Raw genomic sequence first — 54,158 nt, 5'->3', positions numbered from 1 at the left:
GATGCCAGTGTCTAGCCCGGTGGCGGCGGCGTCACTCTAGGGTGGGCCAGCAGGTCCTGTGGGGTGGGCGGAGACCGAGTCTCTGCTTCCCACCCCTGGCTCCCTCGGGCCCTCTGTCATCGTCTGTCCCCTCTGGGGTCTCAGGCCATGCGGGCGGGTAGAGGATGGGAACGCTGGTCCCCAGGAGGTGACTCTGGGGCTACCTGTGAATGCAAACACAGGGAGTGTCCGAGATGTGTCAGCTCGCCTCTCTGGCCTTGTCTGCTGTGCGTGCGTGTGTGTGTGTGCACGTGCACGTGCACGAGCACCCGTATTTTATTGTGCACACACTTCCACACTCATGGGTATGTGGGTGTCACTATTTTCCTGTCACCACATACATGTGAACACACCGGGGCGTGTGTCTGTGTTGCTGTGAATGTGACCAGACAGGCGTGTATGCACACGTGTGGGTGCCTTCACTTGGTGGCATGGGGGGACAGCCCTGTGAGTGTGTTCATATGTGTGCATCAATGTGAGCGGAGTTGTGACCACGTGTGCATGTGTGAGCGTGTGGGACCCTGGGCAGACATGTGGACCCATCTGTGTGTCGCCAGGCAGACCTGCCTGTTTCCCTGCGGCCCCCACCCCAGCATGACACCTGGAACTTGCTGAGCCGAGCCCTTTGTGCCGCCCAGGGGCTGGCTGCGGCTGTCCTTTGTGTGTGAAAACCCTCCAGCGCTTCCTCTGCGCCCACCTGCCTGGTGTGCCCTCACTCTGCTGCCACTCCGAGGAGGGGCCGCAAGCAAGCCATGGGTGCCTTCAGCTCTGGGCCCAGCGTGTTGGGAGGGCTCGGAGGGTGGCCCTTAACATTGGTGGGCTCCGAGGACATGCCTGCCCACACCTGGCCTAGCTCCAAGGCTGAGCACACCTGCCCCACCTGCTGACTGGCGCCTCCAGTCCACACCTTGCCCCTCTGTCCCTGATCAGAGCCTCCTGCCTGTGTCCTTTGACCTGAGCCCCTCACTGCTGCCCCTGCCCCCTGCCTCTGTCCTGCCAGGTGGAGCTGACCACCGTGGCCGCCCAGGCGGGCTCCCTGCTGCACAGCCTGGTGCTGCGGGCGCAGGAGCTGGTGCTGCAGCTGCACGCGCTGCAGCTGGACCGCCAGGAGTTTGTCTGCCTCAAGTTCCTCATCCTCTTCAGCCTCGGTGAGTGGGGGCAGCAAGGGGGGATGGAGGGGTGGGCGAGGCCGAGGGGCGGCTCTGCTGTGGCCGGAGTGGGCAAGATGGGGCCTCTGGGGCAAGGACCTGTCCCCTAGTGAATAAGGGTGTGAGGGCCCTGGGCCACAGCCTGGCTCTTAATATGGGGGCTGCTTCCCCTCTGGCCCCCACTTCTCTGTTTGGAAGCAGAGAGGGCCAAGATAGTGCCTAAGGCTGCCCTTCATGAGATGAGAATTTGGTATATTTCTGGCTGCCCACCCTAGAAATCACCCACGCCACCTGCAGAAAATGCCGCGTGAGTTTGGGACATTCTGTTCCCTAGCTCCCATCCTGTGTCCCCGTTTCCCCAATTCCCTGATCCAGAGCTTCCCGACTTCTGACTCTCCCTGTTTGGCGCGCAGACACCTTTGCCCACGCGTGTGCGCGCGCATGCATGCGTTCATTCCGCAGACGCGCGCTGGGCATCCGCACTGGGTGAGGCACGGGGGACAGTGGTGAACAACGCCCCAAACCCCTTCCCTGCGGAGCCGCCCTTCTCCAGGGGAGAGACAGTGGGCATGACGTGACTAGTGCCGCGCGCGGTCTGCTGGATGGCGACCGATCGGTGCTACGGAGGAGCTCGACACCCGCTCTGGGCTCTCATCAGCCGCAAACCCTCACCAGTGCCCTCCGCACCCCGCAGTGCTGTGGGCACAGCTCTGTTCCGTGCCAGTCTGGGAGAGACCCGCAGCCCAGGCGGTTAGGGCTGGGACAGAGAGATGGGTGTGGCTCAGGGAACCCAGCATGGGGAGCAAGAGCTCTGCCTCCAAGGCTTCCTAGAAGAGGAACACCTGAGCAGGGTCTCGGCGGATGAGTAGGAGTTCACTGGGTGGATGAATCTGAGTCCTCCATCCCCTGGGGAGGGGGCGGTTGGCATACAGCCACGGTCTGGCAGGGGCGTGTCTGCTGGAGAGTGGCCGGGTGGAGGGTGTCAGGGAAGCAGAGGGGAAGAAGGGCTTGATTATGAAAAGTAGAAGCCCAGTGCTCAGGTGGATTGGGGGTGTCTGTGGTGGCCACCAGGCTGGGTGCAGAACCGGCTGGTGGCTGGAGGGCTTATCTGCAGGGCTGCCTCAGGCTTCCTCTCAGGACACCAGCCAGGGCTCTGCAGGGGTTGGTAGGGGACAACCGCTGGGGTGAGGAGGGCGGAATCTTGGGCAGCCAGTTAGGAGCTGGGGCCTGAAATCCTCCCAGAAGCCTTAGGGGCCCAGGCCAGGCTGGCTCCTCCTGGGGAAGCTCCTTCCCCCTCTGCCTCCACCCCCTCCCAGCCTTGTCCGTGAGAGCGGCCAGCCCAGAACGCTGGCACAGGCCAGAGCCGCAGGTGCGTGTGTCTGGGTCCCTGTGGCTTGGGGTGTGGAGACTGCAGGAGGTACGTGTGTGTTTGTGTCTTTGTTTCCGTGTGTGTGTGTGACTTGTGTGGAAGACTGTGCGCTCTTACACGCTGGAGCTCTCTTGTGTGTCATGCACGGGAGGAGCCCGTGTGTGATGGGCAGCTGCGGGGCGGAGGGAACCTGAGGGGTCTGGAGGGGTGGGCGGCGGTGCTCAGAGGCACATGAGATTGGAGCGGGGCGTCTCTGGGGTTCCCGGTGGTTTGTGGGTGACACTTCTTGACCTGATGGGCAGGGTCTTAGAGAGGGTGGGCTGCCAGCCGCCAGGCCCCTTGCCCAAGGCTCTGTCTCCCCCAGACACCCCCTGAAGAGCGGTCGGCCCCCAGCCCCCCTTCCCGCCACAGCCCTGGGCGTTGGGACTGCCAGGCCCAGCCCGGCTCTGACCACACTCGGCCATAGGTCCAGGATCCCCCTTCCCCGGGGGCGAGGAAGACGGCAGAGCGGTGGCCGCCTCCATGCTGGCCTTTGCCCTGCTTCTCAGATGAGGCGGCTGAGGCTCGGGGGACCGGGAGAGACACAGCGCTAGGCTGGCACAGGCTGGGGGGCTGGGGGAGGGGTGGGAGTGTGCGAGTGCGAGTGCGTGTGTGCGTGCATGTGTGTGCTCCCGCACGCATGTGTCTGAGAGGCAGGGTGACACAGTGGCAAGGAAAGGGGACTAGATGGGGATGATGACCCAGCGTCTAAATCTGGCCCCTCTCTGGCTGTGTGCCCTTGACCAAATCACTCCCCTCTCTGAGCCGCTATTTCTATTTCCCCATCTGTAAAATGACCATCCTAATAACCCTAACTTGCTATAAGGATTTAATGAGAGAATTCCCCCAAACCGCTCAGCACTTGGCCTGACACCTCCGAAGTGTGTGTCCGTATTGTTTTCATCACAAGTTAATGAGCAAATGAACAAGTTAATGGACAAAGCAAGTGAATGCACCAGGCCACAGTGTCCATCCTTATCGCAGGCTGTGTGTCTGGCACAGAGACGTATCTTTGGGCACAGGGACACGGGTCTGGCTGAGCTGGTAGAGGAGCCCCCAGCCCAGCAGGTCAGAAGTCTAGTGAGGCTGGGCTTGCCGGGGGAGGAGGACGAGGAGGCTCTGGGACCTGGACCTGACTGTGCTGATGAAGAGCAGTGACAAAAGAGGCCAGTGGGCGCAGAGACCGTGGGTGGCAGGTGCCCAGTTGAGAGGGGAGCCTGAGCTCCCAATGTGATAGGGTTGTGCCACAGAGGAGAAACCAACTCCACCTGGGATATCAGGGAAGGCTTCTTGGAGGAAGGGTCTCTGAGCTGGGCCTTGCAGTATAAGTAGGAGTGTTCTGGGTGAAGCAAAAGCAAGTGACATTAAAGGTATTCCAGACTTAAAGGAACAGCTTGTGCCAAGTTATGGGGAATCTTGAAAGTTGGACGTGGCTGTAACAGGTGGGGAGCGGGGGGGAGGAGGAGGCTGGCAAGGTGGACAAGGGCTGTGCAAGGCCTTGAATGCCAGGCCACTTACCTTGAACTTTCCCTTGGGAAGGATTTTAAGCAGGGAGTAATATGATCAAATTTGCATTTCATCAAGGCCCTTCTAAGTGCCGCAGGGGAACAGGAGCCCTGCCTGAGGCCAGGCCGTGGCAGGGGTGGAACAGGCAGCCTGGAGCAGGGGGTTCCTCCAGGATCTCCCGAGCCTCCCCACAGAGCCGGGGCCTCCAGCAAACTGGGACCCAGAGGGGGCTGGCCACTTGCCTGGAGCCCTCCAGCTGGCGTGCGGGGTGTCACCTTTGGGGGCCGCTCCTCCCTGGGCCGGCAGCCGAACCGTGTGCTGTGCTCTGTGTCCCCCCCGCCCCCTCCGCGCCTCCTTCTCGCCTGCCTCTGCATGAGGGTGCCATTTGGCGTCTAAATGGGGAGGGCGCGGAGGCAGGTAAGGAGGTTTAATTAAAATTAGTGCCTCTCTCCTGGCAATCACGGTGTTTATGAAGATGGGCCCGGCTGGCATTGTTCTGCCGAGGACTTAATCGAAGCTTAATGGATTGACCTAACATTCGATTTCCTGACTTGCATTGAGGCAGCGGCGGCAGCATTCCCTTAAGCGTTTGCAATTTACCCACTGCTCCGTGCCAACAAAAGGCGGCCTGAATAGCAGCCCCACTCGAGGGGCCATTGTGCGCGGGGGCGCCTGCCTGAGTCACCGCTATTGGGACAACATTCTTTATGCCTCGCTGGAATGAAAGGATTATTCAAATATTCAATTAAACCGTGAAAAGGGGGCCTCTCTGAGAACCTGGAGGCCCCCGGCTCCTCCGCAGAGCTGGCAGGCCGCACTCCGAGGTGGGGGTGCCATCTCCCGCCCCCTCCCGCCTCCCGCCCTCAGCACTGCTGGGAGCTGAGCACACTTGGGGGCGCAGGCTTGTCTCCAATGTGCCCATCCTCAACCTGCGGGCGCTGGGGGCCCAGAGCTGGGCATACGGATGAGGTCCCGTTCTTGGCTACCCTGTGAGGCAGAGATTGATTTGCCCCCACTGTGCAGATGACAGGAAACTGAGACACAGAGAGGGGAAGTGACTTGCCCAAGGTCACCCAGCTGGCTGTAGAGCTGGGATGTGAACCCCTGACTCACAAAGGGGGCGTCTCCAGGTTTGCGTGACCTCCGCTCCCGTGTCTAATGGTGAAAGGGCATGATTTCTGTGGGATGTTGGCCATCACACCTGTCACCTCTTCGGAGACTGAGGGCGCGGGGAGGCTTGGAGAAGGGGAGTGACTTGCCCAAGATCTCAAGGTGAGGAAGAAGTTCAGGGCCCAGGGTAACCTCTCTGGGGTAAAGCTAGGACCCCAGGGTGGGGCTCTTGGATTGGACGGAATACAGTGTTATGTCCAATCCCCTAGGAACTGGTGGCCAAGCTGACCCGGCCCCAGCCCCAGGCAGGGGTACTCAGCCCTGCCTGCCCACAGCGCGAGGCTCGGGCTTTGCGGTCAGGGAGACCTTGTTTGAATGCGGGCTCTGGCATCTTTGTGTTTCTCAGGCACACCCTGACTCTGTGAGCCCTGGCGGTGTCTGTCTGCTTCCCCGCCTGTCCGGATGTCCATGGGGATTAGCGAAGCTGGGTGCAAGGGGCCTGGTGGGTGCCCAGGAAACTGGGCCCAGACCCTCGGACTGTGGCACTCGGGCTCATTTCATGACTGTGCTGCCCTCCCCCAGCCCTGTGGCTGCCCTCACAGGGGCACTAGGGGTCTCTAGTGCCTGAGAGCTGAGACCACAGTACCGCTTGGAGGGGGCTGTCCCTGAAACCTGTCCTTGTTCTGCACCCACCCCCTGCACTGTTGTCCCTGGCACCGTGTAGCTGGGAACAGTAAATCCTGGAAAAGCCGAGGCCCTGGTCCTCCCCAGGCCCCTCCCGTCCCTGCCCCGAAGGCAGCATCCTGGCCAGTCCTCCCCCGGCCCAGCTGTTTCTTCCAGGCCCCTCTACTGCTGTGTGGCCTTGAGCTGGTCCCTGTCCCTTTCTGGACCCTCAGCCTCCTCTTGTGAATTGTCAGAAGATGATATCGGGAGACTTGCCCAGGCCCAGAGGACAGGGACAGTGGGGAGGGAAGGCATATGGACGGAAGTGGGATGGGAAGAGGTTGGGATAGGGATGAGGCCAGTAGGCACCTGTTGCCCCTAGGAGCTCAGCTAGGTGGTGTGACTTCCCTGACCTTTGAGTATGTCTGGGGCAGGCCAGGCTGGGGAGCAAGACTGCTACGTCCAGTTGGGCAGGCTGCTCACTGCACCAGGGCACCCAGGCCAGGGGGCGGTGAGGGCTGAACTCCAGCTGTACCTCTGTGGACAAGCGGGAACTTCTACCTAGCTGGCACGAAGGTGCCTTATGGGCAAATGGTGATCCTGGGGAGGCAGGAAAGAATGGCCCAGGCTCACTACTGAAGGCAGGGGGAGGGGCCGGGGTGGGGGTGGAGGATGGAGGCCAGATCCTGCCAAGCGCCCCAGGCCCAGCTCCGGTTTCCCTAAATCCGACTCTGGACAACACAGGCCTCGGCAGGCGCGCTGGGGGCGGCCGGGGATCAGGGTTGCCAGGAGCGGGGAGCTCTCCCGGTGCGGCGGGTGTTAAGAGGGATTAGGGGGCTGGGGGCTGCACATGCTGGCTCTGGACGCCCCCGCAGCAGCAGGGCTGGGGTGATGGGGGCGGAGGGGAAGCGGAGGGATGGCCATTTTCTGGGCCTCTGGTCGCCATGTCCCAGGCAAGGCCGGGCTGGGTGCCTGCTCACCCCGACCCCCAGCCAGGGCACCACTGGGGAGGCCGCCCAGGAGCTGGAAGAGGCCTCAAGCCATAAGCAGGACTTGGATGACAAGAAACTGACCCAGGCTCCCCCCACCCGCCCCTGCCCTGCAAGGTGGGCACGGCAGGGCAGGGACGCATCCATGGGGCCATGGCTCCTGGATGGTGGCTGGCTGGGATTTGAACTTGGTCTGTCTCACTGCAGGGACATTTTGCTTGTTGTCTCGTCACTGGACCTCGTGTGGGGGGGACGCTTCAGTCTCAGTCACACGGGCCAAACCCCCGCCTCTCCCTCCACGGGAACCTTTCCTCCACGTTCAACACGCACCTTCGTTTGACCCTGTTCTTACATAACGTCTGCTTTGTCTACAAGCACTCTGAATTTATGTAAATGGCTTTGCCTTATAGATCTCACTCTGGGTCTTCCTTTCATGCTTTTTGTTTCCCACTCAGCCCCGTGCTCTTACAGATCACCCGTGTGCTCCGTGTTCTGCCATCTCCATCACGTGATCCTCGTGGTGCAGCCACCACAAGGCCTTCTAGATCACCCCCTCGCCACCATCAAAACAGACGGTCCCTGACCTAATGGTGGTTCCATTTAGGGTTTCTCGACTTAGCGACGGAGGGAAGGCCATGTGTGCTCGGTAGAAAGCGCACGTTGAGTACCCATACAATCATTTTGTTTTTCACCTTCAGGAAGCACTCAGAAACTTCCATGAGATATTCAATGCTTGTTTATAAAATAGACTGTGTTAGATGACTTTACCCAACTGTAGGCTAAGGCAAGTGTTCTGAGCACGTTTACGGTAGGTAGGCTAAGGCACGACGCTTGGTGGGCTCAGGTGTATCAAATGCACTTTTTTTTTTTTTTTTTGAGACAGAGTCTTGCTTGTTGCCCAGGCTAGAGTGAGTGCCGTGGCGTCAGCCTAGCTCACAGCAACCTCAAACTCTTGGGCTCAAGCAATCCTGCTGCCTCAGCCTCCCAAGTAGCTGGGACTACAGGCATGCGCCACCATGCCCGGCTAATTTTTTTTTTATATATATATATATTAGTTGGCCAATTAATTTCTTTCTATTTATAGTAGAGATGGGGTCTCGCTCTTGCTCAGGCTGGTTTCGAACTCCTGACCTCGAGCAATCCGCCCACCTCGGCCTCCCAGAGTGCTAGGATTACAGGCGTGAGCCACCACGCCCGGCCTAATTTTTTTTTTTTTTTTTTATTAAGAACTCTTCCTGTGTCATAATTTTTTTAATATATATATTAGTTGACCAATTAATTTCTTTCTATTTTTATATAGTAGAGAGGGGGTCTCGCTCTTGCTCAGGCTGGTTTCGAACTCCTGAGCTCGAGCAATCCGCCCACCTCAGCCTCCCAGAGAGCTAGGATTACAGGCGTGAGCCACCGCGCCCAGCTTCAAATGCACTTTTTTTTTTTTTTTTTTGAGACAGAGTCTCACTTTGTTGCCCAGGCTAGAGTGAGTGCCGTGGCGTCAGCCTAGCTCACAGCAACCTCAAACTCCTGGGCTCGAGCAATCCTTCTGCCTCAGCCTCCCGGGTAGCTGGGACTACAGGCATGCGCCACCATGCCCGGCTAATTTTTTTATATATATATCAGTTGGCCAATTAATTTCTTTCTATTTGTAGTAGAGACCGGGTCTCGCTCTTGCTCAGGCTGGTTTTGAACTCCTGACCTTGAGCAATCCGCCCGCCTCGGCCTCCCAAGAGCTAGGATTACAGGCGTGAGCCACAGCGCCCGGCCTTCAAATGCACTTTTGACTTACGATGTTCTCAGCTCACGACAGGTTTTTTGGGACGTGGCCCTGCGGTGAGCCCAGGAGCGTCTGCTTTGCTGCAGTGAACACCCACGTCCCCTCAGGGCCCCGCGGGCACCGGAGCCTCTCTGTTGGAGACCCAGAGGGTGTCCGTCGTTCTCTAGAATGGGGCCTCCGGTCCTCCTGCCTCACCTTGTGCGACAGGTGCCCCTCGTCAGTTGTGGTAGTGGCGACACGGGGAAAGTGGCAGGGTGGTAACGCTGATGGCGACAGCCTGGGGGCGAGGCATTGGTGATGTTGATGGCAGCATAGTTTTGACCATGGTGACGCGGATGGTGCTGGCCACGGTGAGAGCAGGGGCGATAATCAGCTCACCTGCTGAGCTTCTCACGTGCCAGACGCCTCTAGGCATTTTCCACGTATCAACTCCCAAAACTGTTATGACAGTCTTACAAAGTAGGTGCTATTCACAGATGGGGACATTGAGAGGTTAAATAACATGCCCAGGATACACCTGGCACGGCTGGTGATGGTCTTGGTGAATCTTGGTGCTCATCATGACCATTGCAATGATGACAATGGCAGTGATGATGGTGACAGGTGACCACGGTTGGGTGGCTGATGGTGGCAGTGTCCCACATTTGTGAAAACCACAGGGATATGGGTATTGGTGATTGGTGACGGTGGTGGTGTTTGTCCACCGTGGTGAGGACAGGGGCGATGGGGAGATTGTGGTTGCATGGTTGATGGTGGCAATGCCCATGTCTTCAATGGTCACAGGGAAAGTGGTGTTGGTGATGCTGGTGACAGTGTTAGCCTGACCCTGATGAGGATGGTGACCGAGGTGTTCCCTTTGCAGATGTGAAGTTCCTGAACAACCACAGCCTCGTGAAGGACGCTCAGGAGAAGGCCAATGCTGCCCTGCTCGATTACACCCTGTGCCACTACCCGCACTGCGGGGACAAGTTCCAGCAGCTGCTGCTGTGCCTGGTGGAGGTGCGGGCCCTGAGCATGCAGGCCAAGGAGTACCTGTACCACAAGCACCTGGGCAACGAGATGCCCCGAAACAACCTGCTCATCGAGATGCTGCAAGCCAAGCAGACTTGAGCCTGGGCCGGCTGGGGCAGGGCTGGGGCTGGTGGGGGGTGGGGCGCAGCCACCTGAGGCCCTCCAGACGGTTTATTTAATGATGCCAACCCAGGAGCCCCATCCTGTAGTTCCCTGCCCCCGAGCTCTGATGCTGTGTGTTTGGGAAGGTGGGTGAGACCAGGCAGGCCTGGCTGAGGTGAGGTGGCCCCTGCCAGCCACTGACACTTGCCTGCTACTCAGAGTGTCCCCCCAGGAGGTGGCTGCTGAGCACCCCCCCCCTCCCCCTGCTCCCAGCTGTCTGTCCTGGAGTCTGAAGCGTGGTCTGGGGAGGAGGTTCGGGATGCCCTGGTGGGCCTCGATGTCCCTTGGGTCAGAGATCATCCCTTCCCCCTCTCCTGAGGACAGACAGGGAGAAGCTGAGCGGTCGTCAACTGGGGGAGAAGAGAGGGTCCCCAGTGCTCCTCCATGGACACCAGGAGGGAAGCCCTCTGCTTTGTAAACCAGGGAAACCGAGTTTGCTAAATTGATCGGGGGCTGTTGGGGCCTAGAGGACACTGGGTGACTGGTCAGGACAGAAAGACCCCTCCCGAGCCCTTCGACCCCATCTGCCTTCTGCAGGGGGGACTTTGCTCCATTATCTGAAAGGAACTTTGGCACAGTCATCTTTCTGTCCTGCTCCCACCAGGGAGACGTTTGGCACATGCGAGCCCCACCGCGGTTGGCCAGCCCAGGCTGGTATTTATCTGCAAGGCTGTAGTCAAGAAGTTTTGTGGCTTTTTGGGTTTTTTTGTTTTGCCAAGACACTCTGTGAAAGATGTGTGTGATAGAGGGCACAGATCCGAGGACTGGGGCTGGGATTTGGGGATTAGCACCAAGCGCAGCCCTTGGTTTCTCCCCACTCTCATAGCAAGCACCCGAGGCGTGGTGCTGGGTCACCAGTTCTGAGCCCCCACCCAATCCAGACAGAGGTGTTGCCTGCCCTCCACCCCACTAGATGGACTGCAGGATGCGCCGGTGGGGGGCTCAGAGTCACTGTGGGTGAACTTGGGAGGGTGCGTGTGTCTCTAGGTCAGGGACAACGCTGATGGGCCCCTCACTCATGGCCCCATCCCATCGGGTCCCTTGCTGCAAATCCAGGAAGCTGGGCCTCAGCTCCCTGACCTCCTGCCCTGTGTCCTGAAAGACACTCTCCAGGGCCAGCTGGACGAGACTGGGCATCCCTGCCCCCTGCCGTCCACCACCCTGTCTCAGTCCCCACCTCTAACCCCGAAACGTGTGCCCCTGCCAAGACCAGAGACCCACAGTCCCAAAACGAGAAGTGCCCTTAAGAATCTCCCCAGCCCCCACAGCCCTGGAATAAATTTTGCAATTAGTTTCCAGCTATCTTTGCCTGTTCACGTTCTGGGGCCGAAGCAGAACCTCCTGGGGGGCTGCAGGGGGGGCTGTGGAGGGCACTGTCTGACCTGGAGAGAGGTGGGTGACCAGACGACCCGGTGACCAGACGACCTTTGGTTCAGAGCTCTGGGGAGGCGGGGTGAGCCGTGGGGGGATGCTGGGCGCCTTTGGGTCTTGGCTTCAGCTCTACCCTCCCTGGCCAGGCCAGCTCAGCCCCTCTCCTGGGCAGAGGAAAGCAGTCATTTAATGGGCACCTACTGTATGCTATCCCTCATCTCACTGTCCCCACAGTAGCCCCGTGAGGCAGGGCTTATAATTCGGAGCAGAAGGCACTGGCCAAGGGCCCCTCAGCCAGAAAACCTGGGTCCACCCGACGTCAGAGCACTGTCCCTTTCCTCTCTGCCCTGGCCTGCCACACACCCCCGCTTGGTGGCAGCAGTGAGCACGGCCAATGCCTGCACTCCGGGGCTTAGCCTGCCTGGTCCTGTCATCCCACCTGCTCTTGCAGCCACTTCTGCAGGTGGAAGCCCCAGATTACAGATGAGGAAACTGAGGCATGGAGGGGTGAAGTGGCTTGTCCAAGGTCACGGAGCTGAGAAGAGGACAGTCATTGTGTAAAGCTCCGTCATCCTGACCCACTTTGACCAACTTAACTAGTCAATCTCCAGGGGCACTCTGCTCCTTCCAATGCTTCTGTGCAAATTAGAAAAAGGCACCCCCTCTAGGGTGATGTAGCCCTAGGCACGTGGCTTGGCAGTGACATTTATGCAAAGAAAAAGGCATTCCTCGGCACCTGTAGAAATGAAGCAGGCACCCTAGTTTCTGCCTGGGGCAATGTCCAGTGAGTAGGAGGTGAGTATCTTAATCAAATTACAGTCTGAGGTGATACTTCATGGAACTGAGTCAGATAAGATGAAATGATTGACTGCACTCCTGGGGGACAGCAGAGGGGACAGGAAGGCTTCATAGCAGAAGTGTCATTCAAATTGGGTTTTGAAGGATGCCCAGGAGTTTACCAACTAAACAGGAGTTAAGAGCAGTCCAGGCAGAGGGAATAGTGTGAGCAGGATGGAAGAGTGTCAGCCAGTGGTGTTTGGGGACCTGGTTACTTGGCTGGAGAGTAAAGGGAGGGGGTGTAGAGAAGAAGGGTAAGGGGTGGGGGAGGGGAGACTGGAAAGGACCCCTTGGCCCCATCTATGGCTCCTCCCCCAGGCCTATGATTGCTCTGGGGGTAGACAGGAGCCCCCTGAAGGTGAGAGTAAAGTCAGAGGATGCAAAATGCAGGCGGTAGGGGGCCACCAAGTGTCCTGCCCACCTCCTTGCTACCCCTTCAGGCTCCAGCCCCAACCCCCCCCCCCTGCTCAGGAGTGACCCAGCTTGGCCCAGCCCTTCCTCCGCCTTCCCGGTGCAGGGCTGGGGCTCTGCCATTCCCCCCTCCCCCCGTGGAGTCATACTATCTTCTTTCCAGACCCTCCCCAGCCTGGCGCCTCCAAGGCCTTGAACATCACCTCCTCTGGGCACAGGCTCCGGCTCCCACAGCCTCGCACATCTGTCCCTGGCCACAGCTGACGGGTCCTGAGTGCCTACTGTATGCAGGCTCCACACGCAGCACTAACACACAGGCCTGCACTGACACCTCGAGTGGCCTGCCTCGGGGGCCCGATGTCCCCATGCTGCAGACGACAGACTGGGCTTCCAAAGGTAAACAGCCCCCACCCCCAGAGTGAGACACCCAGACCTGTGCTTGCGTGGGCGGGTCAAACACCCTGGGATAGATTTTGCCCCAGACCCAACCCAGGTGGGGTTCAGAATGGAAGCCACGAAGGCCACTGGGTGCTGGGGGGCCTCTCGGGTCTCTGCTGCTCCGCACGCAGCCCCGCCCTCCTCCTGGCCAGGCAGCTGTTGTGCCTGGTGCTCAGCTATGCCAGTTGTCTGGCCCCAGCAGGGTCTCAGCCAGGCCGGTGTCAGCAAGGTGTTAGCAGCCTCTACACCCCAAGCCCCAGCTCCTGGCCCCTCTTTTGCCTGCCCCCTGCCTTGAAGCCCAGCCTGGTCCCAGGCCTGGTGCCAAGCCTTAACACTATCCTGGCTGCTCCCCTTGCCCTAAAGCCCGTTCTGCCAAAGCAGAGACCAAGACCCACAGGATAACCTTGCCCAAGGCCACACAGTGGCTGCTGGCAGGGCCTGATCCCTCAGCCCGACTCAGCAGACCTCCTTTCTGCAGCTGCGGCTGCCCTGGTGCCTCCTCCCGGCAGTCTTCCTGGGTGGCTCCCACTCGCACTGCCACCTCCCTGACTGCTGTGCCACATGGCCAGGGAGACCCCAGGGCCTAGTCACCATCTCTGAGCCTCAGTGTCCTCCTCTGCACAACAAAGCCGAAGTGGCAGCTTTTCTCACTCCCTCTCTCCTGCCAGAGGGCCTGGCCTCCCCTCCCGCTCCCCAGACCACGATGACTCCCCACCGCAGGGACAGGCAGAGCCTCAACAATACCATTTATTGCCACAGACACCACAGGGCACATCAGAACCTCTGGGCAGGTGGAAGGAACAATCACAGACAGGAGTGCAGGGGACACAGCCGTGGGGCCTGAGGAGCAGCAGGGCTGGGCCCATGAGGGGGGCGAGGCTGAGGCCAGCGAGGGCAGGGGTGGTCCAGGCACTGCTGCACCCTCACTCAGGGGCTGCCGGCTGCACCTTTCATGGGTCTGGGGTTCTGGGCAGAAGGTTCTGGGTCTCGGGCAGAAGTCCCCAGGCTGGGCTGAGCGGGGCGGGGCTTGGAGAGACGGACCCCTGCACTCTGTCTAGAAACCTGGGAGGAAAGTGTGCCCTTTGGGCTTGGGTGGCAGAGAACAATGGTGAAGACCCCGAAAGCCGGGGAGGGGTGGGGGCTGAGGATGGGAAAGACCCTGAGCAGTCTTGCTTTCTGAGCCTCGGTTTCCCTCCTAAGAACACCTGCATGCCCGGGAGGGCTCCGCGGGATTTTAGGAGGGGCAGCGGCAGGCACCCTAAGGAGCACAGCTGGCAGACCCCACTCCCCCAACTTCTTGCTCAGGCCACCTGATTGGGGAGCGGTGACTAGAAGCAGGGTCAGGGTCTGGGGGCTGCACCAGGTTTGGGGGTCCAGAGGGTGGGGCCGAGGTGGAAGCGGCTCCGTTGCTACGGGCGGCCCTAGCAACGCACCCATTCAGCGGAGACAAAGGCGCTGTCACTGGAGCGCAGAGGCGCCGCCGCAGGCTCTTGTTCCCGCAGCCGCGACGCCGCGGGATGGGGGCGGGGCGGGCCGTGGGAGGCGGGCGGCTCAGGGCCCGGCAGCGCCCGCCGCGCCTACGCCCCTCGGCCTGCAGGGGGCGCGCCCGGCCCGTTTTGCAGAAGGGGAAGCGGCGCCTCGAAGGGACGGAGACACCAGCCTGAGGCAAGGGCCAGCTGGGAGGCTGGGGCCACACAGACCTCGGCTCAGACATGCCCACACCTACACCCACGGGACTGGCTGCGCCCGGGTCCCCCATCTGCGGGGCGGGCCTGACCCCGGCTCTGCCGCCGACCCTGGCTAGTTGCTGCTCCTGTCTGTGCCTCAGCCTCATCCAGCCACTGGGAGAGAACAGTGGGGCCTTTCCCCAGGTCCCTGGGTGAGAATCGGCAGGTGCCTGCCTGGGGTTTGCCCCGAGCCTGCCACAGTACCAGCTTGTACACGGGCCTCTTGCCCGGCGCTGGAAACAGGTGGTTTGAGGCTGGGGAGTGGGTTTAAGGTTGTGGGGACTCAGGCTCAGGGAGGCTGGCAGCAGTCAGGGTCCCCATGGCTCCCCTAGGGGACCTCAGTCCTCAGTCCTCTCCCTGAGCAGAGCCTAGAGTGTCCCCAGCTTGCCCGGCTGCCCACAGGCCACCCCACTATTGCAACCCCATCTGCTGTCCAGCTGGGGAAACTGAGGCTTGGAGGAAGGCACTTGTCCCTCACCGGGTCTGGAAGGTCTTTTGGATCACAGGGCATCAGGACAGAGGGCCTGAGAGGGAGGCTGGGCTTGGGGGCAGAGTGGTGGACAGAGAAAGGCAGGCTCCTCGTTCACTGCTCCTTACCCCGGGCAGCACCAGCTCAGAAAGGGGTTCCGCCAACAAGCCCCCTCACTATTCCCTATCTAGCCCCCTTCCAAGGCCCCCCGTGTGTTAATGGAGGGTTTCGGGCACCAGCGAGGGGTAGAGTTGGGGGAGGGAGGCTGGGTGTGGGCACTTTGCAAATCACTTCCATGCTGGTGCAGCGGGGCTGAGGGGCTGTCCAGGCCCAAAGGGGAGAGGGGAGCCCCCGGAGTTGGGAGCTATACCTGAAGCTTTGAACGCAGTCAGCTCCACAGCCTGAGGACAGAGGGGCCGTCAGGGGGCTGGGCGCCACTCCTGCTGCTCCCCCTTGCCCTGGGGGCCCTTGGCTACCAGGCGATGACTCCCTCCCTCCCTCCCTCTCTCCCTCCCTCCACGATGGCCTTGGCATTCAGGTTCTGCCAGCGTGCAGGGCCCTGCAGCCCCGGAACTAAGGACCGGATCCCAGGGAAGCCCCACTCCAGCCCTCCCCAAGTCCCTGCGGCTTCCCCAACCCTGGGGGCCACTCTGGCCCACTCTGGCCAGCCTCACCGGTCTCTCGGGTTCTGCGATGGGGGAGAAGGCCGTGGGGATTCTGGGGCCACGGGTCCCTGGCGGGGGCAAAACACTGCAGTTGGTGAACTTCTGGGAGACTGAGGCAGGAAGCCCTCTCTCTGCCTCTCCATCCTGGGAGCGGGCCCTCATGATCAAATGTCCTGAAAATCGGCTCACAGGTTTACCCCGCAGATGGGAGATGAGGAAACTGAGGCCTAGAGAGGGAAGGTGACTTGCCCAAGGCACGAGGGAGGTGAGCTGGAGCTACGGTTGGAACCCCTGGCCTGGCCTTGAAGCCATTCAACCCATGTCCTGCCTCAGGGCCCCAAACCCCATCGACTTGCCTGTCTCTGGGAGACCCCCGTATGGCCTGGGCACCAGGGACCCTGTTTCTTGGCAGTGGGAGGTAACAAGCCATTTCTAAGCCACTCCCCAAGACCCAAGGTTGCAGTTTCCTGAGCCTCAGTTTCCTTATCTTTCAGATGGGCTAATAGGACCTGCCCTTGTCCTCCTAGTTTTGCCTGAGACCTGGGGAAACTGAGGCACTGGACAGGGCTCGGACTAGAGGGTGATGAGGCCATACCTCTGAGAGCCATGTGTCTTCCAGCGGCAGGCGAGGCCACAGGGCTGCCCTGCGCCACCTCCCAGGGACCTGGGGGCCAAAGGCTGGCCGCCCGGCAGGTGGGGCTGCAGTGGGTCTGAAAGGACAGGGCACTGGTGCTCGCACACGCATCCACGGTGCCTGGGCCTCCCGCCCCACCGCCCCGCGAGCATCTCAGCCGCCTTCTTCTCAGTCATCCTCTGCAGGGCGCTCCGCACCTGGGGAACGACGGGGGTCAGGCCTGGGGGGCTGATGACCCCACTCCAGCCCAGGGCACCCCCTCCGGCAGCCAGCATGCCCAGACTCACCTCCCCATTGTAGGCTGCGTAGACCAGGAAGATGTACGGCCCCTGGAGACAGACCGCGTGGGTGGGCAGGTGCCACAGCCTGGGATGCCCCCCCCCCCACGGCTTGGCCTCCTGCCCTGCTTGGGGTCATGGCGCCGCCCCAGTGGTCGCCATGCCACAGCCTAGGTGAGTGCTGAGGAACACAAAGCTGCCCTCCTGCCCGCCTGGGAGGGGCCGCTGGGGCATCTCCAGGAGAGGGGACTAGGAGGGGCCTTGCCCCACCCAGCCCCATCCCTGCAGCTGCTCAGACCTCAAGTCTGCTCCTCCTGCAGCTCCCCAGGCCTGCCCCACCCGTACAGCCTCACGGGCCTGGGGGCTTGGGGATGGGAGGGGGGACACCTCCCTAAAGCTCCAAGGCCAGGTCAGGTCCTGGGACAGCAGACCCGTGAGTGCATTTTCACTGTGCCTCTAGCTGAGTGGCCTTCTCCTCCCTGAACCTCTGTCTCGTCATCTGGAAAGTGGGGATGAGGCCAGGACTTGCCTTCTGAGGGGGTGGGAGGGGCCAGGTGGGAAGGACCACACCTTGGGGAGTGAAGCCACCTCTGCCCCAGCCACTGTGCTACTGTGTCCACTGTGCTGGACCTGGAGGGGCCAGGTCCTTCCCACCAGGTCCTTCCCTCCAGGTCCAGCACAGTGGACACAGTAGCACAGTGGCTGGGGCAGAGGTGGCTTCGCTCCCCAAGGTGTGGGGACAAGAAGGCCTTGCCACTCACAAAGCACCTCACATTTGGGGTCTCGCTGGCCCCTCACAGCAGCTCCCTGGTGGGGGCTTTGTCCTCCCCATTTGATGGACAGGGACCCTGCAGCCCAGGGTGGGGACAGGGCAATGAGTCCCACGCTCCACTGTGACCCAGCGGGAGGTCCAGTGGCCCAGGACTTCCTCAGAGTCCTCCTGGGCAGCGCAAAAGGCAGCAGCTCCTGCCCTGAGGCTTGGACTGGACGACACAGGCTGGGGTCGTGGGAGACCCTGAGGCCTTCCAGACTCCCAGGCCTGAGGCTGGAGCCTCAGAGCCTGATCGTACCCCTCCTTGTCCCCCGGTGCCCAGGCACCAACTGAGATGACGCCACCATCAGCCTGAGACAGACTCAGAAGCCTCCCAGCGCCTGATACTCAAACTGTCCTCTTCCTGCAGCCTCCCCAGCCCGTCGCCTTTTACCCACTCCTCATCACAATGGCATCTTGCCAAACTCCAACCAGCTGCACCAGCACCTGCCCAGCACACTCCATGGCTCCTAAGCACCCCTGGGACAAAGTGTGACTGCACAGCAGCTCTGGGGCCCTGCACAATCTGGCCACACACCCGCTCCTGCCCCACTTCTCACCGGCCTTCCCACGTGTCTCCCGCTCTGATCCCACCAGCTGCCCTGGCTGGACACATCCTTGCCCTCTGCCCTGCAGCCATCAGGTGTTAGTGAGAATCCCCCCTCCGGAAGTGCCCACCCTGTCCGCCCATGAGTGGCTCCTCTGTCCCCACACTGCCTTGATGGTCCTTTGGCCTCTCAGCCTCGGTTGTACCACACTGTGCTCGTGTGGTTCTGATGTCTGCGTGTCCCTCAGGCTGACAGTGCCACAGGGGGACTCTGGGCTCCTGTGCACCGAGGTAGGCAGAGGGCCAGAGAGGGACCGGGCCGAGCTGGGAGGTGACACAGAGACAGCAGGTATGGCAGAAACAAGAGGAGAAGGGAAAGGCCAGGCCTGGGGAGAGCGACGCAGATAACAGGGCCCTGATCCCGAGAGGGTCACAGGACCAACAGAGGCGGGCCCAGGTCCCCCACCGTCAAGCCGCCCACCCTGAGGCCGCCTCGCCCTGCTGTCACTGGGAGGCCTCCCCAGGTGGGCCTGCGGGGAGGGTGACGGGAGGGAGCGAGAGGGGCCCCACTGCCGAGACGGAGAGGCAGAAATGGAAAGATGGGGTGTTGGGGAGACGGGGTGGGGCAGACGGAGGGGCCAGGAAGAGCCAGGTGGATCCGTGCCAGGAATAGCACCATGGCTGTAAGGGGAGAGGGGACAGTGATGGAGAGACAGCCCAAGAGACAGAAAGAATCTCCCAGATAAAATAAAGAGGAAGAGACAAAGGGCGAGCCACTGAGAGGAAAGAATGAGAGGGGAAGGGCGGGAGGCACAGCCGGTGGTGACGGTGGCACTGTCCCCATGTCCCCATGGCAGTGCCTCTGCCTGCCTGAGGGACACAAGCAGGGCGGGGCGCAGCAGGGACCTACCCTGCAATGTGGAGGGGCGCCTGGCAGGGGGCCGGAGGGGTCGCTGTGGTGACGAATGCCTGGCCCTGTCTGGGCTGCGGGGAGGGGACAGCCTCACTAGGTCACAGCTGAGGCTGAGCCTGTGTCAGGGGAGGGCGTGCAGCGCCCCAGCCCCCACCGCGCAGGCCCAGCAGGTCTCCGGAGGAGTCGTGCTTCCCTGGGAATGGCATTGCGCCCCAGGGCCCCTCTGTGGGCAGGACTGTCACCCTTCCTGGCAGGCCCCCTTGCTTTTCCTCTCTGTCTCCACACCGACCTGGCGAAGGTGGCTGAGTCCCCAGGGCTGGGGGAGACGAGCACACAGGCCAGGGCACCCCAGGACCCCGCAGCCAACACCCCTCCCCCTGCCTGCCTGTCCCCTCACTTAATCACTTCATTTCTTCATCTTGGCCATGGCTGCCTCCCCTTTCCAAGGGTGGCTCCATGGGAACAGGGCTTTTTTGCTCCCTGGTTTGCTGCTGTCTCCCGGTGCCTCAGCTCCTTCTCTGAGGAAAGATGGAGGGTCCCGTGGAGGGACGCTAGAGGGGTGTGCACCTGGCGGCTGGGCTTTGTCCAGCGGGGCCTGGCCTGCCCACTCTCCCAGCCCTGAGGGGCCCAGGCCGGGTCCCCCACCCCGGCCTCCCCCTCTTTCAGCACTCGGCCCCTTGGCTGCCACCGTCCATCCAGGTCTGGCCTCCCCACAGGTCTGTGAATCCCTTGAGGACAGAGGCCCAGCCGACCTCGTCTCTGTGGTTCCCGGACGCGCGGTGCCGAGGGGTCTCCGCAGTCCCCCGTCACTGCTCCAGCGGGCTCGGCCCCGGCTCCTCGCCAGACTGCTGTCCTCACTGACAAGCAGCTCACGCTGACCCCACGGCCGGCCACACACCCGGCGAGAAGAGGGCTGGTCCCCTGCACCCGCCTCTTGCGGGGGACTGAAGTGGCTCTGGCACAGCCTGGGGGCTGGAGTTGTAGCTGCTCCCTGAATGTCAGGGCCCAGGGAACCCAACGGTCCCTTTTCGGGGCCTCGGCTTCCTGAACTGCGCAGCGGCCACGCCGTCTTCCACCCTCACACTCAGAGCCCCTCCTCTTGGGAGAACGTCTGTCCCCGCTCCTGCTGAACGTCCCTCATGACGGAGAGCTCACCCCTGCTCAGTCCCCGACAAAGCAGCCACCCTCTGAGCTGCAGTGCGTGTTCGAGGACGGCCCAGCCAGCCCAGCCAGCCCAGGGCGTGCGGGTACCTGGCAGGCGTTGAGGCCCACGGCGGCATAGGCCCAGGCTGGGCCGTGGTGCACCAGGAGGCCGACCAGCCAGCTGAGGCCCAGGACAGGCAGCAGAACGAGCACGGGCTTCACCGTGGCCCTGTGGGAGGGCGGCGGGGCTCAGGGGCCGGGCGGCCTAGGGAGCTCCCCATGGGGCTCCAGGGAGCAGGCCTGGGAAGCACCCCGAGAGGGGCTGGAGCTGCAGACCAGGGACCACGGCCAGGCAGGACTTAGGTGTACCCAGAACCTTCTACTGGACTTTTTGTGCTCTTCTCAAAGACCCAGAGTTTTCATGAAGTAGGGGTGGTGGCACTGGGGAGAGGGGGTCCCAGTCCCAAACCTGGCTGGAAGGAATGGGATGGCAGCTGCCCAGAGGGAGGCTTGAGGCCTGGGCAGTGGGGCCAGGGGGCCTGGGGTCAGAAGGGCTCCTCCTCCCCCTTCCCCAAGGATCGCTGGGGTTCCCTGGCTTTTCAGGGACCCTCTGGCTTGGGCTGCCCTGCCCTGGGCGGAGGGCAGGTGGGGAAGAGGAGGGCCCGAGAGGAGGCAGGGCTGGGGGAGGAAGGCCAGCATAGGCCCCCTCTCTAGCAGGGCGTGGCCCTGGAGAGCGATAGGGGTCCCTAGAAGGCTCTGGGTCTTCAGCCTGAACCTGAGCTTCTGAGGATGGTGGCCTTGTCCCTACCAGACTGTCAGTGCCTTCTGTGGACAGTATGCCCCAGCACTGTGGCTGGCGGCCACACCGCCTCACACAGGCTCAGTGACCATCCCATGCACGACACACACGGCCACATGCTTACACACACAGACATGCACGAGCATGTGTAACACATGAGCAGGGACACACGGGCACACAAGTGCTCACTACAGCCTCAAGCACAGCCACACAGCCACATGCCTCGACACAGCCTCGCCGGCGAGGGCCGGGCTCCCGCGGGCCTCACCAGAGCTGCATCCTGACCTGCTGCTGCAGGCGGGGCCGCGGGCTCAGCATGCGGGCACGGCGGCGGGCGCTGGACACAGTGACCATCACCACGCGGGCCAGGATGCAGGTGTTGGCCTGGAGACCTGGTGTCAGCGGGCGAGAGGCATTCCCCCTCCCCACACGGCGCCACCCTCCAGGACCCCCAGCTCACAGTCAGCACGAAGAGCACGGGCCCCACAAAGGCCCAGATGGCGTCTGTGTGCACGTTGAGCCAGCAGTGTCCAGGGGCCACATAGTCACCGGGGAACGCGGCCAGGGTGATGGCCACAATGCTCACAGGCACGCCTGGGGAAGGGAGACGGGGCCTCGGCCGTGCAGCCCACCCTCTCCTCTCCAGGCCCCGCCCCCCGAGCTGCAGCCACAGCTGCCCCTTAGCGGAGCAGGGTTCGGTGGGCCTGTCACTGTGGGGGTGGCATCGGAGCCATGAGTAGTGTGGGGTGGGGAGAGCTGAGGCTAGACTGAAGGCCAGGGCTGGGCATCTATGGAGGGGGAGGGTGGCGACTGCTGGGGGTAGCTGGTCACGGACTGGGGGGACAGCACTGGAAGTGGGTGAGGTTGCTGGAGTGGAGCAGGGTTACGAGGAGCTGGGGGTGGGTAAAGTTAGAGGTCGACAGAACCGGGGAGATTGAGCTCGTGTTAGGGATGGGGACTGGGTGGTGCTGGGTGCTGGTGCTAGGTGCTGCTGGGTGCTGGCGTGCATGGAGAGGGGAGATGAGCACTGGGTAGTGTTGGGCATGGGGCAGTGTGAGATGGCAGCAGGGGCCTGTGCAGAGCACAGGTGGGGAGCAGGGGCCTCACCCCAGCCTATGGCGTAGTAGAGCCTCATCCTTGGACCAGGGCGCATGCTCACGGCCACCACCTTGCTCCACAGCAGTAGTCCCTCCACCAGCATCCAGGAGAACGCGACCAAAAAGAGGAGGTGCATTGCAGCTGTGACAGCCACACATGCCACCTGTAGGGAGGGACCCCCACTGAGGTCAGCCGTGGGCCCCATGCCCATGCCTGGCGTTGCCAGTGCAAAGAAGCATCTGTCAGCAGGGGGGATCTCTGGGTGGAGCCCTGGGCCCAGATCTACCATTGGGGCCTCTCTTCTCTGGGCCTTGCTCCTTCCCAGGGAAATGGAGCCAGATGAAGATGCGGCGGGGGGTGGGGCATCCAGAAAAGTCCACAGGCATTGATGGCCTGGGCTCCCTGAGCTCACAAGCCCACCCCAGCTGCCCACCTTGTTGGCCTTTGCCCACTCGCTGGCCATGAGGAAGCCCTCGGCAGAGGCCAGGGAGAAGGTGAGGTTCTTGTGGACTGTGGTTCGCTCCGACTTGGGGACCCTGCACAGGCAGAGGACTCGGTTAACCAGGACACCACCGCCAGCCCCCACAGCCCACCAGGCCCTGCCCCGCCCGGGGCCTCTGTGGACAGAGGCAGGGATGCGGCTCCGCGGGGCCAGAGGCTGCGGGGATGGAGGACGGACGCCTGACCCGCAGTCCAGCAAGGGGTGGGTGGGGCCCAGCGCTCCTCACCCCGCCGCCAGGAACAGCAAGAAGGTGGTGGCCAGGGCACAGAAGGACACGCCACAGCCCACGAACGAGACAGTCCTCAGCAGCGACTCCTCCTCAGGGCTCCTCTGCGGGGAAGGACAGAGAGTAACCCACTCCACCCGCACCTGGCCCGCGCCAGACCTCGCCGCTAGGAGGTCCCATGAGCCTCCCCGGCCTCTGTAGTAAAGCGGAGACGGTGACAGCCCCAGGCCTGCACACAGCACGCACTTGATAAGCGGGCACTTGCATGTCTTTCTCTCCTGCCGGATCTCCCTGAACTGGCCCCACTCCGCCCAGCTTCCAACCACCCAACTGCTACGAAGGCCATCAGCTGGAAGTGACCTGCATGCCCCTGTGGATGCGTCCCATGTGACACTAGCCACCCATGGGGGAGCCACAGATGTGTCCTTAGATGTGGATGGATTGTTTATGACATGGAAAAATATCTGTGCCCTGATTTTATAGGAAACATGCATTGGGTCACGTTTTTCTAGCGTGCTCACAGCACCAAGTGACCCCAGCAGTCCTGAGGCTCAGGCCCCGTCCAACTTCACCTCTCGGCAAGTGACCACTCAGAGTGTGGTCAGCTCCAGTGAACCCCCCTCTCCTGGTCTCCTCCTAGAGTCTGTCCCCCAATCTGTCAATGCTGGTGTTCCTCAGGGGCCTCTCTTGGCCACCTGTGGCTTTAGCTATTGGCTCTTCCCTTCCTCTCCAGCTGAGAACCTCCCCGGCCCCCCCAACCCCGAACACCAGGCCTCCCGACCCCGACCTCACCTGCACGTCGTACACCTGCAACAGGACGGCGAAGTTGGTGCTGTGGTTGCAGAAGCAGGCAGCTGAGTCCTGGTACAGGGCGGCCACGGAGCAGCCAGTGGTGGCCCAGGCCCCCCCTGTGTCCGGGCTTGGGCGTGGGGAGGGAACAGAGGGCTCTGAGACGCGGTGGATACGGGGGTGGCGGCCAGCAGCAAGCAGGGAAAAGCCCCCCCCCCAAAGCCTGGCCCATCGCTGCCCTGTCTCTAACCAGCAGCGTGACCTTGGCAAGTCACTGCCCCTTCCTGGGCCTCAGTTTCCCACCTGTAAAATGTGTGTGACATGCTCAGGACGGCAGGGCAGGGCTGACACCGGTGATGGCCATTTATCCCTGTCGTTAATTACTAAGCAACTGTGGCTGTGTCCGCACCCTCAGCTAAAGATCCGGGGAGGGAGCCGGGGCTGTTCCTGGACCTCCTCTGCCCCTTCAGACGCCCCCGGGCCATGCCCTGGATGCAATCAAGTCTAACACCCATTTGCCAGATGAGCCTCCTGCTAGGCGCCTCCTCCTCTGCATACCCCCTATGACAGGGAGCTCACTACCCTGGGGAACACCGTCCCCTGTCCCAGCTTGTCCTGGACTCACCCCTGCAAGGCAGATGGTGACTGGAGGTCAAAACCACGCCTGAGTCCTGCCTCATCCCCAAGCAGAGTGGATGTCTCAAAAGATCTCCTTATTTAAAAAACCTGGAAAGGGAAACTTACCTGATACTGAAGTTCCAGAAAGCACAGACAGGCTCCACCAGCTTCTGCGGGAAAGCCTGGGCAGGAAACGGACAGGCGTGTGCTCGCGTGTGCAGGGGCGGGGCAGGTGTGAGCGTGCACGGGCAGGAGGGTGGAGGCGACGCTGAGGACGCTCTGTGTTTGAGGGACGGGGGCTGGCCACCGTGCCTCAGGAGTGACAAGGGGAGCGAGGTGAGCAGACGTCCAGTCTCTCATGACGGGTAAGGTTGAAAGACTGGGAACAAGCTAAGGTGCCATCCATCGGGGAATGGGTGACAGGGGTGCTCCTCCCTCCGTGGGGTGCCCTGCCTCTGGTGAGAGGGACAAGCTGGCCTCTCCCTACTGACGTGGGGAGAGCTCCGTGACGCTGCTCAGTAATGAGCAAATTCACACCGTTATGCACGATGTAAGCCCATTATGTGAACACGTTAAGGCCCGTGACCTTGTGAAAACACACGGCTACCTTAGCAACGGCTAGGTCTGGGTTTGAGTGTGTTACGATGAACATGCTGGCTCTTTTGTAATTAAACAATACAGATTGTATAAGATGTCATTAAGCAGTGAGGAGACATCAGGTGGCCAATGGCACCAATCCCTATGCAGGCAGGGAAGGCAGCCTGAGCTTGGGACAGGGGCCTGTAGGCAATGGCAGTGGCCCCTCACTTTGTGTTTGCCAAGCCCTTTTTTTTGAGACAGGATCTTGCTCTTATGTCCAGACTGGAGTGCAGTGGTGTCATCAAAGCTCACTGCAGCTTCAAACTCCTGGACTCTAGTGATCCACCTGCCTCAGCCTCGAGAGTAACTAGGACTGCAGGAGTGTGCCACCACAGCTGGCTAATTTTTTATTTTTATAGAGACAAGGGTCTTACTATGTTGCTCAGGCTGGTCTCAAACTCCTGGCCTCAAGTGATCCTCCTGCCTCAGCCTCTCTAAGTGCTGGGATTACAGGCCTGAGCCACTGCACCAGGCGACAAGGCTTTTAAATTAGTCCCCTACTGATGGACATTTATTTTATTTTTATTCTCAGGAAGCACATGGCCGTGAAGGCCTGAATGTCTCTGTGCACACGCTGCAGCCACTGACTCAGTGAGAACACCAGTTTTCGGAGTTACACGGACCTAGAATGAAATCCCAGCCCAGCCACTTACAAGCCAGGGCCAGTCACGTCCCCTGCCAAGCTCCGTACAGAGCGAGTAGTTGGAGCTGAAATGGATGCCGCTTTTCTGAGGCACCTGGCATAAGGTAAGCGTACAATAAATCGCTTCCTGTCCCAGTGCCTTGAGGACAACAGGGGTAGCTTGTGGGTGAATTTCGTCTTGTACGTTATTAGACTTGGGTTGTCCAGTGAACACATACCGGGGCAGAAGGAACCAGGATCAGTGTACCGGGGGTGGCTGTCTCCCCAAAGTGCCACCCATTACCTGGGCCTGGTGCTGCAGGTGGAAGGTCACAGCCGTGTTGACCTCCCCAGTGACATCCCACACCTCAGAGGAGATGATGGCTGACCCCACCTGGGTGCGCAGGAACCTGTGGGGAGAGAGAGTCGTGCATGGCTGGGGCATCTCTTCCAGGCCCCTGTGTCCAAGTAGTATCAGGGGAAGTCCTACGCTGGGAACTGGGACACCTGGTTCCAGCCTGGCCTCAGGGGCCTGCTGGTGACTTGGGTAAGCCCTGTGCCCCCGAGCCCCACCACTGAAACCAGGACCCCCGACAGGAGCTGAGCACGTCCCACCAGCCACACCTTGGGCAGGCGCGGGAGCGTGTCAGTCGAGGGAGGGGGAGCGGGCAGATCCTGGACTACTGAGGACAGAGGGGCCCACCACAGTGGGGGCTCTGGCCTTCCCTGGGGAGGGGACACAGGCCCCCAGCAGCCCACTGGGTGGGGCCCACTCACCTCTGCACCCTGCTCGCCTCCTCCATGCTGTCAGAGGCCTGGGGCTCTAGGCCAGGCCCCGCCAGGGTGTGCTGGAAGGTTCTGGAGGTGAACCAGCTGTGGACCAGGAAGACTCCAGAGAGACCTAGCTGAGTGGGAGGGGAGGGGGCCCAAGATGTTACCCGGTGACTGAGCAGGCAGCACCAGTGGGCCCAAAGAGTAATGTTCTCCCCACTCTACAGACAGGGAAACTGAGGCTCAGAGAGGTTAAATGACTTCCCAAACTTCACACGGCCAGTAAGTGTCAGAGTCAGAACTCCAACCAGCCATAGTCCACGCGCTTAACCTCACGGCTCCAGATCCCCCTGCCCCTGGCCCCGATCCTGCGCCCCTGCAGGGCACCAAGGGTGAGGTTTGCCCTCCACCAGCCACTTCTGAGGGAAATGTGTGCAGTGCAGCAGGGGAGACTAAGTGAACACCACTGTGTGGTGGCTGCTTTTAACCTAATAACGCATGAGGCGAGTAGTAATATGTCCATCTTACAGATGAGGAAACTGAGGCACCGAAAGTTGAGGTGGCTCAAAGTAGCCCAGCTAGCGACGGTCAGAGCTGAGGTCTGGGCCAGACTCAAAGGGCTCCGGCCACCCCGCCACCCTCACCCACCTTTCCCGAGCAGCCGCGTCACTTCGCTAGCAGGGATGCGGATGTGGCCGGGTCCCTCCGGACGCCCTCCGGGCATCGTGAAAACGTAGTCCCCCGTGCCGGCCTCCCGCAAGCGCAGGCTCCGTACCTCCAGGCCTGGGGGCGAGCAGGCGCGGGCGGCCGGCCTCAGCCGCGGCAGGGCCCACTCCCCTCTCCCTGCCGCAGGGAGGCCCCCCTTCCTGCTCGGAGAGGTTCGGCAGCTTGCCCAGGCCAAATCTGGCTGCTCCGAGTCCAGGGGGAGCGGGTCCCTGAGAAGGAGGGGCCCTGGGAGGCAGGGCCTGAGTATCGAGGAGCCACCGGACACCAGTGAGCACCTGCAGGTTTGTGCCAGAAGTTCCACCACAGGTGCAGCCCCAGCCAATCTACAAACACTCACTGAGCATGGACTCGGGCCTGCCCTGGGACGCAGAGACCTCCCAGAAACAGCCCTGGTGGTCAGGGGGTGGCAGGTGGAGGGAGACAGTCCCGTTATGTAATTAGCACAAATGCATTAACAGGTATGTTCAAGATGTTGGGGTAACCTAGGTGGCAGAAACTGTCAGGAGAGAGCTAAATGTGGGGATTTAGCTCAGAGGGGGTGATGCTCCAGCAGGGTTCTGAAGGGTGTATAGGAGTTTGTTAGGAGATTGAAAGAGGGCATTCTGGATGGGGGGCACAGCATCGGCAAAGGCAGGACACAGGATGAAGTGTCTGGGCCAGTGCTCCCAGTGGCCAGGGCTCGGGAGAGGCGTCTGAGCCCAGATGTGAGGGCGGGGGCAGGGGTGGCAGGCTCACCGGCATGGCTGCGCTGGATGTGTATTTGGGGCCGCTCTGAGGTCAGCATGGTGCTCAGCAGGGGTGCCAGGCGCTGCACGATGCCCACCAGGGCCATAGGTCCCCCAGCCACCTGGGAGGAAGCTGCAGGTCAGCTCCTCCCACATACCGAGTGCCCCAGGCCTCTGCCTGCCCTGACCACGGGGTGCGCACTCTCAAGGATCTGTCAGGTGTCCCTGCCTGCCCCAGCCTCCTCTGACCTCTCCAGCCCTGTGGCCCAAGCCACCCCGTCTTCCAGCCAAACCAAAGGCCTCCAGCGCTCTGTGCCTGCTGGCCTCTCTGCCAACCAGGGCACGCTCTGCAGGCTGACCCATGCCTCGCTCTCCTTCACCGTGACTCGGTGCCACACCTCCAACAGGTGCTCAGCGTTGAGATGCCAAAAGGAAAGCCACAGGGCAGTGAGAGCAGGGGAAGGAGGGCAGAACACGCATTCACAGGACACCTACTCTGCCGGGCAAATCACCCAATTCATCCATTACCTCCTCTCCATTCCCGTAGCAAGGCAGCTGTGATAATCCAGTCTCCAGGGTGGAAAACTGAAGTTCAGACTCAAGTTTTTCCCAGTCTGCCACAGTGCCTCACTTCCCTAATCAGTTGTGGGTTTGCACACTTCCCAGGATGGGGAGCTCACTACCTGTCCAGGTGAAACATCCTATAGAACCAGCCTCCTGTGTTGTGCCATCTCCACCCTACCCCCATGCCCTGGTCCCAATTCTGTCCTCTGGGGCCACAGGGAGACCATTCCTGCTCCTTCAACCCCACAGATTTGCAGGCAAGGCCCATGACCTCTTGTTCCCTCCCATCTCTGGGCTGATCACTCCCAGACCTACAGCTGATTCTGCCAGGATGAGGTTTCCAACAGCTGCTCCATCTGGATAGCACCTCCCATGCTCTCCAGAGTATCTGGGCTGTTCAGGCAGACATGGTGGGCTAAGGCTTAAGGTGGGAGGCCCTTACTGATTGGTGGTTCTTATATCATTTTTAACTGCAGAAACTAGTGTCCAAGTGCAATTGCATGTGCAAATTTAACTTATAAAATAGACAAAAGAGGAGCTTCTCCCAATGGATGGTGAGATGGAGCCCAGAGCTGGGTGCTGACTCAACAGCTACACAACGTGCTGGTGGCAAGGTTGGAACCAGAACCCCAGGCCCCTGCCCCACCCAGCCCTGCCGGCCTTACCTCCCTGATGGACAGCCACGCGTCAGCCACCTGCTCCTCCAGGACCAGGCTGGCCACAGACATGACACTCTGGCCCAGCTGCTCCCAGGGCCCTGTCAAGGGCTCTGGCTCTCCAGCCCCGAGGGCCGTCACCCTCTTCAGGAAGCGCACAACAGCCAGCAGCGCGGCCGGCCCCAGCGGAGCCGCCTCCTCAGCCAGGACTCTCTCCAGGATGTCCAGGAAGCTGGAGGCCTTGGCCAGGGACAGGACCCCGTGGGCTTCGGAGAGGGGATCTGAGAGGAGCTGTGGACAGAGGAGCTGCTGACTGCTGGTCTGGCTGTAAGGAGGGGACTCCCCAGGGGCCACACTAGGGCTCTGCTGGGGTCTGCTTGGTAGGCACAGGTCAAACTTGTCACAAGCCCCCAGCTCTCACAGGCTCCAAGATAGGGAGCATGAGCAAACTTAATTCCTGCAGACACATCAGATGGGTGTCCCTTTACAGGTGAGGAAACAGAGGTACAGCGAGGTGACCCACAGTGCCCCCAGATTCTCCAGCCCCCTGGGAGGGGCTCACCACAATAGCGTTGGCCAAGGCATTGACTCGGCTGATAACATCCTGGCCGGGCCATGACCGGGCATCCTGCAGCCGCCGGTAGGTCTCTGCAGAGGAGTGGATGCCAGGCTGGGCCCTGGGCAACACCCCTGCCCAGAGGTGCCAGCCTGCTCAGCGCCCCCCACCACCATGTGCTGGGGGGTGGGGAGAGCACTTGACGGCTGTGCGTCTGAGGCCTTACACACGGTGCTCTAGATGGGAAAACTAGGCACAGAATGGCAAAATCGCTTGCCCAAGGTCACAAGTTGGGATTCATTCCAGGTCTGTCTCCACCCACTGCCCTGTGGTTTATAGTTTAGACTCCGTGGAGGGCCTGAAGCTCCAAGAAGATTCTGAATTCCCAGACTTTGCCAACTGCTCACGTCCCCCGCTCCCCAAATTCGAAACCGGTCCAGCGCAGCGCAGGAGCACAGCAGCGCACACCTGGCCGGTAGCAGCAGAGGAAGGGCCGCGACTGCAGGCAGAGCTCGGAGCCCTCGGTGCGAGGTCCTGGGTTCCATGTGGGGCATTCCTCCGAGGGCACTGGCCAGGGTGGGAGAGGTGTCAGGGCTGTCTCCTGGACCGCAGCGGTCCTGTGACACACCCTGCACCCAGGACGGGGAACCAGAAAGCATCGCCCCGGGGTTAGGGGGCGACAGAAAGATGGATGTTGCAGGCGGCCTGGGAGCGGACCCGCTCAGGATACACTGGGCGGACGCGCTTGCGCACAGGCGCCGCAGTCTGGGGAGGGCGTGGCCATGGTCGGGCGGGGCCATGGTTGGGCGGGGCCAGGTTGGCAACTGGTGGGCGGGGCCCTAGGTGAAAGGGAAACCCAGGGTCGGGCGGGCAGTACCCGGACAGAGCAGGCGCACCCGCACGGCGGGCAGCAGCGAGGGCGTGACGTCCAGAGCGCCCGGGTCCCAGCGGAAGAGGAGGCCGTCGGGGGGAGGCGCGCAGGCTCGTGCCCGGAGCAGCTGCGCGGAGCTCAGCGCCCGGGCCCACAGGTGGAAGTCGGTGAGGTTGCCGCTGAAGGCGTCACGCGCCGAGAAGCCGCCGCCCAGAGAGTCCTGATCCTGGCCCAGCACCAGGATGCCGCCGGGCGGCACCGAGTGGCCCGCGCCCAGCCCTCGCGCCCCGGCGCGCCGCCGCCCGTCGGCGAACAGGGCCCAGCGCCCGCCGCGCTGCTCCCACGTGGCGCACACGTGGTGCCAGCGGCCGTCGGCGCGGAAGGCGGCGAGGAAGGGCGCGTGGTGCCCGCGCACCACGAGCGCAGCGCGCACGGCGCCGCCCGGCTCGGCGAAGGCGCGCAGCTGCAGCGCGTTGGCTTGCGCCGGCACCGCGAGGGAGAAGAGCGCGGCCGCGTCCGGAGAGGCGGCGTCCCACTGCACGTGCGCGCAGGCCGTCAGCGCCCCCAGCGCGGGCAGGGGTGTCCGCAGCCGCGCCGCCTTGTCCGCCGTCCTCTCGCCGAACACCAGCGCGGCTGTGGTGTGCGCGCCTGCGGGGACACGCGGGCCAGGTCCTCAGTTTCCCCAGCCGCGCACGCGGTCCTGCCTCTGACTGCCCTTTGGCGCGGCTGCGGGGCCCCTCCCGGGCTTTGGGGAGCGTCCCCACCTCGGGAAAGAATAAGTGTGGACTGAAGTTCTCCCGGGAGTCAACCCCCTACTTCTAGTTCACGACAAGGGACCCTGGAGATCCAATGGGGTGTTATTCCAAGCTCATTCCGCAAGTATTGTCACGGTGGGTTCCCATCTCTGAAGATCACCAGAGCCTCTGCCCCCACCCATCCCCCCAGGCCGTCCCCTCGGGGCCCACACTCACGCCTCTGCGGGGGTCTCCGCAAAGGAGCCTCTCTTGGGCCCACCCAGACCGGGTCGCGTAGCCGTGGAGCAAGAGCGCCATTGGGAGGCTGCCGTGCTAGGTGGCCAAACCGCTGCTCACAGGACTCTCGGGCCTGCCACCAGCTCAGCCGCTGTCCGGAGAACTTGCACACCCCGCCTGCAGCCTCCACCACCGCGCCAGGGGCCACTGGTGCTGGAGGGCGAAAGGAGAGATGGCGTGGGAGGGATTTTGTGGGCATCCGACCCTTCCTGGGGTGGACAGAGCCAGGGACACTGGGCTTGGAGTCACTAGTCAGCTGAATCCTGACTCTGATGGCCTGGGGAGTCCTGTCCCCTTGCAGAGCCCGTTTCCTCATCTATGGGGCGCCAGGAATGAGATGGACACCAGGGAAGCTTTCAGCTCCTGGCCTTGTATGGTGGGGGCTGAAGTCAATGTCATTCTTCCCTCCCTTTGCACTCCAGGTCAGGGCACCCCTTGGACCACAGGTGGGCTGAGCTGGGCGAGGCGGAGTCTCTCTGCAGGGGACCTCTCACACCCACCTGTGGCCCAAGGGTTCCTTGGTTCACCTGGCGAGTTGGAGGGGGTTCCGGAAACACTCCTGATCTGAAAGAGAAGGCAAGTGGGGGCTGGAACAGCTCTCCCCCAACATGTGCAGTTATTGAATGCCTACTGTGTGCCCCACGGGGGCGCAGGGGAAGCAGCAGGCTGTGTAGTCAGACCTGGAGTCACATTCGTCCCCCCAGAGTGTGATTTTGTTGAAGTCACTTCACTGCCCGGAGCCCGTTTCCTCTTGTGAGGAATAAACACGCTGGTGCATGAACGTAAGAGGTGTAGCGCCTGACGGGCGCTTTCACTCATGTCTGTGCCAGGGGTTGTCTCGTGTAACCCTGGCAGTGACCTCATGATGTGGGGTGGCCACTTGGAACCTTCAAAGCTTTGAGCCCCTGTGGCCCTGTCCCCTGCGCTGCCCTCCCAGAGCGAAGGTACCAGGAGGTAGAGGACGCAGTAGCAGCAGGGGGCCATCTGGATCCAGCCTGGGCAGGTGAGGGACCGCAAGCCAGTGTGGACTGAGGAAGAAAGAGAAAGCAGCTCAGCGTGCTGCTGTGGCCCTCGGACTCCTGCAGGGTCATCTGACCCTTTGTTTGGTTCCCATACCCCACTGGGCTGGGAGCCAACCAGTGGGCAAGGAGCCCAGGATGGGGTGGCCCACCATGAGGGATGACATTTACTTGCACAAAGGGACGGTCTCCAGGAGCCCCTGCTGGACTGAAGCTGGGAAACGCTGTAGCCCTGGTGAGCTGGGGAGAACAGGGAAGACAGAGCTCGGGGTCCCTGCGGGGGGAAGTGGGGCTCAGGGCCACATGGCTGCCTCTGCTCTTTGGGTTCGCCACTCGCCATTCAAGGCTCAGCTTCGTCAATCTTCTGCTGAGCCCCGGGGCCTCACCTGTTCCCCGATCCTCCATGCAGCCACCTTTTCCCCTACTCCCCAGGCTGTGTCCCTTCTCCAGACCTTTGGCCGTGCTGTCCCTCCTGGCTGGACTGGCCTCACAGTCTCCAGTGGCACCTCCTTCAAGATTAGCTTGAGGTCGCTCCATCCACCCAACACGGATGGCGAGTCTGCCACAGCCAGGCGCTGCACTAAGCTGGGGATACCCTCCTCCTGGGTGATCTGGGGGTCACTCCTGACAACCTAGGGGGCTCCGCTCCAGCTCTGGCCATGCACAAATGTGTTGGGAAAACGCCGTATCCCCCCAGCTGGCCACCTGCCACCTGGGAGTCTGGAGCCATCACCAGTGATAATTCACTTTCTCCTCTTGTAGACACAGCATGAAAGTCAAACACGCCCCAAAACGGGAGGACTTGGAGGTTCACACTTTTTGCACTCCGAAAAGCACCAATTTATGGTCACTTTTCCCCTCTTTTAAACAGCACCTGCATCCACTCCCCCTGCCCCCAGCCCAGGAGGGTGGGGAATTGTAGGAGGCTGGTGCAGGGCTGAGGAGTGTGGCATGTGCTGGCGCATAGCTTGGGCTCGGTAAATGCTGGCTCGCTCCCTCCCTGGTACACTTTTCCCTGAATTTGCTCCCTCACCCCCTGGAGTCCACCTTTCTTGTTCACCAAACACGTTGACACCGGAGAGAGATGGGAAGTGGCCAGCCGCCACTGTGCATCCCTCCTCCAGAGGGGCGGATGGGCCTGGGACAGGGGTCTCACCTCTCTGCTGGTCCCTCCCCCGTTCCAGCCCCAGGTCCTCACCCGCTTTGCCTGGCCTGGCGCCTGCGGCTGGTTCGCCGTCTGCGAGGTGTCTGTGGGGACAGGGAGGCAGCCGCTGGCTCCCGGCTTGGCCTCGCAGCGGGACCAGTCGGTGCGGGATGGAGCTGGCAGGCCCCGCCCCTCAGCCCCGCCCTTCCAGCCTGAGACCCGCCTCCCGGTGGGTGGCAGGGGACCTTCAGTCCCTGAGCCTGCCTGTTATCACCACCTCCCCCCAACGCAAGGGGAGAGTCACCCCGTTAGAAGGGGCTACGTTGTGAGACTTTGATCCAAAGTCAACTGGTGGAGGCTGAAGGGTCCCAGGGCCTCCTCGTCCCCTCAGAGGCCAGGATGGTGGGGGAGAGGCTCTCAGTACCTGGCCTACCACTGAACTGGCCGCCCACCTCCTCTCCTTCACAGTCAACCTGCTGCGGGGAAGGGCTGTCATACCCATTTTCCAGAGGGCGACTGAGGCCTCTCGCCCCAAGTTAGGCACTTGGCCTGTGGCAGAGCCTGGCCTTGAACCTGATCTCTGGGTCGTCTCTGGCCATTCCAAAGGTAACGTAGGGAGGGGAGAGAGGGCAGAGCTGGGGGCAGGGGTGCAGAGGGGAGCTGAGGGTTGGGGGATGCAGAGGCGAAGGTCTCCCGTGGAAGCATGCAGCCGGGACTGGGGGTACACCTTCCTGGCCTCAATAACAGGGGTTCCTGGTGAGAGGGAGGTTAGACCGAGTGACCCCAGGGCCAAGGCTTTGGGGTCAGATAGATCTATCCAAGTTCATGTTGACTCTGACCTGAGGCGCATTACTGAATTTCTCTAAGCCTCAGTTTCCCCACCTGTAACATGTGGATGATAAATAATGCAGAACTCATAAGGTTGCTGTGAAATTTACATGACTTTGACTTAACAAGTGCCAAGGCCATAGCTTGTACATGATGCCTGGCACACCATCCATTTAGCTTTCTTGTTGAAACTTAGTTTTTCAAATAACCTGCTGGCAACACAGTAGTTTATTTTTTCCAATTTTTTTTATCATGGTAAAATACGCATAGCATAACATTTACCATCTTATGATGGTTTATTTTTAAAAGGAGGAGGGGCATCAAAGTGGACGATATGTTGGTGTTCAACGTGCTGTTCTTTCAGCTTTTCTCTAGGGTTGAGAATTTTCACAATAAAAGTTGGGACATAAGAGGTCACGGCCTAGGGCAGAGCTCCGGGCATTCCCCAGGTTCCCGGGCCAGCAGAATGGATTCAGGACGACCTGGTTCTCCCTTGCCTGTGACCCACCCACCCCCTGCCCAGACCGGGTTCCCAGAGCCAGTGAGAAGGGCAGGAAGGAGAAGCCCAGGGTGGAGCTAGCGCCATGCCTGGCATGGCTGGGCCTTTCCACACTTGCACCTTATCCTTCAAGGCCTGGGTTCTTGGGAACCCATTTTACACATGAGCATACTGAGGCCGGAGTGGAGGCAGGACTGGCTAAAGGTCATGCGGCTGGGCAGGGGCGGGCTCCAGGCCTCCTCCTGGCCTGTTCTTTCCGTTGGGGGGGAGGGTTCTGCCAGTCTCCTTGGTGCGCCTTCCCGCCCTCCTGCCCTGCCCGTCCTGGCCTGTCCCAAATCCCTCCCTGTAGCCCAGGTAATGACCTTCCCATCTTTGGCAAATCCCTACCCTGGGGCCCCAGCTGGCACCCTCCTTCCGTGGGCCACATTTCCCAGGAGTCGCTCTTGGAGATGGCCGAGGACCACGGAGAGGCGGGGGAGTCTGTGGACCCTGATTTGCGGCCCCGAGCAGTCGGGATGTGTTTGGGCCTTGGCTTGGCCTAATCTCTCGTCCCCAGAGCCTGGGCGGCATCCAGCTGGCAGCCGAGGGCCATCCGTCCGCTTTACAGGAGCAGCTCTGACAGCCCGTGTCTCTGCGGGCAGGGCCTGGTGGCTGCAGTGACTGATAGCCTGTGGGGACGCTGTCTGGGGAGCTGGGGTGGGGAGCTGGCAGGGCAGCCGGGCCCAGGGAGCCCTTGAGGGGGCACCTGAGGACATTTTGTCCCTTACCCCTGAGCTCTGGCCCTGCCTTAGCCCCTCAGCCAAACCTCCCTCACCCAGGTACAGGCATTTTGGAAGGAAGAGCCGGCAGCCGGGCGGTTTTCACTCTGGGCTCTCCACAGTCCCCACAGAATTGAGGCTGAGCCATCAACCAACTTTTATGTGACTTGGGGAAGTCACTTTACTCCATATTTTCTTCCACAGAATGTGGAAAATCACCACTTCCTCTCAGGTGGCCCATGAGAAGAGATCTGTATTGGGGTTGGTGTTGTTTTTCTCTGAGGGGACTGGCTCCTGCTCTGTAGAAAAAGTGGCGCCCCTCCCCCCCACCCCCCTACATAGCCCAGGCCGCGTATCCAGGGTGGCCCAGAACCAGCACCGCCTCCCCTCTTGCCTGCTCCAAGAATGATCGCTCTAAGATTTCCATCCAATCCTGTCCCTCCTTTGCTCAAAATCCTTCTGTGGCTCCCGAGTGCCTCCAACAAAAAAAGTCCACCCTTGTCGTGGCTGACACAGTCTACCCTGCCCTCTGTTCCCCTTCACCACGCCTCCCCTCTCCCTCCAGCCCGAGCGGGCATCCTTCTGTCCCCGCCCCCAGCCCTTTGCACGTGCTCGTCCCTCTGCTTAGGAATGGCGGGCACCCCACCTCCCAGTCTTTTCTGCTTCGTTTCTATGTATCCTTCAGGTCTCTGGGATGCCTTCCTTGTCCCCCACCTTAAAGTGGCTCAGAAACCCCCTGATTGCTGCAAATGGCCTGCCTGTTCCCCAGCCCCCGGCTCCCAGGCCGAGCCTGACGGCGAGCGCTTTGCATTTGCTGCAGGACTGAAGGAACCACCCAGCAGACTAGTCACGCCCAGACAGACGCCTGCGACTCTAAGGTTTGCGTGTGAGTGGGTGCTTCGGGGAGCGGGCAGTGGGCGGAGGACTCCCCTTGATGGGCCCCAAGGCCTGACACCCGCACCGCTGCTGTGGCCCCTAGACGTGAATCGCCTGTTTAGTGCCAACCTGTGGCCAGACCCTCCTCAGCCAGTGAGAAAAGGGAAGGCTCTCCCACCCACCCCACCTGTCCCCACCTGTCCTCACGTGTCCCTGGAGCAGCTCCAGAAGCTGAAAGCTGGGAGCAGCTGGTACAGTGGCCTTGAGCTGGGAGTCAGACCCCTCCCCGCCATCCCCCATTCCAGGCCCCTCTCTGCCACCAGCCAGCACACGGGCCTGAATCACTCATGTGTCTGCTCTTGGTTTCAACTTCTCTGTGACATGCCCAGCCTAGAGCCTGGCACACAGCAGGTGCTCAATAAATACCTATATGTATTTGGAGGAAGCCAAGAACCAGAGAAGGGAAGGGAAAGGACCCGTGGCCACATGGCCAGTCTGTGGCACAGCCTGAGCCTCCCCGGCCTTCCTCAGCCTGTCCAACCCATCTCTTCTCAAAGCTTAAAAATTATTTCCACCTCTGCCTGATGTGACTGCTAGTGGGTACAGGATTTCTTTTTGGGGTGATGAAAATGGTCTAAAATTGATTGTGGTGATGGCTACACGACTCTGCAAGTGCACTAAAAACCATTGAGTTGTATACTCTCAACGGGTGAATTGTTTAGTTCATGACTTATACCTCAGTAAAGCTGCTATTCAAAGAAAGAGCAATACTGTGGAAGAAACAGCACTGAGCTGGGAGTCAGAGGCCCTGCCCCTTCATAGCTCCATGAACTTGTCGAGTTCCCTGATCTGTGACCCGGGGTCCAACCCCCCACCCTGCCTTCTTTCTAAGAGCTTGTAGGGTCAAACAAGAGAGTGGAGTTGTAATATGCCTAGAGCTGATACCAGTGTCAGCGTGGCCATGTCTACAAAAATGAGTCTCTTCCTCCGGAAGACAAATAACTTCACCAAATAAAGAAGTGAACAAATGCTTCACTCATACAAATACAAAGTAAAAAAATATAAAGTGAAAAATACATGAGGAAAAATGTTCTTCCTCAGTTTTAACCAAAAGAATAAAAACAACAGCAATTTGAAGGTATCATTTTATGATACTAATTTGGCAAAAAACCTTTTTAAAATCATAAAACTCTGTGATGGCGCAGTTGTAGCAAAACCAATACACTCAGGCATGGTCACACAGTGTAAAATAGCACAACCTTCTTGGAAATTAATGGAGTAATATGTTAAGAGCGACAAAACATGTTAAAATTTTTAACCCAAGTAATTGTACTCTATGGAAAATGCTTTGCTCATGAAGATGTTCATCATAATATTATGTATAATATTGAAAAAATTGGAAGCTATATAAATGTCCAACAAATACATTATGACTCATCCACTTGAAGAAATACCAAGCCATTAAAGACAAATATTTTAAAAACAGCAGTGATAAGGAAACTACAAATAGCATATAAGTAAAAGAAAAAAGAAGGAAGCATAAATTATTAATATGTATGGGTATAACTGCAGCTAAGTACAACTCTATATGGACTGTGGCAGATACTGTTGGTGACTGAGCCAGCCCCTGTTCTCACTGCCTTTCTCCTTTGTCTGTGAAATACTCACTTTTCAGCTTCCCTTGCAGGTGTGGGTAGTCATGTTACCGCTGAGATATAAACCAAAGTCTCCAGGGGGGACTTGGGGAACTATTAATATTTTGCTTTCCTGATAATAGGGATTGTCATAGTTTTCAACACCCTTCCCCCTACCTTCCTTCTTCCTCGGATGCTGATAAAATGCCTGGAGCTGCAGCAGCCTTCCTGTGATCCTGAGGCAGCAAATATGTCAAAAAGCAGCCTTTCAAGAATGGTGGAACAGCAAAATTGAAAGACTCTGGACCCGTGACATCACTGAGCTGCTTCCCCAACCTGGAGACCACCTACCACTGGTCTTTTTGATATGTGGGGAAAATAAGCCCCCGCTTAATTAAAGCACTGCTAAGTGATCCCGGGACAAAGACTTAGAAATGCAGTGGGCAGTGCACACGATTTGGAGTTAGACATAGGGTTCAAATCCCATTTCTCCCACGTCTGTTGTGGGATTCCAGGCAGCCACTTCCCCTCTGCCAGCCTCACCGTCCTCTGCTTTAGAAGGAACAGGAGTCTTGGGCCGGGCCAGGGCAGGAGTGCGGGCGCTGGAAGTGCTTGCTCACAGCAGAGTGATATGCAGGTTTGGTCTCATCAAACTAAAAGTCTGGACTAGAACAAAGGATGAAAGCAGCTTTCGTGTTAGAAGAGGTGGAATTGCTCATGATTTTTTTTTCTTCCTGTGTTTTGTCTCGAACTCTTCTCCCGGCCTCGCGGTCCGTCCCTCGCGGGCGGCGCGCGGCGTCGGCGGCAGGGGGCGCTCGCGGCCCGCGGCAGCGCGGGCGGGGCGCGGGCCCTCACCTGCCCCCACCTGCCCCGGCGGCGGGCTGCGCAGCCCGGCAGCGGCCGCTGTGACTGGAGGTAAAAATAATCAGGGAAGGACAGCTGCTTCCTTGTCAGCAACCAAGAGGGAAATAAAGCTCACGTCCCCTCCAGCGAAAACCTGCTCTCCGGGTCCCCCGGCTCCTGCCACCAACTGCTCCACGTCCGCGTGCCAATCCAATTTGGACGCCTGCGAGCCACCCCAGAGAGGGCTTATTTTAACTTCATCAAGCGCAGAGAAAAACATCCAGGCTGGAGGGGGGCGGGGAGCGGCTGTTTGGGCGCCCAGGCTGGGTTCGGGGTCGGGGCTTCTGCCCCTCCAGTGGTTGGGCCTGGGGTCCCTCCAACTAGGCTGGTTCCACAACCCACCAAGTCATTCGTTCACCTGAGGCTTGGTACCCACCTTCTGGGTGTTCCCCGAAATCAAAGGGAGAAAGTCCCCACGCCCCGTGCCCGTCCCGTCCGCTCCCCTTTCCAGGTCCCCAAGCTCCTCTCCTGTCCCCCACTGTTCTCCTGTCCCTCCTGGGGGGGGGGTGTGTGTGGCATGCCAGGCCTCCACGAAGGCCCAGATGCGTTTCCTCGCGCCTGCATGCCTTCCTCCTGAACTGCCTTTCCTGTTTCCCTGCCAGTGGATGTCCAGGAATTCTAGACAGTTCCTAGTCAGGCTTCAAGACTCAGCCGGGGCTCACTGGCTGCTGCCCCAGCTCCTGCAGGCCAGGGAGTTGTCCCTTCTGCATTCTTACAGGATGTCATACGTCCCTCTGCACAAGGAATGGGGTCTTCCCTCCCCCTCTCTCCTCTTTCCGTCTTTCATTCCCAGCCTGCGCTGGCTGCCCGGGCCACATGTGAGTCCCAGTGGGGCCTGTCTTCAAGCTGCACCTGTGTGGACAGTGGCAGCATGAGACCAGCCAGCGCGAGGTGGCAGGGGCGGTGCGGTGACAAAGCGGAGACACGTTTTGTTTTGCTTTTATCTTTTCCTACTTTTTAAATCAAATGACTACAAGAGACATTTCTGACCCCCAGTCCAATTATAGGAGACTCACATTTTTAGTTTACTTGTTTCTATATTTGGATTTTTTGTGAGCATGTAGTACTTTATGAAAAATACAATTTTAAATAATAATACACATTGAATAAACAATAAAATTTAAATAATAATACATATTTTTAAATTAAAGTATACTTTTTAGCCTGGCTTGGTCTCCAAGGTCCCTGTCTCCCCAGGAGACCATTTTAGTCTAACTGCAGCAGTTAGAAGAGAGCCCAGCGTCCCAGGCAGACTGGAGCTGGGGACAGAGGACACCGCTCTGATCCCACTGTGCTTGTTCTGCAAGGGAGGAGGCGGGACTGTGGGACATGGCCCACCAGGCAGGAGCAGGGGTGGTGGCTTGCTGATCCCCTGCTCCATCTCTGACCCCAGTCCGCTGGAGTGGCGTCAGGGGTGCAGGGCCGGGATCTGGGCCAGGCAGAGGCTGTCTGCGCTGCATGTTCCGTCATTTGGAAAGTCTGAAGGCTTAATTTGTTTCCTAGGCCATGTTGGAAGGTCCCGGCATGGAGGGGGTGTGTTAACACATCCCAGGGCTCAGTGTGTCCCTGAGCTGGGTCCCTGGTTGGGTATGGCTGGAGCTGTTGAAGTGGGCCTGTTGGATGGAGCATGGGTAGGGGCTGTGTGCTGTAGTTTAGATGTTTGTCCCCCTAAACGTCGTGCTAAGATTTGGTCCCAGTATTGGAGGTGGGGCCTAATGGGAGGTGTTTGGGTCGTGGGGGTGGATCCCTGGTGAATGGCTTGGTGTCATACTTGGGGTAATGAGCGAGTTCTGCTCTATTAGTTCACAAGAGAGCTGGTTGTTAAAAAGAGCTGGCACCTCCCCCTCTCTCTTGCTTTCTCCCTCGCCCTGTGATCTCTGCACATGCCGGCTCCCCTTCACCTCCTGCTGTGCATGGAGGCAGCCTGAGGCCCTCACAGGACACCCAGTCTTCCAGCCAGCAAAATCGCGAGCTCAATAAACCTCTTCTTTAAGATAGACATTACCGAGTCTCAGGTATTCCTTTATAGCAACACTACACGGACTGAGACAGTGTGAGAGGAAGAAGAGGGGATTCCAGGTGTGTGGGGCGCGGTGGGGGAGACAGCGAAGACGGACCTCAAGGCAGAAATTGGGGAACTGGCCCGTCAGCGCAGAGGGGAGCATCCCGACCAGGGCCAGCCGGCTGCAGTGGCTGAGGTGGGATTTGCCCCCACATCTGTCTGCTTGGCTTCCTGTCACTTATACAGGAAGAATGTGCTGACGGTGAGTGAGGACATACCGTCTTCAAGCCTCGATTTTCTCTTCTGAGAAATGGGGACCCTGTTGCCTACCAGGTAAAGCTGTGACGAGGAGGGAATGTGTGGCACCAGCCATGTGCCAGCAGGGAGGCCTGCCCGAAGCAGCCTGGCCAACCTGACTGGCCTGCTCCTTGCCCTGCCACTGGTCCAGGGATTCTGCCCCGTGGTTGCTCAGGGTTTACACGGGCACCACCCTGGGCCCAGGGAGCTGGCCAGGCTTGGGGAGCTTTCTGGACACCTAAGTCGTGGCGTGAAAACTGAAGGAGCCAAAAAATGGAGAGAAGGGGGAGGGAGAGCTGAGAGATTCCTGGAGCACAGGAAATAACTGCCACCTTGTTGTAGGGGGCATGACCACGGCCGGGGGCCAAGACCCCTACCTGAGTGGTCTGCTGCTCGGGTGACCACCTGGCAGGGTCAGGGTGCTGGGCAATGAGGAATCCGTCTTCAGCTTGGACCTTGTGGTTAACCCGTTGATCCCTTTTCTGCTCCTTCTGGAATGGCGCCTGGTTTTGCTTTGGGGAGCCCCTCTCATGATCAGTCCCTGTGGTGTCTGGAGCGGCTGGCCCCGCCCCGTCATGCAGGGCGGTGTGTTTGTTTTCTATTGTTTTTCTATGGCCGTCATAGTAAGTTACCACCAATGTAGCAGCTTAAAGCAACAGAAATCAATTATCTCACAATCCAGGAGTCCTGCTCCAACTGCTTCCTCTGATCTAGGTCTCACAAGACTGAAATCAAGGTGTTTGCAGGGTTGCGTGCCTTCCCGGGGGTTCTGTGACCAAATCTGCTTACAGGGTGTTGGCTAGATTCTGTTCCCGTGATTGTGAGACTGGGGTCCCCATCGCCTTGCTGGCTGTCACCCAGGGGCTAGTCTCTGTCCCGGAGGCGGTGCAGTTCCTCCTTGTGCAGGCCACAGACCCCCTTCCCCAGCAAGGCAGGTCAAGTGTCGCTCCAAGTTCTCTTCCTGCCACTTTTCTTCTTCTGCCTTTCTCTCCTGCTACATCTTTTTTGTCTGCCGCTTTTGCCTTTTTCTCCCCCCTGCTTTTTTAAAGGGCTCCTGTGATTACAGTGGGCTCACGTGGATAATCCAGGATAATCTTTCTTAAGGTCAGCTGATTAGTAACCTTAATTCCAACTGCAGAGTTTACGGCAGCACCTTCACAGCACGTATTAGCACCCTCCAGAGAAACGAACCTGCAGGATTTGTGTGTGGATGGATGGATGGATAGACAAATAGGGATTTATTTTGAACAGTTGGCTCACAATTGTAGAGGCTCGGTACATCCAAAATCTGCGGTGTAAGCCCGCAGGCTGGAGACCTAGGGGAAAGTTGCTGTTCAAGCCCAAAGTTAGCGGGCTGGCAAAATTCCTTCTTGCTCAGAGGAGGTCAGACTTCAACTGACTGGTTGAGGCTCACCCATATATGGCAGTAATGTGCTTTATCCAGAGTCCAGTGATTTAAATGTTAATCCCATCCAAAAAACACCTTCATAGAAACCTCCAGAATAATGTTTTACCAAATATCCGGGCACTGTGGCCCAGCCAAGTTGACACATAAAATTAACCATCTAGGCTATTGTCTGGTTGAATAACCAGCCATGGAAACCACAGGGGAGCCATGTTTAGAACTCTGAGTACTACAGATGGGCACATAACCCAGGCTCATCCCATCAGGATATTCCACGCCCCTGGCCAGAGAGAGGCATTCCAGTGTGAGCTCGTGACCCAAGTGGCCCACTGGGTCTTCTACTAGAATTGCTGGGAAACAGGCTCTTCTGACTGGTGTAGTCAACCTGGAGGCACAGTGGCCATCTCCGCCACAATTTAGGGAAAAGCCAAGCAGAAGAAAGCAAGACCAAGAGCGTGAAAGCATTTCTGTAGCCATTGTTTGTGTATCTGAGTCCAGCCATCTACAAAAATAGCATTGATCAATTTTTCTATAAACCAATTCTCCAAGAGCCAGTTGGCCAAAAATTAATTAACAAATGATTACATCACTTACGAAATGGGCATTTTCCCAAGTGGATCAAATGTATCTATTAAACAAAAATTAGTTCTTTTAACTATTAAGGACATTTGCAGTAATATGTAATGGATAGGATGGCTGTTAAAAGATTTCTGCAAAATTTTGGTTGACTGGTTTCAACTTTATTTTTATAGCAGAATGTTCAATTTGTTACAAGACGAAAGTCTAAGGTAATTTAGTCTTCTTATACAAATATTTGTATTCAGAAAGTATATTTCCTCATGAATCTTCTTGCATTTCCTTGAACAGGTCAGGTTTGTTACTGCAGCTAGGTTGTGCTGCAGTAACAAACAACTCCGAAATCTCAGTGCTTAAAAATAACAGTTTTGTGGTTTTGTTTGTTTAGCTCATGCTACATGTCCATCATGGTCAAGTAGAGGTTCCATTCTGGTGGCATCAGTGTCCACACTGTGGGACTCAGGCTGATAGAGCAGCCATCATCTGGAATGTTGGGAGTCACCGTGGCCAGAGTAAAAAATAAAGAGCTCCAGAGGGACTTGCCCTGGCACTAAAATGCTCCAGCCCTGAAGTGACACACATTGCTTCTGTTCATATTCTTGTGTTCCACCCACCCACAAGGGATCTAGGATGTATAACCTACCGTGTGCTCAGAAGACAGGTTTAGAAATATTTGGTGAAGAAACTAATGACTACTTCAATTAAAAACATTTTGGGCTGGGCTGGTGGCTCACACCTGTAATCCTAGCACTCTGGGAGGCAGAGCCAGGAGGATCACTTGAGCTCAGGAGTTTGAGACCAGCCTGAGCGTGAGCGAGACCCTGTCTCCACTAAAAATAGAAAAAATTAGCCGGACGTGGTGGTGCACATCTGTAGTCTCAGCTACTTGGGAGGCTGTGGCACAAGGATCACTTGAGCCCAGGAGTTTGAGGTTGCTGTGAGCTAGGCTGATGCACTCTAGCCTGGGCAACAGAGTGAGACTCTGTCTCAAAAAAAACACAAAAATTTTTTTGGCATTTGATATGGGACATTGTCTACTTATGTATTTTTTCAACTCATTCCATCCTTTTATTTTTTGCCAAACCTTTATTATTTTGGATCATTTCAGCATTTTTTTTTTTTTTTGAGACAGAGTCTTGCTTTGTTGCCCAGGCTAGAGTGAGTGCCGTGGCATCAGCCTAGCTCACAGCAACCTCAAACTCCTGGGCTCAAGCAATCCTCCTGCCTCAGCCTCCCGAGTAGCTGGGACTACAGGCATGCGCCACCATGCCCAGCTCATTTTTTCTCTATATATTAGTTGGCCAATTAATTTCTTTCTATTTTTATATAGTAGAGACAGGGTCTCGCTCTTGCTCAGGCTGGTTTCGAACTCCTGAACTCGAGCAATCCACCTACCTCGGTAGGTATTGATTCAACCTTGGTTTATTATCCTATCAGAAATACATATCAAACATTTAATTTATTATAGTAATCATTCTGTTTCAAAAGTTTTTAGTTCTGTTCTCTTGCTTTTTACAGTTTAAATCTTTTTGCATGTAATTTTCTACAAAAAACTATGACAACATAGGAAGTGGTTCCCTAGAGAACAGATCTTAAGAATGGGATTCTGAAATTGGATCGCTCAACAGTCAAATGGCGACAAAATCCCATTGCCAGAGCTGAGAGGGGTGGTGACGGTTTCTGGCACACAGTGGCGGTGGCGTCACAGTCAGCTCCCTGCTGTGGTGGACTGGGGAGAAGGTGAGGGGGGAGGGGAGGCGTTGGGTTGCTAAGTGGCTCTGGCACGTGAACAGCATCGGGCATTGACAACGACACAAAGTATGGGTTGGCCGGCCCTTGTTAAGTGCTCTGGAAACCTTGAAGAAAGAGAATGGCCCAGGCCAGATAACTCAGGGCGTTCTGGAAAACTGGAAGGCCTCAATAACATGTTTAAAGGAAACCTACTTTCTTAGGGAATTGAAAGTCGGGCCCAGGATTTGAGTATAAGGATGGCACAGCTTGAGTGGTCAGGCCAGTGGGCGTCTGATGTCAGGGTCCTGAGGGAGGAGCGGGCCCCCAGGACCGGGGGTGCAGGTGTTGGGTGGAGGCACCTGAAAACCACCTTCCAAGGTTTCCCCTGGGTCAGTAGAAGTGGCCCTTTCCCTCTTGCAAAGTAGAGCAGCCTTTTTTTTTTTTTTTTTTTTTTTTTTTAACCTGGAGGGCTTGCAAAGACCTCACCTGGGGTGGATGCCTTGAAAAATGCTTGTTCTTCTCAAAGTCTGAACTTGCCTCCTGAATTCGTTTCCTATGGCTGCGGTCACCCATTACCGCAAGCTCAGTGCGTGAAAACAAGACACGTTTCTCTCTCACGGCTCAGTAGGCCGCTAGTCCAAAGCCGGTCTCGCTGGGCTAAAGCTTCGGTGCTGGCACAGTGAGCTTCTGCTGGAGACCCTGAGCGGAGAGTCTGCTTCCTGGCCCCTCTCGGCTTCCAGTGTCTCCTGGGCCCCTTGGCTGGGCCCCTTCCCCGTCTTCAAGCCTTGTCTGTCATCACAGCTCTTTCTCCGCAGTCAAGTCACCCTCTCTGCCTCTGTCTTATAAGGACGGTTGCGATGACATTTAGGGCTGACCCAGATAATCCGTGCATCTCAGGATCTTTAACTTAATCTCATCTGTAAAATTCCTTTTGCCGTATGAGGTAACATCCCCCAGTGCCAGGGATTGGGACCTGGGTATGCTTGGGGGTCACTATTCCACCCAGCACAGCTCCCCTTAGTGCCTCCAGACTAATAGTAACTAAGGGCAAATCTCAGCACAGCCCGAGTGAGGATGCAGCTTCCAGAAGGAGTAGTTTACTTCCTCGAAGAATTGCAGGACCTGGCTAAGACGGATCGACAGGAACTTTATGAACACCTATGCAGGTGGGGCTTGCGGTCGCTGGAGTGGGGCTGTGCTGCGGGGCAGGACAAGGTGAGTTTATGCGCAAGGACGTCCTTACCTTACCTGTGACTCGGGATTTAACGTACTGGTGAGGACGTCTTGAGGAAGCCCTAACATGCTGCTGGAGTGGCTCCACGAAGCTTGGCTACGACAACAACCCACAGTACCGAAGCTGGAGATGCAGGTGCCGCTGTAGCAGAGCGCTGGTGGTGGGTCAGATGGCTCAGGGAGCCCGGCTGGTTGGAGTGTGTTTGCTATGCAAGACCTCGCCACAGGACTGATTCGCCTTGATGGTCCCTGCAAAAGCCAGATGGATGATGGTGGATGATGATAAAATGCCACAAACTTAGCCAAGCTTCAGTCCCAGTTTAGAACAGATCAGCACAGTTGCTTGGTATGAGGCTCTTGCTTTGACAAATTTATTCTTTTGAGCCCCTATCAGTCAAAAGGATCAAAAGCAGTTTTTGTTTATGAGAGATGGGCAGTAGGACACACTCATCGTCACACTCCAGGGCTCTGTCAGTTCCTCTGTTCTCTGTCACCAGGTCCACAGGCACTTGGCACTCTGCCACACATCCCGCTGCTCTGCTCCATGGATGACAACGTGCTCATCTGACCCTGCGAGCCCAAAGTGGGAAGTTCCAGGTGCCCTAGTCAGACACACCCACGTCCGAGCGTGGGAGAAAAACCTTGCAGAGATTCAGGGACCTGCACGTTGATAAAACGTTTAAGAGTCCAATGGCCTAGAACATGCCAGGACAGCTTTTCTGACGTCAAGAACACATATTGCAGCTTGCAATTGCACCCCTCCTACTAAGAAAAACCACTTGCTGGGCCCCTGTTAATTTTGGAGACAGCATATCCTGCACTCGGGAGCTCTGCTGCACTTCACGTGTTGGGCGACTTGGGAGACTGTCCGTTTTAAGTGGGGATCAAAGCACAAGAGGTCTGGGCTTTGGTGTGAGCTGCCTTGTGCCTGGGCCTTCTGGATAGCATACCTGTGGAAGACAAGGCTGCTGTGGGGAGCATATGCCAGACCCTAGCGGGAGAGTCAAAGCATAGACCCCTAGAGTTTAGGAGCAAGTTCATGACCTCCGCAGAGAACCACTCACCTTTACAAAGTCAGCTCCTGGCATCCTTCCGGGCCCTTGCAGAGAGTGGGCACCTGACCGTGAGATGTCAAGTAACTGAGACAAATCTCGCAGTTGTCCATCATAAGCTGGTGTTTTCCGATTCCCCAAGTTTTGAGGTCAGGTGGGCACAGCAGCTGTCCACCACGGGACACAGACAGTGCTTTGGAGTTTGGGCCCAAATGGGTACAGAGGATATATAAGTCACACAGCTGTAAGGCCCAGGCCTTCATGTCCCCTGTGTCTATTGTAGATCCTCTTCCCTCAACTCACACCTAAGGCCTCAGCTCTGAGCCTCCTGCCTCCTTCTCGTAAGAATCTTGTGATGACATTGGGCCTACCTGGATAACCCAGCTCATCTCCCCATTTCAAGATCTCTACCTTAATCACACCTGCAAAGTCCCTTTTGCCATGGAAGGTAACATCTTCATACGTTTTGGAGATTAGGATGTGAACATCTATGGGGGGCCATTATTCGGCCTACCATATCTACCGAGGAGGTGAGCATTCGTTCATTAGTTTATTCATCCATTCACCCAGGGGTTCTTCGTTCAGCCGGAGCCTCGCTGGAGACGCTCAGAGCTCCTCACCCAGGACTCACGAGAGGCGGCTGTGTCCTGCCCCCTCCCAGCTCCTCCAGCTGCAGCGCCAGCCGCCAGCCGCACGGTCTTGTGGCTCAGCCCCGCCTCACTCTGGATGTGGGGACAAATGCAGGTCACTCTGGGCTCACTTCTCTCACAGCAGGAAAATGCTTCTGATCCGGAAACACCCACGCAGCACCTGTTATGTGCTGGCACTTACGAGAATTTGCTTTTTGCCAGCCCAGGGCGTGGGGCTTCTTATCAAACCCTTTATAGGCGCGGAGGGCTCAGAGAGGTCGAGTGGCTTGCCCAAGGTCGCACAGAGTAGAAGCGGCCGATGGAAGCAAGTCTGGGGAACTCCAGATCCTGGCTTTTCCCCCTTCGTGAAGCCACAGACGGGCCTCAAGGGTGGCAGCCCCTCCTCACCTCTGAGTCATTTCTCCTTGGCCCCAAAAGGAAGAGTCTAGCTCAGGTCCCTGGGAGCCGGCAAGTACGGCGGGAGTTGGCTGGTGGCCCTTGGGAACGGAAGACGTTAGGCTTCCTGTGCTGGGCTACCTGTCCCCCAAACTGCTGTCACCTTTTAATAGATTTCTTGGGGAACGAGTAATTTGTTCCTGGAGCCGGCTCTGCGATCGGCAGGAAGTCCCTGCAGGCCTGGAAGGTCAGCATGGAGCCACTCAAAGGCGACTGCCGGAGGAGGATGCTGGGTCGGTGCTGGCCACTTAGCACGGCCGTGCCGCCAATTACCGCCCGGCCTGCTTCCTGCCGCAGACGTGCCCAGGGCCAGGGCTTTGAACCCTTGCAAGGAGGCCAGCTTCCAGTAAACAACCCAGGGCAGCGGGCAGATTGACAGCGGAGGCGCGGGACGACAGGCGGCCGTTGGTGCTGCCGCAGCTCCTGCTGGCAGATGGACAGGACCGTGGTCCCCGGGGGGTCCCCACAGTCAGGGGCTCGGAGGCGCGTCAGAGTGGCTGAGCCTCACTTCTGGGCAGACAGGCTCCTGCCAAGTCCAGTGGGGTTTCGAGGCCATAGTTTCTGGGCCGTGGAGATGATTTTTTCCTGGGTTGGGGAATGAGCCTGCCCAGGTCCCCTTCTGAGCCGCCAGCCTGGGAGCAGGGATTTGGGGCCAGAAGCCACAGAAGGACGTTGGTGCCTTGCATCTTCCCTCTTCTCAGGAAGTCCTCAGAAATATTCTGGAGCAGAAGCAGCTTTCCTGGGCTTTCCACCACCATTTGGCAGCTAAAAGAAAGGAGGTGTGCCCAGTGCAGGACTCTGTTTGTGTGAATTTCCAGAATGTTTAGATGTTAGAAAGTGTTGCCTTTATGGGAAATTGACCAGAAGGAGCAGGAAGGCACTTTCTGGGAGGGGGTGGTGGTGGAAATGCTCTAGATCTTGGTTGGGGTGCTGGTTACACATTTGTCAACACTCATCTAACTGTGTCCTTAAAATCTGTGCATTTTAAGCATGCATACTATACCTCAATTGTAAGAAAGCAAGACAGAGGAGAAAGGAGGTTCAGAGGCCTAGAGAACATGGGAGACACACACACACACACTCACACATGCACACACTCTCATTCTTGCAGGCACACACATATTTTTTCCTCCTAAAATCAGGGCACTACTCACTACTTTTTTCTTTCCTCAGTGAAGTTGCAAAAGAATACAGAGTTTTGCTTCATCTTTACACTGTAATTAACCTCCGTCCACATGCATGAAGTCAATGGGTGAGATGTGCCACGAGGGTGCCCGAGCAGGCTGGTGGCCTGTGCTTGTGCAGCCCGCTAATGACAGCTGGCCCTGTCCCCCGGCGTGGGCCGTGCACTGAAGCCCTGGCTGTCACCCCCTGGAGAAAGCACCCAAATGGCCACCCACCCCCTGCTACTTCCCTTCATGCCTGCTGACCTCCTTCAAGTGCCCCAGTGGGTCCAGAGCCTAGTGGTCACTTTTGTGTCCCACGTGGCTGGATGGATCTAGCAACGTCTCCACTGTACCGCCAGCATCACCAGACAAGCTCTCATCGAGCGACACTCTTCAAAACCACTGGCCGCCTCACGAAAGACAAAACCAAATAAACAAAACACACAAAACCTGGGGATTGCTCCAGGAAGGAGGCCAATGAATGACAGTGACTGAATTCAACGTGGCTCCCTGACTGGATCCTAGATCACCAAAATCATGCAACTGACACGGGGACGTTGGAATGTGGACTAAATATGAGTCTATGTTAAATTTCCTGAATGTGATTTGTGCCTTTAAACATGCACTGAAAACACAATATTCAATGGCCTCATGTATCCCATCATAAATTATTTAGCCATTCTCCCACTGTTTGACATTAAAGTGGTTTCTAGATTTTCATCATAATAGTGCTATATATTATAATATATAATCTATTCTAACATCTGATATATAATCTGTTACCCAACAAATATCCAACATATAATCCATTATAAAATCCAATATAAGCCCATTATAAATAATGCTGTAATGTACATCTTTGTACGCCAATCTTTGAGCATAGACTCCTAGAAGGGAAATTTTTGGGTCAAGTGTTCTGAACTTTTTCAAGGCTCTTGAACTATTTTGGGAAAAAGCTTTCCAGAAACCTGCACCACTTTTTATCCCTAGCAGACTGCGTGAGTGCACATCTTGTCATGTCATCGCTAACACTGAGTGCCATCGTTAGAGAATAACAGAGTCTTGCTGTTCGCTGGTGGACATGGTGCGAGAGGTGAGAATGGCCCCGTGGACACACTTATGTCCTCGCCTTGGGTGACTCCCCCTGCATCTCTGGGTGCTCCGATCTTGGCGGCTATGATGTCACTGTCCTCTAGTCCCCTTCTCTCCACTCTTGCCAACCCCATCTTTACCTGGAGTAGGACTGTCTCCGGCCTCCGCCCCTGGCCTCTGTCCCCAGCTCTCTTCTCTCCCTTTGTCCACTCCCCCGTGACATCCTCACGTTTGGGACCAGCACAGCCTTCTCTCTGCTGCCGGAGAACCCCTTCCCCTCCGTCCCCAGCTCAGATCCCTCTCTTGAGCTCCAGGCCCACATGGACCTCTAATGTGATGTGTCCCTAAGGGACCCATGTGGACCTTCCTGCCACCCACGGCAGATACCCGGAGAACAACGTCGACTCCTCCTTTCCCTGTACCTTGCATCCTACCTTCGGTCACGTCCTGTCTGTCATCTCCTGTACTGTCTCTGGAGCTTATTCCCTTCTTGCCGTTGTCGCTGCCACCACCCTAGTCCAGGCCACCTTCCTCTCCTGCCTGGTCCATGGCCGGAGCCCCCCCCCCCCCAACTCTCCTACTCCAGCCTCTCCATGTCCGTTCCGTCCCCCCACCAGCTGCCAGGTTGATTTTCTCACACAGCGATGTGGCTGGCGTTGTCCCCTCCCTCCTACCGTGGGGGGCCTGGCCCCTGCCGTGTTTCCAGCTGCTCACGCCCTCCCACTCCTCTCCCTTTCTGCTCTCCCAAGTGGCCAGCTGTTTCCTGCCTCCATGTGTGGGCTCAGACCACCCCCTCCTTCTGGAATGCCCGTCCTCTCCGCAACCCCAGCCAGCCAGCCCCTGCTCACCTTCTGAGTTTGGTTTACAATCCCCTGTTTTCCTTAAAGCACTTGCTGAGACTTTTCCTCCCCTGGGGGAGTCGACCCTTCTCTCTCTTTTGAGTCTGTGCTCTGTGCAGGCCCTATCAGAACCTTCGGGCTCTTTAACTTTATCTGTTTCTGTGTCCATTTCTCTGGCAGGCAGAGTCTTTGTGTTCCTGTGCCCAGCATGCCAGACACAGGACTGGAGTTTATTTAAGGAATGTCTGAATGAATGAATGAATGAATGAATGAATGAGTGAATGAATGGGGAAGCATTTGCCTCGGGTGAGGCAGGCTTGAACCACAGAGAAGATGACATAGCTGGGTGTGCCCAGGAAGGGGGGTGTGTGTGCAGATGTGGGTTTGGTGGCGAAGGCACCTTGTCTTCAGCAGCCTTTGGGTGCCTTGTCCTCTCGGTGATGCACCTGCCCAAACTCCCGTTGTCAAGTGGGCAGCCTGTTCTCCCAACAAAGGTCATGTTGCTTCTCTGCTCCAAAGCCTTCTGTGGCTCACCAGCACCCTTGGGACAGGCCCAGGCATTCAAGCCAGCCTCCAAGGCCCTTCTTAATTGAGGCCTGCCCAGCTTGCCGGCCTTAGGTCCCCCCCCCCCCCCCGCCCCCCCCCCGGCCCCACAGCCACACACACCGCTGCCTGCCACCCTGCAGATCCCCTTGCTCTTTCGCACCCCCCAGACTTTGCCTAAACGGTTTCCTCTGTATGGAACGCTTTCCCCCTTCTCTCCAGTCACCGTCCACGACCCAGTTCCAGCTCTGCCTCCTCCAGGAAGCCCACCTTGACCCACCAGGTAGCCATGTCTGCCTGAATCTTTCCTTCTAGGGCAAAACAATCCCACTCTGCAGCCTGCCTTCCAGTGCCCCAAGTCTCAGCTTTGATCCTCTTCACCGTGAGGCCAGGGCCAGTGCCCAGTCCTTCGGGTCTCAGTTTCTTTCTCTGCGCCTTCCCCACTTAGGGGATCCCACCTGCTCTCCCTCCCTCCTAAGTTATTAACCACGTCGGTACCGCGCTCACCAGCCGCGAAACCTTGCCCACAGCCGGCACTCAGTCCCCACGATAGCGTGTGCTGTGCATTGACGACGGACCCATTTTGCTCTTGTGTGATGAGGACAGCTTTAAAGCACCAAAAGCTTGTTTTACTTCACAGGCAGCTTTATACTTGTCATGTAAATCAGAATAGGTAACATATACACATATGTTTTCATTACGTTATTTTTAAATGTTCACAATTTTATTTTGATAAATGAAAAATTAGAAAAGTCATATCACGGCTGTCGGCTAAAGTCGCTGCGCGCGTTCATCTGTGGCTGTCGACTATAGTCGACGCGGGTCCCGAAGTGGTTAAGAGAGTCAGAAGCTGGAAGGAGAGGCTGGGGTTAAGGACAAGAGCTTGGGCGGGCCAGGCTTGGATTTGGGTTCCAGCTCCCTCGCTACCCAGCTGTGTGACCTTGCGCCAGGCACCCCCTCTTTCTAAGCAGAGAGCTCCGACCTGCAAGCCGGAGACCTCAGAGGGTGGCCGGGGAATGAATGGGTTGGGGCGTGTCAGGCGCCTAGCGCAGCGCCTGGCACAGAGAAAGGTTTCAGAGGATAGATGTTAACCATGATGATTAAAGCAGATGAGGAAAGGATTTGCACGTTCAAACACGCTATGGAAGTGGGGGGCACTCTCATGATTTCTTGTGACTCTCACAGGCCCGGGATAGCAGAAGGGAGGGGTGCCCATTCCTGCTCACCAATAACTGGGGTTGGCAGACTCAGGGCCCACCCATCCCAATTGCTTACAGTGATTGGCTTTCTGGGGGTCTCAGGTGGGCCCCAGACTCTGCTCAGTGCCCCAGGAGAGGCTGCTGTGTGCCCTGCTGTCCCCTTCCAGCAGGGCTGTGTTTCTGTGGCCCATGCAGTGAGGCTTGGCACCTGGGTGCTGTGCCAGGGGCCCTGAAGCCTGGAGCAGCTGCTCTAATTCATGCAAAGGAAGGCGCCCAGGTTTGCCCTGTCTATTTATAGCTTATTTATGAAGAAGGAAAAACAAGGGCCCAGTTGCCATAGCAACAAGGAGCATCATGGGCTGCTTTCCCTGAAATAGGAAGATGGCCAAGTCTCCTTGTGGGGTGTGCCCTCGGATGTGTGTGCCCTGACAGAGGACGGGGCTGGGCCTTCTAGGGCCTGTCCCATGCTGGGTTCCTGGGCAGCCTACAGGTTGGGTGGGATGTGGGTGCTGCTTGCTGGGCCCTTGGAAAATCCAGGGTGATGCTGGGGCCATGCACAGCTGAGCTCTGTGCATGGGCTGCACCCTCTTGTCCCCTGTCTCGGTGCTAACCCTTTTTAAAAAATTTTATTATTTTTTTATTTTAGCGTATTATGGGGGTACAAGTGTTTAGGTTACATATATTGCCCATGCCCCCCTCCCCCTGTTGCTAACTCTTGTCCTCAGGGTGCCCACCTGCCACCTTAGGTAGACTTGCAAGCCCCTCCCCTGACCGTGCTCGGGCACATGTCACTCAGGGCACTTAGCGCAGTGAACGGAAAGCATAGTCCCCAGACCAACATCCCCCAAGGCTGTGATCTAGCGCAGAGCTGGCACAATGCCTGGCACCAAGGAGGGGCTTAGTACATATGGAATGAAGTGTTTTGCAGTTTACAGTGCATGTCTTTCTCAGTGAATAGGAGGTAAGGTAAGCACTGTAATGTTCACTCATTTTACAGGAGAGGAAACAGGTCCAGGGAGGCGGAGAGACCAGC

At 58.2% G+C, this 54,158-nt stretch overlaps 2 protein-coding genes across 2 annotated transcripts in view; one reads left to right on the top strand and one right to left on the bottom strand.

Annotated features, from left to right (window-relative positions):
* NR5A1 (nuclear receptor subfamily 5 group A member 1) overlaps positions 1-9,744 on the top strand; it is a 20,392-nt gene extending 10,648 nt beyond the window's left edge. Inside the window, exons 5-6 of the mRNA XM_012771864.2 lie at positions 1,040-1,187; positions 9,497-9,744. Coding sequence (XP_012627318.1) covers positions 1,040-1,187; positions 9,497-9,744 — 396 coding nt within the window. The remainder of the gene's footprint in view (positions 1-1,039; positions 1,188-9,496) is intronic.
* A 6,554-nt stretch (positions 9,745-16,298) lies between these two features.
* On the bottom strand, positions 16,299-32,262 carry ADGRD2 (adhesion G protein-coupled receptor D2). The gene is given in 21 exon segments (XM_076008436.1): positions 16,299-16,556; positions 16,647-16,688; positions 20,160-20,280; positions 21,119-21,234; positions 21,311-21,444; positions 21,958-22,111; positions 22,382-22,484; positions 22,677-22,780; positions 23,469-23,602; positions 23,605-23,623; positions 25,649-25,754; positions 26,122-26,245; positions 26,764-26,898; positions 27,577-27,688; positions 28,796-29,077; positions 29,349-29,434; positions 29,811-29,909; positions 30,220-30,861; positions 31,185-31,397; positions 31,745-31,808; positions 32,193-32,262. Coding segments are annotated over 21 exon segments (3,084 nt in total). The 5' UTR covers positions 32,229-32,262.
* Positions 32,263-54,158: the final 21,896 nt, after the last annotated feature.

This window comes from Microcebus murinus, chromosome 12 (genome assembly GCF_040939455.1).
Source record: "Microcebus murinus isolate Inina chromosome 12, M.murinus_Inina_mat1.0, whole genome shotgun sequence".
NCBI classification, from domain to species: Eukaryota; Metazoa; Chordata; class Mammalia; order Primates; family Cheirogaleidae; genus Microcebus; species Microcebus murinus.
Note: the sequence above shows the minus strand (reverse complement) of the source record. Positions and strands in the feature narration are given on the sequence as shown.